Raw genomic sequence first — 72,089 nt, forward strand, 5'->3', positions numbered from 1 at the left:
CAAATCCTCATTCATCACTGCTGGAGGACTGCTTCTAGAGGTATGGACTCCAAGACAATTTCAGATTGCCTCTCTTGTGTTGAGGCTGCTCCTGACATCAAGAAAAAGCCTTGAAGCAGAGATTTGCAGGTGACTCCAGAGCATCCCTGTGAAGGTGAGTTTTGAAGACAGATCACAAAGAATCAAAGCTATATTTCCCTTTACACAGTAGAATAGTAATTTTGTTTGGCTTTTTTTACTTTATTTCATACTTCTGTAAATTTGCTTATGGCTTTACTCTTTTGCTAATTTGTGATTCTGTCAGTTTTTGAAAACTTCTCTATACCTCCTCACATCATTTAGAACTTCTGTGTTTTTTTTGTTTTTTGTTTGTTTGTTTGTTTGTTTACCTTTATCAGAAAATCTGTTGGGAGGAGCTGGTTATACAAACTTGAGGATTCCAACTAGAAAGAAAATACATTCAAAGTTACCCATATGGGTTTTATAGATTTGTCTTTTATCATTAAGTTACTACTGCCACCTCTCAGGTGATACCACACTCCATCTTGGAGCAGACTGACTACAAAGAACAACCAAGCATGCTACTCTATTCTCTAAGGAAACCATCTGTATAGGCTGTAATTCACTTGTGTAAGTATTGCCATATGTTCTCACATATTCTATTTTCTAGGCCCCTGCCGTTTATACTTTGGACCTCAATAAAATTGATAGTTGGTTCTGGAGTATTCAGCATGTGAAATGGTTTGTAAGAAAATGCTAATGATATTTCTTTTCACCCATGTTATGGGTTGATAGCTTAGATATGGATTGACAATTTAATAAAATTATTTTAGGTATGTAGATGGCTGGAAAATAGGGTATATAATGTTATTTCTGAATTTGAAAAAATGTGAAGAACTAAAAAACTCTCTCAATCAGATTTAAGAGAAAAAGGAAGAATTTATCAAGAAAAAAGTTTTAGTCCAACTATATTCTTCAAACAAAATTTTCATTGTATAAGTGAATATTAACATATGCATTATTTCTCAAAGATGAAAAAAATTAATTAAATTTAAAAAATGTAAAAGATTAAGAAGACTTATATGCTGGCATTTTAAATCAAATTTGTAGTGGTGAAATTTAAATTGTACCTAATTTGAGTGTATAATTCTATGAGTTTTGACAAATTTATTTAGCCATATCTCTACCGTCCAAACAAGATATAGAACATTACCACCCCAGAAAAATCTCCTGTGACCATTGGTAGTTAATTCAGCATTTCTCATCAGCCTCTTCCCCCAGGAAAACACAGGTCTAATTTTCATCACTAGAAAGTATTTTGCTGATTCTTGAAATTCATATAAGAGAACATAGTAATTCACCTCTGTGTCTTGTTTACTCAGCATAATGTTTTTGAGCTTTATTCCTACAGCTGAAACGGTAGTGTATCCACTCCCCCCCCCTTTTTTTCCCCACTGAGTTGTACTCCATTGCATGAAAAGAAATTGATTCCTTTATTTGGACCATTTCTGATTTTGACTTGTATAAATACAGCTGCTGTAAATATTCACCTACATAGTTATTTTGTGTTTTTTTTTTTAATATATATATATTTTTTTCAATTCCTTTAACTAATTACCACAGAGAATTGCTGGATCATATGGTGAAACTTATGAGAAATTGCTAAATTCTTTTCAACATGGTTTATTATTTTGCAGTCCTACAAGGCAAGGGTGAAAGTTTCATCTAATCCACTTCTTCACTACTATTTGTTATTATTAGTTATGTTGATTTTAGTCATTTTAGTGGATATAAAATGTGAACTCATTTTGGTTTTATTTGCTTTTCCATAGTTAATATGCTGAATATATTTTTTGTAAGTTCATTGACCACTTGAGTAAGAAAAAAATCCTTAAGTTAAAAAATTTTGCCTTTTATTTCTATTGACCTTCTATCCTGCAACATTGTAAAATTTGTTTATTCATTTTAGTTGTCTTTTATTTTTAGATTCAATACATTTTATATAAATATCATGTCATCTGTGGATAAGGACAGTATTACTTCTTACTTTCTAATCTTTAGGCCTTTTCTTCCTCCCCCTCTTACCCTGACCAATACATTCAGTAAAGTATGAAATAAATGTGATGAGAGCAAGCTTTTCTTGTTTCTAGACTTAGGATGAAAACATTAAGTCTTTCATTATTGTCTTGATACTAGCTTTACATTTGTCATAAATAGCTTTGCCAAGGTGAGGATGTTTTCTTCTATTGATAGTGTACTGAGAATATTTATCAGAATAAGTATTGAATTTTTCTAATTCTTTTTCTTCATCTATTAATAATTATAGCTTTTTTTTAGTATATTGACTCATTTTCTCCTGTACTTTAAAGATGGCACTCCATTGTCTCCTAGCTTGCATGTTTTCTGAAGAAACATCTGTTGTAATTCTTACCTTTTTTTTTTTTTTCTTTTGTACTATGTCCTTTTTCTCTGGCTGCCTACAAGATTGTCTATTTTTGGTATTCTAACAACTGATGAGGATATCTAAATGTATTTATTGATTTATCCTGTTAGGGGTGCTTTGACATTTTTGGATCTGTAATTTGATGTCTTTTATAAAATTTTGTCAGCCATTAGTACTTCAAATGTTTTTTGTCCCTTGTTATTTTTCACTTTCTCTTTTTTTCTTAACTTTCTCTAGGATTCCAATTATGTGCATTTTGAACTGTTTGATATTGCCAATATGACCTCACAACTTTTGGAATCTCAATTATTTTATTTGTATGTTTATTTTCTAATTTTAGTCTTATTACATTTTGTGTTTTAGTTTGAATAATATTTACTGAACCATGTTCAAGTTCATTAATTTTTCCTTCAACTGTGTAGAGTTGACTCATATGTATCAAATAAAGGTATCTTTGACATATTTTATATTTATAGTATTTCCACTTGGCTCTTGTTACTGAAATTCCCCATTTCCTTATGCATATTGTCCATCTTTTCCATTAAATCTTTATCATATTAATTAATATCATTATAAAATCCTTATCTGATCATTTACAAACCAGGGTCACCACTCAGCCCAAATCTGTTGAATGATTTTTTGTAATGGGTATTTTTTCTGGACACTCTTATTTTTGTTGTTATTTGGAGATGTGCGCCTTGAAATTTTTAATCAGATCCCAGACATTGTGTCCACAGTAGAGACTAAGGTAAACTGTATTACACCTGAAAATAAGGATCCTTCTATTTTTAGGATATTAGTATTGGGAGTTAAGTAAACCTAGTCTAGAGTTGAACTGACTTTAAATTTTGGTAATGCTATGGATACTATCAGCACACCACAAGAATATTTATTTAAAATTGTGCTCAATTAAAAAAATCCATGAAGAAAAATATTTTAAAGACAAATATCAATTTTTGTACTTTTTTAAATTTTTATTTTTTTTAGAAAAGAGGGGAAGGGTCAGAAGGAGAGGGAGAAAAAGAATCTTAAGCAGGCTCCACGCCTAGCACAGAGCCCAATGCAGGGCTCGATCTCATGACCCTGAGATCATGACCCAAGTCAAAATCAAGAGTCGGACACTTAACCGACTGAGCCACCCCGACTCCCCTCAATTTTTGTACTATATAAAAAATAAGTTCCTCCCTCTGATACTTCTAGTGTTAAATGGGTTAAAAATAAAAGCAATAGAAATAACTGGTGCTCAAAATAAGAAGCAATTACACTTAAAATAGAATAAGGAAAAGAAATATTGACTATATCAGAATATCAGAATAACCATATATTCTCTGAAATAATAGTAATATAAAATTAAGTATTATTAACAAATCTCTTTCATGATGCCAAAATTTCTAAGGCTTTCTGAGAAAAAGTGAGTAATTATACTAGGTAAAGGAGCAACATAAAAGATGATATTATAGAGAAAGAATATACTACTTCTTTTCATCTCTAATGCTCAAAAAATAGGTCTAAATATTGGGAATGGAGGAAAGAAATAGGGCAAATAATTATTCAAATGGAGTCACATTTTTGTTCATAAGAACAAAAGATAATTGAAAAATCTTGTTATTTAGGATTATTTTTTTAAATTTAAAAACAAAAAAATTCATAAAGTGCTTGAAGCCTATTATTTTTCTTTGTGACTGTACATCCTTGTTCTACAAATGGGCAGACTATGATTGTTATTAGTTTTATATTCAGCACTTTCCCAATTATAAAAGTAAAAATCATGCTCTCCAGTAAATAGCATAACATTACTTTATACTACGTACCCTTTAGACAGATCTTTAACTTCTTCCAGTTCTACCACATGTTATTGAGTGACTTTACAAGTCTCTTGGCTTGTTACTTTACAGGTAGTTGAAAAGATTGAATGAAATTTAAAAAATGGCTTTTAATTAAAACTCTATTATTTGATTAATAAATGTTAATTTAAAAAACTGATCAAATCTTGCTGTTAATTATGCATTAAGATTACATAATGCTTTTTCCTTGGCATGTTGATCAATACTATTCTTTATTTTCACCAATCCTTAAAATAACAACAGAGAAAATACCATTCCCTTGCATTGTATGACTTCTACTTTTTTTTCCTCTAGTAAATAATTTTACTTGATCCTTCTCTAAAGCCAAAAAAAATTTTAGAAGGGTTCTCCTGAATTTCCAATCCACTTCTTCCTTTCTTCTGTATCTCAGAATTACAAATCATATTTTGCTTGTATCAAATTAGAACAGTTTTCAAAAATTATTTTGTTCATAGAGTATTACTTTTTCTATCCTCCTAATAGAAAAATAAAATCAGCACAAAATCAAATTACAAAGTAATCTCTTCAGAACTTTCCTCTTCTTTACCACCAGAGGCTCCTTGGGTACAATGTAGAAATCTCATACTTCTGAGAGTTGGAGATGGAAGTAAGCCTTATACTTGCTTAATAGCTCCTAAAGGAAGAGGTGACTTAGAAACTTAATTAAGGTGATCTAATTTATCAATACCAAAGAGGAGGAAATTTTCAAATTTTCTGAATCCTATTGCATTAATTTTCCCCATTACATTTAACTTTATTTTAATTCATTCAGACTGGAGTGACGAAATGATTAGTATTTAATCAAACACTTCAGGATAGAATATACTAAAAGATATTATATATCACATTAATAATTAGAATTATCACTGTGAGAGGATTGTCTGGAAGAATCTTCCAGAAGAATATGGTCTTTTTGAAATGCTAGATAAATGACTTATTTGCTGAAATGGTATAATCAGATGTTTTCTTGTTTATCTAGTCATTGATGGTTAATCAGGCTGAAGTAAACTGAATTGATCTTTACTGAATACAGTTTGAAAAATTTGTGTTCACAAATTGCCAAAAATATATAAGGAAAAAAACTTCAGGAAATTCTTCTACACCTGCATTAGCTAAAAAGTAATGCAGAAAAGGCATATTTCCTTATGACTTTATAAAATTTTGAGTTACATCAAGAAAATTAAAATAACCAATATTTCATTATTTTCAGGAAAAGATCATCAGCATCACTATCAACAGGGAAATGCAAATAAAAGCCACAATGAAATATTACATCACACCTGTTAGAATGGCTAAAATTAAGAAGACAAGAAACAAGTGTTTGTGAGGATGTGGAGGAAAGGAACCCTCATGTACTGTTGCATGGGAATGTAAATTGATACAGCCATTGTGGAAAACAGCATGGACATTCTTCCAAAAATTAAAAATAGAAATACCATATGATCCAATAATTTCACGATTGGGTATTTGCCCAGAGAAAATAAAAACACTAATTCAAAAACACGTGTGCACCTGTATGTTTATTACAATATTATTTACAATAGCCAAGACATGGAAGCAGCCTAGGTGCCCATCAATAAATAAATGCATTAGAAAAATGTGAAACAATCCAATCTGAGAAGTCTACATACTCCATGATTCCAACTATATGGTATTTTTATTTTTTATTTATTTTTTATTTTTTTATTTTTTATATGGTATTTTAAAATGATAAAGTATAGAGGTAATGAAAAGATTAATAGCTTAGCAGGGGTTAGAGGGGTGGGAGGGATAAGAAGGCAAAGCACAGAGGATTTTTAGGGCAGTGAAACTACTCTCTATGATACTGTAATGATGGCTATATTTCATTATACATTTGTCCAAACCCATAAAATGTACAGCACCAAGAGTGAACCATAAGGTAAACTATGAACTTCAGTTGATTAAAATGTATCAATGTAGGTCCATCAGTTGTAACAAATGATATTAGTCTGGTAGGGGATGCTGATAATGGGAGTTGCTATGCATGTGTATGCACAAGGGGTATATGGGAATCTCTGTGCCTTCCTCCTAAATTTACTGTGAACCTAAAATTGCTTTAAAAATAGCAAGAGCTGAAGCAATCTACCTGGCATATAAACTTATGACTGGGAGGAAAACACAATTTTATTATTAGAAAATATTTTGCATTTCTTCTTGTTTTCTATCCATCAAGAATAAGGTATAATAAAAAGACAAACATATCAATAGTGATCTCTATATTTTCTTTGTGTGATGACCACCAGTTGGGTTAATTTCTTCATAATGAATGTGTAAACTTTGCCTGCCTGTAAGGTATGTCTAAAGTTCTCATTGTCACTTAATCTCTGTAATTGCGCAGCAGGGCAAAAATGGAACATCCAGAAAAACTAGGAACTAAAGCAGATTTTAATTTTACTTAAGAAGCCAAAATTGTCCTTTTGTGCAAAGAAATGGTTTAGCAGTGAATCCTCACATGTAGTCCCTATGACATTAGAGTGGGCTGGTTGTATCTCAAGTCCACATGTTTTACTTGTATACTGAGGCTATATATAACTGAAAGAATGTTAGCAGTAAAAACTCAACTTATTCTGAAATTTATGAGATGGTAATAAATTGCATTATACAGTGATCTCTTATAGCAGTAAATTGTAGTTTACTCTTTATCATGCTTTTCTTTGCACCAACATGGTAACATATTTCCTTATCAGTTTTTAGAAATAAATCTATGAAGTTTTACAACCAAATCTCATGAGCCATGATTAGTTTTCCATCATTCTTGATTTTCTTCTTCACTCAGTCCCTTATATCATGCCATATAGATAGATAAATTTCATAATAGCCTATTAGATATAATTCTTGATAGATAAATTTCATAATAGCCCATTAGATATAATTCTTCATATTTTTATTTTATGGATACATTTTCTCCTTTCTTTTTTCGCTTTAGTGCCACTACTTTAAGGTCAGACATATAAAAGCTATAAAAAAAAATCGATGTGGTATATATCCTTCAAAATCCTACAATGCTATGTAAATTTAACACTGCCTTGAAATGCTCTTAGTGACCTTGGATACAATCCCATTTGTGTCAAAAATAATGATAGACATTAATTTTCAACATGTAGCATGTTCCTATTTTTTCTCTTGAATCTTGAGGAATGTCTAATGAAACTGCAGCATAGAAAATCTTGAACCTAACTGAAAAAAAAATTTGACACACTCTTTTAGCCACTCTATTTTTGAGTGGCTTTATTTCATTTCCCTTTATATTAAGGTGAACACTTTGAATAACTTTTACCATTATGATGTATCCATATTTTTCCAAGTAGCCGTATTTATTAAGTCATCTTTCAGAAATGCGTTGAATGTGGTAGGCATAATTCTATTCCTCAGATTTCGCTTGCTGGTCCACAAAGATTATTCATCATCTATCTTTTACATAGACATGTTTTTATGCATTAAGTGATTCTGATATATGTATGAAGTTTGAGGTACTCTCAGTGGGAATAAAAATCAGCAAACATAGCTAAAATTGTTTAAGAAAGGAAGATAATAACTTAAAGATGAAAATATAACTTTGGAAAAGGTTTTAAAATCCACCAATTATATTTGTTATTTGAATGACATAATGGAGGAATTATGTTACTGTTACAGTTTTGAATAAGGTAGTCATTGCCTTAAAAGATCAAGTCACAATTGAAATCACAGGAAAATTTTAAATGTTAAGACTTTAATATTTTGATTTAGTGACTATGTCCTTGACTTAATAATGAAAGTTTTCTGGAAAGTAGTATGGTAAACTTTCATTTCTGAAAATTAGTTATCCTGAATTTGTTTAGTGTCAACTTAAGAAAAATGAAATATGGATTTCAATATTGTTATCCTTATATTGTCATCATTTTTCACATTTCATTTTTTGTTTCCTTATTTAACTTTTAATACATTTTGTAAAATAATGATTTTTCTTAGAGTATGTTGTTAGTTCATTATCTAGTTTAGGACTATAGCTGCTTATGAAAAATTATTTTTTCTGCCTATGAAATCTATATAAATTTAAAATTTTTGAATTGATTATTGGTAACATTTTCATATGTATTAACAATGAAGATGAATGAATTTAGAAGTGACCAAGGATTAAACAACATAATACTCTTTAGACTACAGGAATTGCAATTTGGGAATCCTGTGTAATACAAAAATATAAATAATTACCCAATGAAGTTTTTTATCTCTCTACATATTTATGAACAGATGGCTTGTGTGAATATATAAATAATTTAATAATTATTTCCCCAAACATGATATGTTCCTTCTTAAACTCTGCTACCATATTTTAAAAGTAGTTTTATTTCTATGGTTTATTTCATTGATTTTGGCTCTTAATTTTTTAAATGGCATTTATTTGCTAACCTTCTCACCTACAATTACTCTTCCAGGAATGAAACTTATGTCCATGTGCCAAGGTGCAGCCTCTATATTTATTATGGTCCTTTTGGATCATTATTTGAAAAGTAAGGAACAGTCCCTAGATACTGAAGAAGAATTAAGTGTATTCCCTTGTCTATTCTCTTTTAAGACACTTTTATCCAATTACACCCAGATGTCCTTAATACCTTGTAATTCCCACCAGTATGCAACCATGATGATTACATCTTTGGTTCCTGATTGAAACCCAGGTGCTGTGATGACATTATTCACACAGCTTATTCCAAAATATTGTTTAGCCTCCTCTGGATATTAATTTGTTCCATCCACTTATCCTATTGACCATAGTCAAATGCTATAGTCATAGTCAGATATTTGACTATGGGTTCTATTCAGGGGCATATTAATTATGTATTTCCTCTCCTCTTTACTGACATAGGCAAATGGCTGTTTTATAAGGTCATTAATGCATATTTAAAATTCTAACAGAGATTTGGCACAGTTTGGGGGACACCTGGATTAATTTTTTGTAGTTGTCAGCATATATGCTGATTTATACACTTCAAATATATTTAAACATATTCTCATCTTTAAAGTTCAAAGAGTTTAGAAATAAGATTGTCTCTGCCAATAAAGACTCTTGTTTGCTTCTTTATAAGATCACTACTACAGTAGAATGCTTTGTTTTGATCACTAATACTCCCACATGTACATTCAGACAAAAACAGATGATATAGAGACATGAGGAAAATTCAAGGGAGTTGGAGAAAAAGATTATAGATACAATGGAGGAATAATCATAAGCTGGAGAGTGATTAATTTGTCCAACGGAAAAAAGACAAAGATGAATGGAGAAAGGAAGACAGGCTTAGATGGGTCTGCCCACATTATACTGAAGATTGGATTAGGATATCATTAAGTCATTTATTGAAAGCAAGGGAAAGATTTTAATAAATGTGAAAAGTTACCAGTTACAGAAAGGCAAGTATAACAAGGACCAAGAAAACTTAAGAAAAACTTACAGATTTCGTATTAAGAAAAGGTATTGGAGATCATTTTCACCATTTTCAAGGGATTTGTTATAAGCATAAGAGAGAAAATGTAGATAATATAGACCATTTATTCATTTAAGAATCTTATAAGAAATAATTCAGGAAAGTAGAATTTTAATTAGATCAAGTTTAAGATTAAAGCAGTGTTTTTTTTTCTTAAAGAAAGTGAGCACTTTTGACAAAATAAGATAATCAATTTTACACTTAAGATGTAATAAGTATACAATAACAGAATAGGATATGCTAGAAAGAACAAAGGAATGTAATAAAAACAAATGCCAATAGAGTTGGCAAGATGAAATTGGTGTTCAGAAAAGAATAAATGAGATACTGTAATTTTTGCATTGCTGGAATGTCTAAATTTTGTCATTCGAAATTAATTTTGCTCCCCCAATTTTCAACACAGTAACCTGGCAAATAGTACATAAAATCAAATTTATAATTATCCAATGAAACCTTCATATTAGACATAAGAAAACTAACATTCTAATGTTTAATTTCTTCAAATCACCTGAAAAAGCAAATCTGGACTAGAAAAGCCAAGGAATATAAGAATTGGCTTTTTAACTTCATCTGTAACTTGCCAGTTACAGGGGCACCTGGGTGGCTCAGTCATCTGCCTTTGGCTCAGGTCATGATCCCAGGGTCCTGGGATCGAGCCCCGCATCAGGGACTCTGCTCCGCAGTAAGTCTTCTTCTCCCTCTCCCACTCCCCCTGCTTGTGTTCCCTCTCTCGCTGTGTCTCTCTCTGTCAAATAAATAATAAATAAATAAAATCTTTAAAAAAATAAATTTAAAAAAAACTTACCAGTTACAGTATGCTGAGAAACTTAAACTAATATACAGAAAACATATTTCATCTTCCCAAGGTCTTACATATAAGAGAATACTTCTATATTTATATACAATAGTTACATATACTTCCAAGAAATATAAAAATAAGATGAATGTGAATGAATTCACCAACAAAAATAAGTAATGGATAATTACCAATGCCATTGAAGACTTCTGAATCTCTCCCCTTGGTCACATATCTTCACTCTTCCTGAGATCTAATCACCATCTTGAACATGTGTTTATCATTCCCTTGCCTTTATATATTTTAACATATATGTATGAATTGCTAAATAGACAAAGGTGTGTATGTATTCCTAAAAAATGTGACCAGAAGTTCCCATTGTATTTAACAGTTATTCTGTTAAAAAGAAACTTGCAGAATACTTTAACATTCAATATTATGTTTTTAGTATACATTCATGTTAATGTATGTTGCTGTAGGTCATTCTATGATAATTCAATGTTATGTATATGTTAGTTATTATCCATTCTCCTTAAAGAGAACATTTGGGTATTTCTTATATTTGGTTCTATGAGCAATATTAGTATGCACATTTTAAAAACAAGTCTCCAAGTTCTCTAGTTTAAGTGTATTTAGTCTATATACCTTACAGAGGAATTGCTGGGACATGAAATTTTAACAGCTTTATGATTCTTTGATTTCTTCTTTTTAAGGTTTGTTTTTTTTTTTTTATTCAGAAGGGTATGTTTTTTTCCCTGTCCTTTGCTCTTCTGTGTACATTTTAGAATGACTTTGTAAGTTCCACAAAATTTCTACTGCATTTATAGTTAGAATTATAGAATTTTATCAAATGGGTATATCTATTTAGGAAAAAAACTAACATCCTCACTTTGATATTTCCTTTCCATGAAGGTAGCATATTTTTTCTATTTATGTACTTTCACAATATATATTCAAGGTCATGCTCCAAGTTATTTATTCCACTGATTCACTGAAGGCAGAATTCTCCCCTCAATCAACTTGGAAGCTGTAAGTTCAGTAATGTGTAAAGCAAGGACTGCGTCCTACCCTCTAAAAGACCATTTTTAAAAGAAAAGAATGGGCCTAATACTTAGATTCAGATTGTCTGGCTCTACCACTCACTTATGAGGCACCAAAAAGAATATCCATTTTGTCTTACTTGCCCATTTTATCTGCAATAAGCCCAAATGATGATCTAGGGAAATTCCAGCCCCACTGCCCATATTTCTGCGATTCCTTATAGGATGCTGTTTGCAATATCTTAGTTGAGCTCTGTGATGACTATGTGAATATGATGATGCTGAACTTTTGCAGTAAATTGAGAGCAACACAATGTCAAAGTCTTAGGGGATGGAGCAAGATGGTGGAGGTGTAGGAGACCTGGATTTCGGCTGGTCCCAGGAATTCAGCTAGATAGGGATCAAACCATTCTGAACACTTAGGAACTCAACAGGAGATCAAAGAGAAGAATAGCAACAACTCTGAACAGAAAAGTGACCACTTTCTGGAAGGTAGGACATGTGGAGAAATGAATCCGAGGCGATATTCGGGAGGATAGATGCCAGGGGAGGCAGCCTCCATAGGTCGCTTCTGGCAAGTGATAGAGCAGCAGAGCACAAAATCGGAACTTTTAGAAGTCTGCTCTGCTGAAGGACGTCGCTCCAGTGGCTAAGTGGGGGGTGGAACCCTCATTGGGACAGTGTGGTCTGAGGACCCTCGGGGTCACAGAAAGACCAGGGGTGCCTGAGTGCAGCAGAGCTCCCAGGTATCTGAGCGGGGAAGCCGGCTGCAGAGACGGAGCCGAGGAGAGGGCTCTCAGCTCGGGGTTGCCATAAACCGTGATCCACGTCACAGTCGGGCCACTGCTCCTCCAGCAGGGACCCAACAAGCGGCAGATCCGGGGAGACTTCCCTTCCTCCCCTGGGAGGAGGGGCATGGAAGTGCACCACAGGGATCTTCTGGGTTTGGAGACTCCGCATGGGGTTGTGAGCCAGAGATAGACACGCTTGGTCACAGGCTGGGTGAGCACGGGGTGCGGTTGGAGACCGGGGAGACGGGAGTGACTGACTGCTTTTCTCTGGGGGCTCACCGAGGAGCGGACCCGAGTTCTTGGCTCCTCCGACTAATCCGGGGTGGAGATTGGGAGATGGCCATTTTCACTCTCGTCCTCCAAAGCTGTACGGAAAGCTCGCAGGGAACAAAAGCTTCAGAGAGCAAACCTGAGCAGATTACTTAGCCTGGACCTGGCAAGGATGAGGCAGTTCTGCCTCTGGCAAAGACATTTGGGAACCACAGCAACAGTCCCTCCCCCAGAAGATCAGCAAGAACAGCCAGCCAAGACCAAGTTTACCAATGAGAACGGCAGAACTCCAGCGCTAGGGGAATACTGCACATAGAATCCATGGCTTTTTTCCCATGATTCTTTAGTCTTTCAAAGTTATTTTTTTTAACTGTCTTTTCTTTTTTTTTTTTTTTGAATTTTTCTTTTTCCCTTTTTCAACCAACATCTTATCAATCCCTTTTTTAAAAAAAAAAAAATTATTTTTCATTTTTAGAGCCATATTCTATACCTTCATAGTAGTTACCCTTATTTTTTGTATATATATATGTATATATATATATATATATATATATAAGTTGTTCTCTCTTTAAAATTTTGAGATACAGTTTCTTCTAACAGATCAAAATATACCCTAAATCTCTAGTGTATGGCTTTGTTCTAGTCTCCTGCCTGATCATTCTCTCCCTTTTTTTTTATCCTCTTCTTTCTTTTTTCAACCAACTTCTTATTTTACCAATTCCTTTTATAAAATGTTTCATAATTTTCATCTTTACAGTCATATTCCATCCCTTCATCGTATTAACCTTTATTTTTGTACATATATAAGTTCTTATTTCTTTAAAATTTTGGGAGACACTTTCTTCTAACAGACCAAAATACGCCCACAATCTAGTGTGTGGCACTGATCTATGCCCCAGCCTGATCATATTTGATCATATTCTGTTTTTTTGTTTTGTTTTGTTTTTGTTTGTTTTTATCTTTTTCTTTTTCTTTTTTCTTTCTTTCCTTTTCTTTTCCCCTGGTTTCAGATCTTTTCTGATTTGGTTAGTGTGTATTTTCTGGGGACATTGTTACCCTGTTAGCATTTTGTTCTCTCATTCATCTATTCTCCTCTGGACAAAATGACAGGATGGAAAAAATCACCTCAACAAAAAGAACAAGAGGCAATTCCATCTGTCAGGGACCTAATCAATACGGACATTAGTACGATGTTGGAACTAGAGTTCAGAATGATGATTTTAAAGATACTAGCTGGGCTTGAAAAAAACATGGAAGTTATTAGAGAAACCCTTTCTGGAGAAATAAAAGAACTAAAATCCAACCAAGTCAAAATCCAAAAGGCTATTAATGAGGTGCAATCAAAAATGGAGGCTCTAACTGCTAGGATAAATGAGGCAGACGAGAGAATTAGTGACATAGAAGACCAAATGATGGAAAATAAAGAAGCTGAGAAAAAGAGAGATAAACAACTACTGGGTCACAGGGCAGAATTTGAGAGATAAGCGATACCATAAGATGAAACGACATTAGAATAATTGGGATCCCAGAAGAAGAAGAGAGAGATGGGCAGAAGGTATATTGGAGCAAATTATAGCAGAGAACTTCCCTAATTTGGGGAAGGAAACAGGTATCAAAATCCAGGAGGCACAGAGAACCCCTCTCAAAATCAATAAAAATAGGTCAACACCCCGACATCTAATAGTAAAACTTACGAGTCTCAGAGACAAAGAGAAAATCCTGAAAGCAGCTCAGGAGAAGAGATCTGTAACCTACAATGGTAGAAACATTAGATTGGCAACAGACCTATCCACAGAGACCTGGCAGGCCAGAAAGGACTGGCATGATATATTCAGAGCACTAAATGAGAAAAATATGCAGCCAAGAATACTATATCCAGCTAGGCTGTCATTGAAAATAGGAGGAGAGATAAAAAGCTTCCAGGACAAACAAAAACTAAAGGAATTTGCAAACACGAAACCAGCCCTACAAGAAATCTTGAAAGGGGTCCTCTAAGCAAAGAGAGAGCCTAAAAGCAACATAGACCAGAAAGGAACACAGACAATATACAGTAACAGTCACCTTACAGGCAATACAATGGTACTAAATTCATATCTTTCAATAGTTACCCTGAATGTAAATGGGCTAAATGCCCCAATCAAAAGACACAGGCTATCAGATTGGATTAAAAAAATAAGACCCATTGATATGCTATCTGCAAGAGACTCATTTTAGACCCAAAGACACCCCCAGATTGAAAGTGAAGGGGTGGAAAACCATTTCCCATGTTAATGGACACCAAAAGAAAGCTGGGGTGGCAATCCTTATATCAGGCAATGTCAAAGTCTTGATTATTTTGTGATTCTAAGTGCCTGTATTCAGTAGTGGAGTGCTCTCTAGATTTTTAAGATACTGTCAATTCCGATTTTGCTAAAAATGAATTTCAACTGGAATCCTCCCAAAATTTGTAAATTGACTATACACTATAAGATGGCAAATTTCCTTTAATGTATTTCATACTTCCCCACTTATCTTTCAAGTAAGTTTGTTTCTTTTCCTAGTCTAGTATTTAGACTTTTGTATACTACTCTAAAAATTTTTAAATGATCTCCAGAATATCTGTGTCTGTTTTTATAAACTTGGGGAAATCTCATTATTGCAAAGAGCAAAAAAGAAATATTAAATGTTCTCCCTACTTTGAATCACTTTAGTGTTAAGGGTAGAGGAATTACTCATCAAGTAATGTTAAATTAAATTGGGAGAAATAATAATTTCTGTTTTCTCCTTGTGGTCAATATGTCCATGTTGTCCTCAAAAATTTTCTTGCATTTCCTCCTTATCTGGCCTCTTAATTATGATCAATGAAATTATATTTTTACTTTCATTGCCGATTCATCTCATTTATTTTAATATTATTATTTTATATGTATTATATATGTATTTTATCATTTACAATTAATTTTAGATTCTTTTCTGTGACACTTAAACAACTAAGTATGTTTAGTTTAGTTTTTTTTTTTAAAGATTTTTTTTTTTTTAAGATTTTTTTTTTTTTTTTAATCTCAGAGAGAATGGGAGACAGAGAGCATGAGAGGGGGAGGATCAGAGGGAGAAGCACACTCCCCGCTGAGCAGGGAGCCTGATGTGGGACTCGATCCCGGGACTCCAGGATCATGACCTGAGCCGAAGGCAGTTGCTTAACCAACTGAGCCACCCAGGCGCCCATGTTTAGTTTAGTTTTGTTTTTTTGTCTGTGTTTTAGATTTTATTTATTTATTTGAGAAAGAGAAAGCAAGTGGCATAAGCAGGGGGAGGAGCAAAGGAAGAGGGACAAGCAGACTCCGCGCTGAGCACTTACCTGGACACAGGGCTCCATCCCACATCTCCAAGACAACCTGAGCCGAAATCAAGAGTCAGACCCTCAAATGACTGAGCCACCCAGGTGCCCCTAAGTATGCTTTATAGGTAAATGATTTAATAATAGTAAAAACAAGAATTGTAATTTATCTCAAGACTTGTGTTATTATTCTGAAGAGCTTTTCCTCTGACTTATAATGTTACTTTTTAATACATAGTAAGTTTCAAGCATTCTTAATCTATTTTGAACATCCTATAAACACATCTTAATTCGAACTGATTATTGGGTTTTTTTGTCAAAATTCACTAAAAATGGAAATAAAGTAACAAGAGGTAGATTGTAAATTCGAGAATCATTTCAAACCTTCTATAGAGGCAGAATTCTGAAAGGCGAAACACTTTTTATAATGTACTGGTTAATGTTTTTTCAGTTGTTGGCATTCCTCTGTGCATATGGGGAGACACAGATCTCTTGTCTCTAGAGGCAGACAGAATAGCAGGAGGTCATTTTCCCTGCTACTTATAACTGTCAGTCCTTGGCTTTTGGGCTGTAAGGCTACTCCAAATGTTTGTGAAGGACTAGAAATACTGTTTTCAAGCTGTGATCAGGGTGATCTTGTTTTTTTCCAATGGCAACTACTGCTATGTGTATAGTAGATGGAAGAAATATGCTATTTCCATTGTCTTACAAATCATGAAATTTTTTATTTACTACAAAACTAGCACCCCTCTCTCATTGTTTCATCATTTCCTAACTTAAAACTCTACATTCACTTTATAATGAAAATTAAACAGAAAAATGTAATGTTTTGAGCAAAGTTCTTCAGGAAAACATTAATAACATGAAGCAAACATCTTACATAAAACAAAAATACATCTATTGCAGTCCAAATGAAATAAAGATATATGCATGATAGGGAGAGGTGATCTTCAAATTGAAAGCTGATAATAAAGAAAATTTAAGATCCTTAAACTAACTGCCTCTGCAACGTCAACACCACGGAGAATGAGAGAGAAGAATGAGGAATAAAGGAAAAATGAGAAAAAAGTATTTCCTTTATGGGGTTTGCAATGGATTTAATAAATAAGCTAAGTGATGATGGCAAATAGAAAATCAACAGCATGTACTGGGGCTACTAGTGACCACAAGTGAATTTTGGCTTCTTTAATTGAATAATGAAATATCAGAGGCTCTCTACAGAGAATTCACAGCAAAAATAGAAACAGCATATTTATTATGAATAATATATACTGCCTGAAATAAGAAGAAATCTTTCTGGAGAGACTAAAAATTCCCTGGGCCCTCATTACTGTAGTCAACAGGAAAAAGAGAGGAAAACTGGAGAAGCATTTCTTTCCATTTGAATAAAAAAGTTAAAAAAAAAAAAAAAAACCAACAAACATGGTTTGGCCTTTTCAAGATTCTCTGCTTTTTAAAGGATGCTTTCAATTCATCAAACCTAAGAGCATATTATGAAAAGCACTGCATTTTTATCTTCAATTTATGATCCTATGTTCACCTTCATTTATGAATGTCCCCACATATTATTGCAGATTTATAACAGCCATTTTAGACCTGGCAAGCTTTTGACAGAGGATTACAGGAGCAAAGAGCTGTTAAAGATCTCAGTTGTGTTATAATCTACTCCCTGTATTTAATAGATACATGGATAGAGACTCCAATAATAAGTAGTTTTCACAAATTCACTCTAATGGGTAAATGACTGAAAATTTATGTGGCCCCCAATTCCAGACCAATGTAACTCCCATTCCATGTTTCGTATTTAATTTTGAATTCTAAGGTTTGGGGGATACTATTTTCATATTAATGGCCTTCAATTTGGACTAACTTACATAAATTTTAAATGTGTTTTTATACCATTCTGTCAAGATTCTCAAGTGTAAGAGTTTACTGGACAGCTGAGCTGTAAGAACTAGCACACCATTGGGACACTCCACTCTCGAGTTTTGTTTTCAGCCTGAAAAACTAGTCTCCTCCTTTTACTATCTTAACTTTTCTATCTGTTCTTTAGAAGTCATTCACTCTTTGTGAACAAGAGACAAAGAAGTGAGTTATTTGAGTTAACAGGTTTGTGGCTGACAAAATAAACATAATATGGGTAGGATTGGTTTGAGTAGTTAAGTGTGTGTATTTCAAAACATGGAAAGCTGCTCACTTTCAATTGACTTACAAATTTTTCACACACACACACACACACACACCCTTCTATGCATATAGCATTTCTTCTATGCACAGCATTTCTATAAGCAGGGAGGGCTGTGGAGGAAGAAAGTATAAATGTTGACATTAATTATAGAAATAGATGTAGGGTAATTTATACTCTCCATCCTGATGACTTGAATTTCTTTGCTAAGTTTAGTGAGAAATATAGATTTACTTCATCAGACCTGTCCCAAGGAAGTACTTACACTTTTCCTAAAGTCTTCCATAGATCTTTAACTACTCACAGAATTTTAATAATAGAGCTAAAGTAACACTTCTATAATCAGAATTTCCAGTATTCCAATCTGTGTTTGTTTGTGAAACAAAGAAAAGCCCAAGTTCTTTTTGTTGTTGTTTAATATTCGTAAGTTATTTATGTTTATTCACTTAAAGTATATAGATATAATCATGGTTTCTATTCTGGACAAAAATAAAATGTGTTGCTTTACTTCTGTTATGTAACAATGAAATTAAGAATATAATACATTTGCAACTAGATCTGACATTAGGCAAAATGATGAGGTCTAAGAAGTAGTCATTGCTTTTCTACATTTCAATTTTATCCCAGGTATTTATTGCCATCATGGATCAGCATTTCAGCAACTAAATGTAACTTTTCCAATTGACCATACTCACCATACTACAGACCTTATCAAATTCTCATCCCTAATAAATTTTATCTTTCTTATGCCTTATTCTCTTTGATAGTCTTTCCAAATTTTACCTAGAGGATAATCTTATACTTTGCACATTTAAAAAGCTAAGACACAGAAAAGATAAGTGACTCACATAAGGCAACACTATAGATGATGGCAGAACTGGGACTAGAAACTTGGGTTGTATTGTTACTAGTCCATTCTAGGCATTCAGAAACCTTCTAAATAAAATACTCTTTACCAAAGCATCACTGATGATTCTGATGGTTCCAGACAGTACAAAATGTGGGGATAATCATCTGGGACAAGAAAACCTCAAGTTTCTACCATCAGACAGGTTAGCCTCATTTTTTTCCCCTTGTAAAACCAGTCATTTGCACTGACTTAAGGGAAGAATGTGGTATGCATATGGTATCACAGTTTTGTTTGGCACTTGTAAGAGTTGATACCATATTCCATCAAGTAAAAATAAGATGTTGAATTTGGAAACATTTACTAAAATTATCATGATAATCAGGTTCCAGGGTTTTTTTCCTTTAAATAATTTATATTGATTATGTTCTGATTCAATACATACAAAATTAATGGTGAATAGGAATTTTTTATATATATAAGGAATTTCTTTTTTTTTTTTAAGATTTTATTTATTTGAGAGAGAGAGCATGAGCAGGGGGGTGAGGAGGAGGGGCAGAGGGAGAGGGAGAAGCAGATTCCCTGCTGAGCAGGGAGCCCAATGCAGGACTTAATCCCAGGACCCTAGGATCATGACCTGAGTTGAAGGCAGATGCTTAACCGACTGAACCATCCAGGTGCCCATGAATAGGAATTTTTAATATTGAATTGATCAGCACCTAAACAATGCAGATACAGATATTATCTTACTTAAATCTTTCCAATTCTGATTGTCATTACTACTCTTCACACCAAATAATATATAATATATGTATATTTTGAAAGAAATTTTAAGCCTGGTGGCTGTTTCTCTCCTAATTTGTATAAGGATTTTTTCTTTTTTAATTCAAAAGGCATGCATTGTTATTTGCCAATTTTGAAAAACAGACTACTTCAAAAAACAGACTACTGATATGTTTCTAAAGTTCTAGTTTCCTTTTTTTTTTAGGACAAACTATCGATCTAGCAAAATTAAACACATATTAAGTATAATTCACACATTAAATTTTTAATGATCCTAGCAATAAATAAAATGTCTTTGGCATTCTTTGACTATTTAACCTAATTACTTTATTAATCATTCTCTTTTTAGTTACTTATATTGTTGGCATTCTATTTCATTACAAAATAATTTTAATTTGAGCAAAATGTTTTAAATCTCTCAGTGTTAACTGTCTATGTTCTTGATAAATATGAGGAATTTGTGAAGTATAGAGGAATGGGTAGCTGATAAAAGTTTTTGAATTGAATTTTAACTCTGCACTTGATAATAGAATAATCAGTTCTAATAGCAAAATTATCATCAAGATTATAACCCAAAAATTAAAAAAGGTAACTGAAGATATATTATAAAGTAGAAAAATAGGTATAAATCTGTGTTGAATATTAGGATATAGCTGGTAAACATTATAATCAAGAATAGGAGTGTAGAGATAAATAAGTGATGAAAATTTCAAGAAGTTACTATTAATACTGATTACATTTTCCTTTTACTGGCATATGTTTTCAGATACCAGTTGCAGAAATTTTCTCAGTAAAAAAACTTTCCTCAAAATAAGACTCTTCTTGAAGGGATAAAGGAAAGATGGTGGAGTAAAAGGATCCTGAGCTCACCTCTTCCCAAGACAAACACTAGAGGGCCCATACCAAGACACATAATAATTAAAATGGCAAGAGTTAAAGAAAAAACACTAAAAGAAGCCAGAGAAAAGCAAATAGTTACACACAAGAAAACCTCTTAAGTCTTTCAACTGATTTTTTTTTTTAGCAGAAATTTTGCAGTACAGAAGACAGTGGCATGATGATGCTGAAAGGAAAAAAACTACAACCAACAATATTCTACCTCCCAAGGTTATTCAGAATTGAAGGAGAGAGAAAGAGTTTCCCAGGAAAACAGAAGTTAAAGGAGTTCATTACCACTAAACTGACCTTACCAAAAATGTTAAAGGGACTTCTCCAAATGGAAAAGAAAAGACCATAACTAGAAGTAAGAAAATTATGAAAGGAAAAAGATTTATCAGTAAAATCAAATATATCAATCACTTACAAACTATGAGGATTAAAACACCAAAGAAGTAGAATCAATTACCTCTACAAAAATTAAGAAATATGCAAAAAAAAATAGGTAAAATATGACATTATATACAAAAAAAGGGAGAGGAGAGTTAAAATGTAATGCTTTAAGAATGTGTTTGAACTTAAATGATCATCAACTTAATATAGACTGCTATAAACATAGGAAGAATGTTATATACAAACTTCAAGGTAGTCATGACCAAAAACCTATAATAGATAAGCAAAAATGAAGAGAAAAGAATCCAAGTATAGCACAAAATGACAAGAAAGGAAGAAGGAAGGAACAGGGAATAACTACAAAAACAATCAGAAAACAATGAACAAAATGACAATAAGTAAATACCTATCAGTAATCATTATATATGTAAATGGATTAAATGCCCCAATCAAAAGACATAGGATGATTGAATGGATGAAAAATCCATTTATATGATGTCTACAAGACCTTGTAGACCAAAAGAAACATACAGACTGAAAGTGAAAGGATGGGAAAAGATAATACATACAAATGAAAGGGAAAAAAAAAGAGAGGTGAGCAGTACTTGTATCAGACAAAATAGACTTTAAAGACTCTAACAAGGGGTGCCTGGGTGGCTCAGTCATTAAGTGTTTGCCTTTGGCTCAGGTCACGATCCCAGGGTCCTGGGATCAAGCCCCGCATCAGGCTCCCTGCTCAGCGGGAGGCCTGCTTCTCCCTCTCCCACTCCCCCTGCTTGTGTTCCCTCTCTCGCTGTGTCTCTGTCTTCAAATAAATAAATAAAATCTTAAAAAAAAAAAAAGACTCTAACAAGAGAGAGAAAAGGGCATTCCATAATGATAAAGCTCACAATCCAACAAGAGGATATAACAATTATAAATACTTATTTTGTACCCATTATAGGAACACCTAAATATATAAAACAAATACTAACAGAGGAAAAAGGACCAATTAACAGTAACACAGTAATTCTAAGGGACTTTAACACACTACTTATCAAAGGATAGACTATCCAGACTGAAAAAATCAATAAGGAAACAGTGGTTTTTGAATAACACATTAAACCAGCTGGATCTAACAGATATAAACAGAACATTCCATCCCTAAACAGCCATAAACATTGTTTTTTTCAAGGGTACTTAAAACATTCTCCAACACATGATCTATCTATAAGTTTTAACAAATTTAAGAAGACTGAAATCATATCGAGCATCTTTTTCAATGACAACAGTATGAAACTAGAAATCAACTAAAAGAAAAAACCTTGAAAGAACACAAACATGAAAAGAAGAAAAAAAAAAGCATGTTATTAAACAACCATGGTCAACAAAAAATCAAAGAGGAAATACAAAAATATATGGGACATAGGAAAAACAGTTCTAAGAGGTGAGTTTGTAACTATACAGGCCTACCTAAAGAGAGAAGAATCTCAAACAATCTAACCTTATACCTAAAGGAACTAGGAAATGAATAAAGCCCAAAGTTTGTAGAAGGAAGGAAATACTAAGGATCAAAGCAAAAAATAAATAGAATAAACACTATAAAAGAAAAAGAGAAAGAAAACTAAAAGCTGGTTCTTTGAAAACAAAATTGGTTAACTTTTAGCCAGACTAATCAAGAAAGGACTCAAATAAAATCAGAAATGAAAGAAGTTATAACTGACACCACAGAAATATATAAAACATTTTAAAAATGAGACTACTACCAAAAATTATATGTCAGGGCACCTGGGTGGCTCAGTTGGTTAAGTGTCCAACTCTTGAAAAACCTACATATATGAAAAACCCACAGCTAACATTATGCTCAATGGTGAAACTGAGAACTACTCCTGTAAGATCAGAGACAAGAAAAGAATGTCCACTCTCTCCATTTGTATTCAACATAGTCCTGGAAGTTCTAGCTTCAGCAATCAGACAAGAAGAAATAAAAGCATCCAAATGGGTCAGAAAGAAGTAAAACTGTAACTATTTGGAAATAACATGATACTACATATAGAAAATCCTAAAGACTCCACCTAAAAACTGTAAGAATAAATGAACTCAGTAAAGTTGCAGGATAGAAAATCAATACACATAAAATCTGTTGCATTTTTATATACCAATAACAAAATTGCAGAAAGAAATATTAAGAAAACAATTCCATTTATAATTATATGAAAAAATAAAGTATGTAGAAATAAATTTAACTGACATAAAAGATTTATACTCTGAAAATGATGACATTCATAAATGAAGTTGAATATGACAAGTAAATCAAAAGATATACAATGGTTGTGGATTGGAAGAATTAGTATTTTTAAGATGTCTATGTCGCCCAAGATAATCTCTAAATTCAATGAAATCTCTACCAAAATGTCAATTATTTTTCACAAAACTAGAATAAATACTAAAATTTGTATGGAACCACAAAAAATCTTCAATAACCAAAGCAATCTTGAGAAAGAAGAACAAAGCTGGTGTTACCACAATTTCATATTTTAAACTATACTACAAAGCTATAGTATTCACTGGCACAAAAATAGACACATAGATCAATGGAACAGAACAATAAGCCCAGAAATAAAATCATAATTATATGGTCAATTAATCTATGACAAAGGAGGCAAAAACATATAACAGGGAAAAGATGATCTCTTCAATAAATGGTGCTGGAAAAACTAGACAAGTTACATGAAAAGACTGAAACTGGGCCACCTTCTCAAACCACACACAAAAATAAACTCAAAATTGATTAAAGACCTAAATAAGACCTGAAGCCATAAAACTCTTGGAAGAAAACATAGGTGTTAACTGACATCGGCCTTAGCAATATTTTTCTAGATATGTTCCCCCATGCAAGGGAACAAAAGTGAAAACAAACAATTGGGACTGCATCAAACTAAAAAGCTTTTGCACAGCAAAAGAAACCATCAACAAAATGAAAAGTCAACCTACTGAATGGAATATATCATTTATAAATGATATATCCAATAAGGGGTTAAACTTCCAATACATATATAAAGAACTCATACAACTCAACACCAAAAAAAAAAAAAAAATCCATTTAAAACAATGGATGGAGGACCTAAATAGATATTTTTTCAAGAAGGCAGATAGATGGCCAACAAACACATGAAAATAAGATTCACATCACAAATCACTAGAGAAGTACAAATCAAAACCACAATGAGATATCACCTCACAGCAGTCAGAATAATATCAAAAAAGAGAAGGAATTATGAGTGTTGGTGAGCATTTGGAGAAAAGGGAACTCTTGCGCACTGTTGGTGGGAATGTAAATTGGTGAAGCCACTCTGGAAAATAATATAGAGATTCTTCAAAAAACTAAACATGGAAATACCATATGATCCAGTTAATTCCACTGCTAGGTATTTACCTGAAGAAAATGATTACTTATAATAGCCACAATATGGAAGCAACCTTCATGTCGATCAATAAATGAATGAGTTAAGAGTATGTGATATATATATACATAATGGAATACTACTCAGCCATAAAAAGAAATCTTGCCATTTGGGACAACATGGATGAACCTAGAAGGCATTATGCTAAGTGAAATAAGTCAAAGAAGAAATACTATAATTCCACTTATATGTGGAATCAAAAAAACAAATGAATTAACAACAAGAAAAAATAGAAAAAGACTCAAAATACAGAGTGCAAATTGGTGGTTGCCAGAGGAGAGGATAGTGGGAGTTATGCAAAATAGATGAAGAGGATTAAGGGGTATAGACTTCCAGTTATAAAATAAATAAGTTTTCAATTAAAAAAAAAGAGTGTTACTGCCCTGTCAGGAAGATATTTTAATATATAAAGAAGTGTTTCTTAATGCTTTGTTACATCCATGCCTATTCTTCATATATTTACTTATTTCATGTTCTAATATTATTTAAAGTTTAAAAATAAATAAAACACAGCCAGAAAAGAATGCAATTAAAACAGTGAATATTCCAAGAGAAATAAAAATATATGTCCACATAAAAGTTTGCACCTGAATATTCATAGTTTCATTATTCATAATAGCCAAAACCCACATGTCCACCAGTGAATGAATAAATAGAATGTGGTGTATCTGTCTACAAAATGAAGCATTTGGCCACAAAAAGGAATTAAGTACTGATTCATGCTACCATATGTATGAACCTCCAAAATAGAATGCTAAGTGAAAAAATAATTCTTAAAGATCATGGATTTTCTGATTCCATTTACACAAAAGTCCAGGGAAATCTAAAAGAGACAGAGGCGCAGCAGGGGGGGGCTGGAAATTGGAGAATTAAAAAAATAATAAAAAGACTGTGCATTCCTTTGTGTATTGAATGGTATACACATATGTACATTTATATACATATAAAATCATAGGAGGGATTTATACATATATACATATACATAAAAACATTCAAATAACATTATGTATGATAAAGATAAAACATAACAGCATAACTCCTCAATAGGTTCCACCAACCCTCAGACTACTACTTACCCCCAAAATTATTTCTTAAGCATACTTCCAGAATGTATATATTTATATGTGAATACATGTGTGTCACCTTAGAAAATAAATTATAGGAAATTGACCTGGTCTGAAACCCCAAGCCAACAGCTGCCAACAACTCCTATACTCCCAACTGCAACCTCCCATGAAAATTTTAAAATTAATTAGTTTAAAACTATTTCTGTACTTTTCTCACTTCACTGAAGAAAACAAGAATAGTTGAAGTGAACTGGCCTGGACTTGCAAATTAAAATTTTAGGAAAGCTGACACCCTGCAACCTCCCTCCACCCCCCACTCCTGGGTGGGACATGTGTGACGTTCATCCAGGAAGCTCCCAACCATCCTAATGTTAATGCCTTGATAGAGGGAAAAACAAACTTAACTTGACAATGGCAAGGCCTCAGTATCTTGTAGGTCCTCCTTAGCATATGAAAGATCACTTGAAACCTCCCTTTTCCTTACCTCCCCCAACCCCACAGTATATAATCAGCCACCCCTCACAACCCCCATGCAGCAGCTCTTTCTGCCCGGGGGTCCTGTCCCTGTGCTTTAATAAACCACCATTTTGCACCAAAAAAAAAAAAAAAATAGATCACACACTCAGTGTCCTGAGAGACTCAATTCATACAATCCCACTCAGCTTCAGACCCAGGGAAAAGGGGTTGTAATGGGATCACCTGAAAAACTGATATAAGTCTCAAGGATCTTGGAGCATAGTCTGAACTAATATCTCACTTAAACTTAAGAAACTGACAGATTAGGAGACATGTTTGTGAGATTTTCTAAGCAAAAAGAGAAAGGTGCTACCCTGGTTGGACATGCATTCCTTGGGCAAAGGATATGAGAGTGGTTTTTTTTTCAGACCAGGTGTGAGCTACCCACAAAAGAATGCTTTTGCAGAACTGTCTTAGATCTTTTCCAAGTAAGCTGCCTGGAGAACAAGGGAACCTTAGCATAAAGAATCTGGAAGTATCTACACAATGCCTAAGGTATAAAAGGTAGAATCATAAACAACCCACTGGAAAGATATAATAAATTTGCACCAAGAAGTTGTAGTGAGAGAACCCCTGTGACCATGAGAGATGTATTCTTTAAGAATGCATTCAAAGAAACCAGAAGAGAAAAGGTCAGCTTTAAAATCTGCCAAACATAGCAAGTATTAACATTAGTCCACTAACACACCTACCAAAAAAAGACCTTTCCCAACCTTGCTTGCCACATAGTCAAGGATGTCAATAAATATTAACTGATGCTTAATTATCTTCTGGACAATTCTTCATGTCCTCCATGCTACAGACAATCAAATGCAATCCTTTCAGTGAAACATATCTTAGTTCTTTGGAAGGCCCAGAGAAACCATCACATTGTATGTTTTTCTGAGTTGCAATTGTCAACAGTTTTTTATCTTACACATTTTCAACTCCTCCTCTTTAGGTATATCCTACTGGTCTGGTGTCTCTGTGCCAAAATAAGTCAATCTCTTGTCCATATTATATTAAGTTATATTGAATCTAGACAATTTCTTAGGCATTTATTAATCTACAGAAAATTCATATATCCTTCTAATACCAAAGGCAGGAATCTAAACTATCTTATTGATGCTATTTCTCTTTATGTTCTGCCATCTTGAACTATTATAGACAGCTTCCTGCCTTTAGAATTCTCAAGGGGCACCTGGGTGGCTCAGTCGTTGAGCATCTGCCTTTGGCTCGGGTCATGATCCCAGGGTCCTGGGATCGAGCCCTGCTTCGGACTCCCTGCTCCACGGGAAGCCTGCTTCTCCCTCCCCCACTCCCCCTTCTTGTGTTCCCTCTCTCGCTGTCTCTCTCTCTCTGTCAAAAAAATAAAATCTTTAAGGAAAAAAAAAAAGAATTCTCAAATAATCGATACTCTTAATGCTGCTTTAAGTTCCCCAAACTCAAGGGGGCTATTCTCATGCTCTCACTACACTGCCTCTGTGGGACTGGAATATGCCTCAACTGGAGTTGCATTGTAATTCAAGTTGAGAAACAAAATACCAGTGTCCCCTAATTGTAGGTACTCTCATTTCTATAAATTCTTCTCTTAAAATCCTCCTACCTTGGCTTGAATGGATATCAGCATGATGATTTTTCTAAGAAATAAGATGGAAAAAAGCAAAATATTCAGACCAAGAACTTACAAATTCATTCTTTAAATTTCCAATATCCTTATAAAGCCTATAAATTAATTATTGATTGAAGATTCTGAATTTATCCCTCCTCCCCCATCTTTTGGAAGACATAACTGACAGACTTCTGGATTTTCTTTTTTTTTTTTAAAGATTTTATTTATTTATTTGAGAGAGAGAATGAGATAGAGAGAGAGCATGAGAGGGGGGAGGGTCAGAAGGAGAAGCAGACTCCCTGCTGAGCAGGGAGCCTGATGCGGGACTTGATCCCGGGACTCCAGGATCATGACCTGAGCTGAAGGCAGTCGCTTAACCAACTGAGCCACCCAGGCGCCCCTGGATTTTCTTTTTAAAATGTGTTTGTGGGGGGTTGCGGGAGGGGCATTGCTGAACCCATTGTATTTAGCTTTAGTCTTTGAATTACTGGATTATTAGAATACTATAGCTGGGGTTATTCCACATCTTTTTATAAATTTATATTCATTTATAGTTTAATATAGAATGAGGCATTTTAATCCTGCAGAAATAAAGCATTCATTGATAAATATTTAATAATCACTTAAATATGCCAGTCACTGATTCAGTCCCAAAAATATATAGCAGTGCACACAAAATTCTTTTTCCTGTGGCTTGCAGTCACCTATCCATTCACGTATTACATAGGCAATAAGTGAGGACTCAAAGGAGCTCAAAGGTTTTAGATATATAGTGAGGAAAATTAAACAAGGTGATAAGAGACAGACATTCCCTGGAGTGAGTAATCAGTAATTACATTACTGAAAATCAGTGGGGTGGTCTTGGAAGATGATATCTGAACAAGACCCAAATGATAAGAACAAGGGAAATTTGAGTATCTATAACAACTAGTAGAAAGGCCTTATAGCAAAATGAGTTTGGTGAGTTTGAGAACAGAAATAAGACAACATGGCTAGAGTAGTGGGAGTATCAGTTTGGACAGCAAAGTGGCAGGATAAGGTCAGGAGGTACATAGTCCCCTGAGGGAGTCCACAGGAGAGGTGGCCTAGTGCTCTAATTGAAGCACAAACCAGGATAGACCCTACATTCCAGCATGGCTACTAACATTTTGATTACTACCCATTAAATAAACCTAAATGAGTACAGAGAGTTTGCAAAGATTTCTAGTATATACCCAAGGATGTTTTATTTTGTTTTGTTGTTGTTGTTTTGGTCAATTCTTATGGATTTTCTAAATAGATGATCAAATCATCTGAGAAAAAAAAGACAATATTATTTCTTTCTTTCCAATCTATAAGCTTTTTCTTTTCTTTTGTCTTACCGTGTTAGCTAAGACTTCCGGTATGATGTTGAAAAGTGGTGGTGAGAAGTGACATCCTGCCTTGTTCTTTATCTTAATAGGAAAACTTCAAGGTTTTCACTGGTACATTCCCACCAACATTACACAATTTCCTTTTCTCCACATCCTTACTAACACTTATTTCTTATCTTTTTGATATTAGTAATGCTGACTGATGTGAGGTGATACTTCACTGTGTTTTGATTTGCATTTTCCTGATGATTAGTAATGCTGAGAATCTTTTCATGTGTCTGTTGACCATCTGCATGTTTTCTTTGGAAAAATTTCTACTCAGATTCTCTGCCACTTTTTAAACAGATTTTTTTTTCTTTTTTTTTTTGGTGCTGAGGTGTAGAAGTTACTTATATATTTTGGATGTTATCCCTTCATCAAATATATCATTTGCAAATACCTTCTCTCATTTAGTAGGTTGCCTTTTTGTTTTGTTGTTGGTTTCTTTTGCTGTGAAAAGGCTTTCTTTTTTTTCTTATTCTTATGTTAATCCCCATACATTACATCATTAATTTTAGATGAAGTGTTCCATGATTCATTGTTTGTGCATAACACCCAGTGCTCCATGCAGAATGTGCCCTCCTCAATACCCATCACCAGGCTAACCCATCCTCCCACCCCCCTCCCCTCTAGAACCCTCAGTTTGTTTTTCAGAGTCCATCGTCTCTCATGGTTTGTCTACCCCTCCGATTTCCCCCGCTTCATTCTTCCCCTCTCGCTACCTTCTTCTTCTTCTTTTTTTTTCTTAACATATATTGCATTATTTGTTTCAGAGGTACAGATCTGAGATTCAACAGTCTTGCACAATTCACAGCGCTTACCAGAGCACATACCCTCCCCAGTGTCTATCACCCAGTCACCCCATCCCTCCCACCCCACCCCCCACTCCGACAACCCTCAGTTTGTTTCCTGTGATTAAGAATTCCTCATATCAGTGAGATCATATGATACATGTTTTCTCTGTTTGACTTATTTCACTCAACATAATACCCTCCAGTTCCATCCACGTCGTTGCAAATGGCAAGATCTCATTCCTTTTGATGGCTGCATTTTGGTGTTGCCCCAGTAGTTTATTTTTGTCTGTGTTTCCTTTGTCTGTGAGACATATCTATAAGTATGTTGCTAAGGCTGATGTCCAAGAGAAAACATATGCAGTCCAAATATCCACTGATAGATGGTATGTATATATAAATAAAAACACACATACAATGTATTACTCAGCCATAAAAAAGAATGAAATTGTGCCATTTTGCAACAACATGGATGGATCTTGAGGGTATTATGCTACGAAATAAGTCAGACAGAAAAAGACAAGTACCATATGATTTCACTTATATGTGGAATCTTAAAGCCAAAACAAATGAACAGACTCAAATACGCAGAACAAACTGGTGGTTACGAGAGAAATGGAGGGGGTGGGTAAAATAGGTGAAAGGCGATTAAGAAGTACTAAATTCTGGTTGAAAAATAAATAAGTCACAGACATAAAAGTACCATATAGGAAATATAGTCAATAATATAGTAGTAATGTTGTATGGTGATAGATGGTGAATACACTTATCATGGTAAGCACTGAGTAATGTGCAGAACTGTTAAATCACTGTATTGTACACCTGAAACGAATGTGATATTGTATGTCAACTATACCTCAATTTTTCAAAGGCTTAAGATGTTAAAAAAATAAAACATTTTCTAGACAGAATATGTATGGGTCCTGCTTTTTTATCCAATCTGAAACCTTGTGTTTCTTGATGGCCTTTTGGGACTTCATCAAGATAAAAAGCTTTTGCACAGCAAAGGAAACAGTCAACAAAACTAAGAGGAAACCCATGGAATAAGAGAAGATATTTGCAAATGACATTATAGATAAAGGGCTGGTATCCAAGATCTATAAAGAATTTCTCAAACTCAACACCCAAAAAACAAATAATCTAATCAAGAAATGGGCAGAAGACATGAACAGACACTTCTCCAAAGAAGACATACAAATGGCTAACAGACACATGAAAAAATGTTCATCACTAGCCATCAGGGAAATTCAAATCCAAACCACAATGAGATACCACCTTACACCAGTTAGAATGGCAAAAATTAACAAGATAGGAAACAACAAGTGTTGGTGAGGATGAGGAGACAGTGGAATCCTCTTACACTGTTGGTGGGAATGCAAGCTGGTACAGCCACTCTGGAAAACAGTATGGAGGTTCCTCAAGATGTTAAAAATAGAGCTACCCTATGACCCAGCTATTCCACTACTAGGTATTTACCCCAAAGATACAGATGTAGTGAAAAGAAGAGAGCACATACACCCCAATGTTCATAGCAGCAATGTCCACGTTAGCCAAACTGTGGAAGGAGCTGAGATGCCCTTCAACAGATGAATGGTAAAGAAGATATGGTTCATATATACAGTGGAACATTACTCAGCCATCAGAAAGGATGAATACCTATCATTTACATCTACATGGATGGAACTGGAGGGTATTATGCTAAGTGAAATAAGTCAAGCAGAGAAAGACAATTATCATATAATTTCACTCATATGTGGAACATAAGGAATAGCACAGAGGACCACAGGGGAAGGGAGGGAAAACTAAATGGGAAGAAATCAGAGAGGGAGACAAACCGTGAGAGACTCTGGGCTCCAGGAACCAAACTGAGGGTTTCAGAAGAGAAGGGGATGGGGGGAATGGGGTAACCGGGTGATGGATGGGTATTAAGGAGGGCACATGTGGTGATGAGCACTGGGTGTTATATGCAACTAATGAATTGAACACTACATCAAAAACTAATGATATACTATATGCTGGCTAACTGAACATGATAAAAAAATAATAATATAAAAAAATAAATAAACATATTTTCTAAAATCTGCAATTAAAAAAATCTTACATCTCAAAGAAATGTAACTTTAGAGTATAATTTATTTTTAATAAAAAATTCCCTGTTTATAGGACTCATTTTTTCTGGATTGTAGTATAGGCTAATACACATATAAATGTGTTCATAAATTTTAAAATGGGAGTTATGGTTAAAGATGGAGACATAGGAGGATCCTGAATTCTTCTCCCTTCTTGGAAATGCTGAATCTACAGCTACATACAAAAAATTTCCTCTGAAAGAAACCCAAAACTAGCTGGGCAACTACTACACAACAACTCAATGAGAATAAAACTCACACTGAAATCGGTAGAAGAGGCTGAAATGCCATCTTATCATAAACCCCACCCTTGGCACAACATCCACAATCAGGATGGGACCCACAACTTCCAGCTTCTCCCTGAGGAGTAAAGGGTTTGAAAACTACATCTGCACATTCCCATTTTTAAGACCTGCCTCTAAGAGGCAAATCCCCAAATCATCTAGTAGACTCATTGTAGCTACATACCAGGGCCCAGTGCAGAGGCAGCCATATGAAATGTGCCACATCTGTTGGTGAAAAAGGCCTATTTACTCAACTTAAAGCTTAAGCTGGGGAGGGGGAGTGGACATTAATTTAACACATATCTAGGGGTTTACTGAAAAAATTGAACAAAGAGGTCAATAGGCACCATCTTCACACTCTCTAACTCACTCCAGGTTGGCGGTCTCCCAGAAAAGAGCTGATACACACATCTGGAGCCCCATTTTTTTCGGCTACTACTGAGGGGACACCCTTTGCTCACTTGGATCTGGTGGCCAGTGGGGCTTATGTTCACAGGTCCCATAGGACTATAACAAATGAAGCATTCTTAAGTCTACCCTCCAGGCATAGTTAAGAGGCAGCAGACTAAAACATCTAGTCTTTCTGTGAATGAGGCTTACACACTTATCTTCATAGCTGTGGCCTGACAGATAGGCTAATTAAACACACATCTAGGGACTGTTTGCAATTCTTTTCAGGGACTAGGGTCTGAGGACTAGTGGGAACCATTTTTGTGTTCTCCCTCTGCTCCACACTAGGTCACCAGCATCACTGAGAAGAGCTTATAGACACATCTGGCTCCCTGGCTTCCATAGCTGTCCCCCAGAGGACACAGTCTTTGATAGTCTGGTCCTGGTGGCCAATGAGGCTCATGTTCATGGGTTTAACAGGACAGTAGCAAATAAATAGCTCTTAATTGGCTATCACACCAGAGGTCAGTGCAGAAACACATAGAAACACCTATCTCCCATATTTCCCTGCTTACATACTTTAAAAGCTACTGCCTGAGGGTCTAGCTTCAGTCAGCCTGAATCTAGGTAGTGACTGATATCTTCTCTTTTGGAATATTGACAGGTCTTGGCACACCCTCAACTACTGAGAGTCACTAAGAATAAAGTGGGCCTCTTGGACAATCATAAAATGTTTGAGAGAAAGAATTAGAGTACCGTTGAACAATAAGATTTGTCTACTACATGAGGTCGTCCTTCAAGACTGGGAGAGATAGCTATTTTATCAAATGCATACAAACAAATGCATAAAGTCAAGGAAAATGAAAATACAGAAGAATATGTTCCAAATAAAAGAACAAGGTAGAACCTATGAAAAAGACCTTAATGAAATAGATAAGTAAATTACCTGATAAAAAGTACAAAATAACAGCCATAAAGATGTTCACTGAGCTCAGGAGAACAATGCATGAATGAAGTGAGAATTTCAACAAAAATATAGAAAATATAAGAAGATACCAAATAGAAGTCATAGAGCTGGAGAATACAATAAAATCAAATTAAAAAATACAGTAGAGGGTTCAATAGCAGACTAGATGAGAAGAATCAGTGAATTTGAAGATAGGGTAGTGAAACTCATCCAATGACCTAAGAAAAAAGAAAAAGAATGAAAAAGAGTGAAAATAGTTTAAGGGACATATGGTACAACATCAAGCAGACTGACATTTACACTATATAGTTCCCAGAAAGAGAGAGACACAGAGAAAATAAAGGAAGAAATAATGGCTCTGAAATCCCCTAACCTGAGAGGGAAATATTCATCTTGATCTAGAAAGCCCAGATATTTCCTTTAAGATGAATACAAAGACACCCACACCAAAACACATTGTGATTAAATTATTGAAAGTTAAAAAATATATAATCTTAAAAGCAGCAAGAGAAAACAACTTGTTACATACAAGGGAGATTGCACAAGACTATTACATTTTTCAGCAGAAAGGCCAGAAGAAAGTGGCATGATCTATTTACATGCTGATTTTTTCAAAAAAGAAGAAAAAAGAAACTATCAACCAAGAATACTCTCTCCACAAAGTTGTCCTTCAGAAGATTAATTAGGCAAGCAAAACCTAAGGAGTTTACCACTAGACCAGCCTTAAATAAATGTTAAAGGGAACCTTTTTAGCTGAAATAAAATTTTTCTAACTAGTAAGAGAAATACATATGAGAATATAAAAGTCACTGCTAAAGGTAAATCTACACTAAGGTTTAGAATAATCTAAAGTTGTAAAGATGATGAGTTAATCACTTGCAAAACTAGTATGATGGTTAAAAGACAAAATTAGTAAAAATGTAACTACAATAATCTGTTAAAAGACAAAGTTAGTAAAATCATAACTACAATAATTTCTTAATGGGTATATAAGATAAAAAATGAATATTGTGACATCAAAAATAAAGATTGAAGGGAATAATAAAAAGTAGAAGTCTAGAATGCATTTGAAATTAAGTTGTTATCAACTTAAAATTGACTGTTATGACTATGTTTTAGGTAAGCCTCATGGTAACCACAAATCAAAAACTTATACTATATTCACAAAAGATAAAGACTGAGGAATCTACAGACCACAGAAGATCATCATTTACATCCATTTACAAAGGAAGAAAGGAAGAAAAGGAACAAAGAAATTGTAGAAATAATTAACAAACAACAATTAAGCTAAAAATAAGTCCATAACTACCAATATTACTCAAATCAATATTACTCTAAATTCTATAATCAAGAGACAGAGTGGCTGAATGTATAAAAAATAAAATACATATATACATTGCCTACAAAAGACTCACCTCAGGTGTAAGAACACCCACAGAGTAAAACTGAAGGGATGAAGAAAAGATATTCCATGCAAATGGAAACCAAAAGAAAGCTGGAGTTGTCATACTTCTATCAGACAAAATAAACTTTTAGACAAAGACATTAATAAAAGAGAAAGTTTTTATATTAAAAGTCTCAATCCAAGAGGTTATAACATTTGTAAATATTTACACAACCAACATGGAAACACATAAATATATAAAGCAAATATTAACTGACCTAAAGGGAGAAATAGACAGCAAATAGTAATAGTAGGAAAATTTAACACTTCACTTTATCAACGGATAGATTACTCAGACAGAAAATCAATAAGGAAACATCAACCTCCAACAACATGTTAAATCAGACGAATTTAACAGATACATGAAAAACATTCCATCAAAAAACATCTAAATACATATTCTTCTCAAGTGCACATAAAACATTGTCTAGGACAGATCATGTTAGGCCACAAAACAAGTCTTAATTTAAGAAGACTGAATCATATCAAGCACCTCTTTCAACCACAATGGTGTGAAACTAGAAATCAATTACAAAACACTGGAAAATATATGAATATGAGATTAAACAGCATGTTACTGAACAACCAATGAGTCAAAGAACAAAGGATAAATCAAATAATACTGTGCAACAAATTAAAATGGAAATACAACATATCAAAATTTACAGGAAGCAACAAAAGTTGTTCGAAGAGAGAATTTCATAGCCATAAATGACTACATTAAGAAACAGGAAAGATATCAAATAATTTAACTTCACACCTCAAGGAACTAGAAAAAATAGATCAAAACTAAGGAAGTAAAGATCAGAATGGAAATAAAGAGAAACTAAAAAGACAATAGAATAATAACATTAAGGGTTGGTTTTATGGAAAGATAAACAAAATAGACAAACCTTTAGCTAGACTTCCCAAGGGAAAAAAAAGAGAGGAATCAAAATCAAAAATAGAAGAAGAAACCTTACAACCGACACTAAAGAAATAAAAAGAATCATAAGAGAATACAATAAAAATACATACCCTCAAATTGGACGACCTAAAAGAAATGGATAAATTTCTAGAAACATACAACCTATCAGTACTGAACCATGAAAAACAGAAAATCTGAACAGAATAATTAGTAGTAAGAAAATAAAATCAGTAATCAAAAATTTTCCAACAAACAAAAGTCCAGGTCCGGATGGTTTCACTGGTGAAGTCCACCAAATATTTAAAGAATATCAAACTTTCTAAAACTTTTCCAAAAAATAGAATAGAAAGAAATACTTCCAAACTAATTTTATGAGGCCAGCATTACCCTGATAGCAAAACCAAATCAAGATACTACAAGGAAATTAAAGGCTGATATCTTTGATGAACACAGATACAAAGATCTTCAACCACATATTAATCTAAATTCAATGATATATTGAATGGATCAGACACCATGATCAAGTGAGATTTATTCCAGAGATGCAAGAATGGATCAATATCCACAAAATCAATATAATATACCACATTAACAAAATGAAAGATAAAAATTATATAATCATCTCAATAAATACAGAAAAAGCATTTGACAAAATTCAACATCTGAATAAAACACTCATAATAATAAAAACACTCATAATAAAAACACTCAACAAAATGGGTATAAAGGGAACATATCTCAATATAATAAAGACCACAATAAAGCTGAGGGCTGGCACCTGGGTGGCTCAGTTGCTTAAGCATCTGCCTTCTGCTCAGGTCATGATCCCAGAGTCCTGGGATGAGGCCTGCATTGGGCTCCTTGCCCAGCAGGACGTTTGCTTCTCCCTCTCCTTCTGTCCCTCCCCCATGCTCATACTCTCCCTCTCTCAAATAGATAAATAAAATCTTAAAAGAAAAAAGGCTGAGGGCTAACCTCATATTCAGCGAGGAAAATCTGAAAGCTATTTCTGTAAGATCAGGAAAAAGACAAGGATGTCCTCTCTTACCACTTTTATTCAACATAGTATTGGAATTTTTAGCCAGAGCATATTAGGTAAGGGAAAAGAAAAGTAAAAGGCATCCAAATAAGAAAGAAGTACAATATCTCTATTTGCAGAGGACATGATATTAAATAGAAAAAACCCTAAACACCCACCAAAAAGCTATTAGAACTATTCAACAAATTCAGTAAAGTAGTAGGATACAAAATCAACATGCAAAAATTTGTTGTGTTTCTATATATTAAAGATAAACTATCAGGAAGAGAATTTAATAACTCCATTTATAATTGCATCAGAAAAGGGTATCTGGGAATATATTTAACCAAGGAGGTGAAAAAAACTCCTACAGTAAATATTATAAGAAATTGTTGAAAGTAGTTGAAGACACAAATTTCTAAAAAGATACTCTTTGATCAGGGATCAGAATAATTAATTTTGTTAAAGTGTCCAAAGCACCTAAGACAATCAAAAATTAAATACAATCCCTATCAGATTTTAATGACACTTAACACAGAAATAGAAGAAACATCCTAACATGTGTATGGAACCACAAAAGGACCCTGAATAGCCAAAGCAACCTTGAGAAAGAAGAACAAAGCGGGCGGTATCACAATCCTAGATTTCAAACTGTACTACAAAGTTATAATAATCAAAGCAGTATGATACTGGCATAAATATAAACCCGTAGATCAATGGAACAAAATAGAGAACACAGAAATAAAGCCACACATATGATCACTTAATTTACAATAAAAGAGCCAAGAATATACAATGGAAAAAGAACAGTCTTTTTAAAAAATAGCATTGGGGAAACTGGACCACTATCTTACACCATATACAAAAATCAACTCAGAATGGATTAAAGACTTGAATGGAAGACCTGAAAGAGTAAGACTACTAAAAGAAAACACAAGCAATAAGCTCCTCAACACACATCTTGGGGATGAATTTTTGGATTTAACACCAAAAATAAAGGCAAGAAAAGCAAAGATTAACGTGTGTAACTACATTAAAAATAAAAATCTTCTGCATAGCAAAGGAAACTGTCAATAAAATGAAAAGATAACCAATGGAATGGTAGAAAATATTTGTAAATCATATATCTAATATGGGGTTAATACCCGAAATATATAAAGAATCTGTATAACTCAACAACAAAAAAAACAAAAAATATAATTTAAAACATGAACAGAGAATCTAAATAGACATTTTACCAAAGAAAATATATAGATGGTCAATAAGTACATGAAGTGGTGCTCAACATCACTAGTCATCAGGCAAATACAAATCAAAATCACAATGAGATATGACTTAACCCCTGTTAGAATGGCTATTATCAAAAAGAAATAGTAAGTGTTGGACAGCATGTGGAGAACAGGGAAACTTTGTGTTCTGTTGGTGGGAATATAAATTGGGGCAGTCACTATGGATAATAGCATGGGGGTTCTAAAAAAAAAAAAAAGTAGAAATACCATATAATCCAGGAAGTCCACGTCTAGGTGTTTATCCAAAGAAAATGAAACACTAATTCAAAAAGATATCTGCTATCTGCATCCCTAGGTTCATTGCGGCATTATTTACAGTAGCCAAGATATGGAAACAACCTAAGTGTCTGTTGATGGATGAATGGATAAGGAAAATGTGATATACACACAGAGTAATGTTATTCAGCCATTAAAAACAGGAATCCTGACATTTAGCAACAAATGGATGGTCCTTGAGGGCATTATACTAAGTGAAATCAGACAAAGAGAAACACCACATCTCACTTTTATGTGGAATCTAAAAACAAAAGAAAACAAAACAACAAAACAACAAACTCATGGATACAAGGGACAGATTGATGGTTGCCAGAGGTGGGAATGGAAGTTTGGTGAAATGGGTTAAGGCAGCCAAAAGGTACAAAATTCCAGTTATAAATAAGCTCTGGTGACCTACAGTGTAGGATGTTGCCTATAGTTAATAATACTATATTGTATAGTTGAAAGTCACTAAGAAAATTGATCTTAAATGCTCTCGTCACAAATAAATAAATAAATAAAATTGTAACTGTGGGGTGATAGAGGTTAACTGGACTTTTTTTAGTAATCATTTCCCAATAGATACATATATGGAATCATTATGCTGCATACCTGAAACTAACATGTTATATGTCAATTGCATCTAAATAAAAAAATAAAAATACTAAAAAAATATTAAAAGTTGTTATTAGGGCTTCAGCTCTTACTTTTCAAAGAAATTACATCATGAAGAACTATTGCTCATGAAATGTGCCTTGATGTTCTTGTGCGCAAAAGAAAACTTTCCCTGCATCAAAAACTAATGATGTACTATATGTTGGCTAACTGAACATAATAAAAAAAATTTTTTTTAAAGAAAACTTTCCTAAAAAGCCTTTTCTAACACTGTCTAATGTTTATTGCATCAAGTAGTTTCAAAATATGTAAGAATGAGGTTAGTACTTCCATTTTACCTAGAGTGAGGAGAGAATTAAGTATGGAAGTGCAAAAATAGAACTTTTTTTCTCTTGTTCTGAAATTTAAACAAGCAATCTTGTTTGGGTTGATTAACTATTCCATCATTTTTTCCTGGAAAGTTTTGTGCTAACCTGCATTCAAAAATAGAGAAACTAGAATTCTCCACTGATTTGATATTGCTGTAAATAATTACTCTACACTATCTAAATAATATTTTTGTTTTACCTGTGCCAATTTGATCTGTCCTGATTCTGAACTTAAGATTTATTGTTACGATTGTTTCTAGAATGCCAATGACTTATATTCTTATGTTCTGTGACTTTATTTTATAAAGTATATAAAGAGGGTAAGTTAAGTTTTTTTTTCTCATTCCATGGAGTTATGCAGTTATAAAATCACCAGTTTACATTAGGCAGAGTATTTCTTATTTTGTTAGAAAAACAAATAGAGTATACTGAAAGCTGAACTGGGAAACAAAACACCTTTATAGAGAGTGAAAGAAGAAAATTTAGCTAGTTACAGATGCCTACAATTAGAAAATTACTGTTTGAAAATTTATCTTAAGGATAATATAACTGTTCTCAGGAATACCTGGTTAGATGATTTATAGTTCATTATTTTCTTTTGATCTTCAAATTATATTTCAATTTAGTGGTAATATACTTAAGCCTACATGATTTTATTAGAAATATACAATCGCATTGTTAAAATAGAAATTTAAACTCCCTGTTTAAATGTATAGCATTGATGACTGTAAAAGATTCTCTTCATAATTATTGTACAAATAATTCATACAATCTAAAAGTATAGTATAATGCATTTATGGAAATCATAGTACCTAATTAATAACTTTCCTGCAGCATCACCATATTAAATCTCCTATAGGTCATATTAATATATGACCAGAAACTATTTGGAAATAATAAATTTGACAACATTATACAACTTGCTTAGTTGAGAACACTTCAAACACCAGCAATTTTGCACACATGCTTAATTCTCTGATTCGAGCAATACTTGTTAAAGATCAACTATCCTCATCCTAATAAGTAGTCATAGAACTATATAAGTAACTATTATCAAACAATTTCTAATAATTAAATTTCTTTGCATTGACACTAACCGCTGGAGAGAAAGACACATTCACCTTACCATCTTGTAAGAAACTTCCATGTCACTAAAGTCTCCAGTGTTGGAATTTTGGAGCTGAAACATGCTACGTTGCAGGAACATTCTGAGGAATACTGTGAGAAAGCTCAACTCTATCACAACAGGGGAAACCTACGCTGCTGCCCCCAAAGTAATATTTGTGTTTATGTCTACTTTCCTAGGATTCCTCCCTCTGGGAGCAAAGAAGCAGATGTGAAGTGTTGTGAGAAATTTATGCTGTTGTATGACTTGTCACAGCTACTACAGAATCTGCCTTTTCCCAGGAACCCCCACACAGAACACCCTTGGTCTGGGCTCTGCAGCAGAGGCCAGTGGACTCCTCAGAAGCATGGAAAGCTGTTGGAATGTACACATTTCTCCCTCACAAGAGTTCAGTCTCCATCGAGGGATAATGCCGAACTGATCCTGCAGTTGTCCTTCATCCTCATAGTTGTTTTGTGGGAAGGGGACAATGGTCCACTAAAGGAAACATGGGGAAGAGAAAATTAGGACACAGCTGCACCAGTCCCTCCAATTTACAACCATTCCCTGACAAATCAAACCCAATTTTGATGTTGTGGTAATCAGGAAGAGAACTTCTTTAAAATTCACCTAGAAATTCATAGAAATGAAGAAAGTGAGTATAAAAATAAATCCATTTGAAAACAGGAAGTCAAATAATTTAAGAAATTTAAAGGAGCGTGAGAGACCAAATGGGCTAGAATGATCTTTGATGTGCAAAACATACTAAAGTTCTGTGACTTATAAAGCTCCAAACTAGGCCTTCTCATACTAAAAATAGACGAGACTGGTGTCTTCCTCTCTGAGTCAGTCAAGATCCTGGCTGAAAAGAGAATCCAACAAAAGTTGTTCACGAGAATTAATAAAGACACTTTGTACAGAGGTTACTGATACACTATCAACATTGAGAAGCCTTTAGCATCTTTAGGCTTTAAGGGCCAGGGAAAGAATTTAGAGCCCCTGAAAAGGATAGCTTCTGTGTAATTCATACGTGTGTCAGAAACGATAATGAATTCCTAGAACTTTTCTCGGAGTTTAAAGCAAAAGAGACTGCTAAGAAAATGTGGCAGTATTGGCAGATGGCTTCTGTCTAATTTAAATCTTGCTTCTATTATGATAGGAAGGCTGCATTGTGTGTTCTATAAAATCATGTTCAAAGTTTTTTTGGCATGAAAACAAAAACTTAAAAAACAGTATGTGGTTAGAGAAATAAAAGAACACAGTGCTCTCAGAACCCAGAAAATAAGTAAACAGAATGAGTAGAGAGGCAGGGAGGAGGGTCATCTGCTCTGTACCATAAAACAAGAACAGGAATTTAACTTACAGAAATAAATATAAATGCAGAGGACTCTAAAGTGCCAAATACACTTGGGAACGGTTAGCAGTTAGAGTGTTCAGTGTGCTTACTAAGAACTGCTGATCCAGAGGACAATTGTCTAATTTATTAAATTAATTTTAGCTTAAACTATTTCTGGTATATCTTGATTATCAAGTGAAGAACAGGAAAACTCTAAATGCAGTAAAAATAATTTGTATGTGTGTATTAACTCTCATAGAGACCACAAAGTATTTCTTGGCAAATGTTTAGGCAACTGCAAGTGAGAAAAATGAACCATGAACCTCAATACTGTCTGACATTAAATGTGAAAAGTGTTAAGTATCAAAAATTCCTGTTTTTCTTTTTAATTTCTAAAGGAGAGTTTGGTAAAGCTCTCAGTAAATTAGCTAATCTCTAAATGATTATAGCAGAACTTTAGCTGCATGAATACATATTTTCCTAACTCTGGTGTTACATTATGAACAAATATTTCCCATTGCTACATTCTAATTACATCCTCCCCTCCCCCCCTTAATTAGATAATTAAGATTTAACTATAGAACTGAAGATTTTCTTCCTGTTTGCCAATTAACCTACTAAATACTCTACATTCAGAAGATAACTTGGCTCAACTGGCCATCACAAAGGACATATAAAAGTCAAATGTATTAACAGTTCACCTGGTACAGCTTTGCATGTTCTTCCCTCTTTGAGACCAGGGAGTTCTAAACTTCTCTAACAACCATGGTGTCTCTGAGCTACCAGAAAACAAATTCTGGAAAGCTGAGCATATGGCCTAGCTTAGGAAATTCATTTTCACTTTCTATGCTCTCTTACATCACTTTTAGGGCCAAATTTTGCTCTGGGATACTCAGCTCTTATGGAATTTAAAGGCTGTTGCCTGCTGTGAGGTAAATGTGACTGTAATTTTTAGAAAGTTTTATTTCTTAATCATCAAATAGCTTGAAGAACTCAAGAATGATCTGTTATATAGACTAAAATGGTGATATAAATTCCAGGGACACGTTTTCTATTTTTCAGGCTTTGATTCATTTTGACTTATATTTGCAAGATGGGAAGCAAGTGATTATCTGGACAAGTTCAAGTTTTCAAATCTTGTTTGAAATTTCCAGAACAGGGAAGTCAATTGTTTTATTTTTTCAAGAAATAGAACTACCTAATTATGTACCTGTCGTGTGTAGAAATAACCCAATACTTAACTGATACTTCATTGATAAACTTCAATAGAATTTCTTAAACTCACAGATGCTACAGGTTCTGTGCTTGGAGAGGGGTGAGCAAATAGGCAAGATGGGGGACTGTATGGTCTATCAGGCTTTAGAATGTGGTGATAAATGAATCTATTAACATGTAATGTTCCTATTTACTTTGGAATTATCTTGAGACTGAATTTTAGGTCAAAACTATCCTCATTAACCCTCCAAAGAGCAGCTTGTAAAGTAATGCTGCTCACCATAAATTACTATAAATATTAAAAAGATGAGCAACTATTCAGGGTTTTGTTTTGTTTGGTTTTGGTTTTGGTTTTGGGTTTTTGTTGTTTTTCTTTGTTTGTTTTTGCAAATTTTCCAGAGATGCACTCAGTTATGAATGCTCAACATGCAAGTGCTATCCTTCAAATCTAAGAAATCTGCATCTTACTTTTTTTTTGGTCCAGAGATTGATACAAGTAAAACTTTAATTTCCTGAAGATTTCCTACTGGATGGACCAATTGTTGATATAGCAAGTTGATTGAGACTCTAATTGCATTAGGCTTTTTGGTTACCTATCAACAATAATTTAATGAAGTCAAGCCACCAGGATCCAAAATTTCAATTTTCCAGTATTAAATTTGGGCCCTCAGCCACTCTTTTCTTCAGTTACCTCAATGTGCAAAGTCAAGGTAATAATGGCATCAACTTCAAAGTGTTGTTACAAGTTTTAAATGAAGGAATTATATAAAGAGCTTAGAACAAAGCCTGATAAAACTTAAGTTTTATTTCATCAATCATACAAGTTTTAATAAACATATATTAGCCTTTTTACACGCTTCCATTGATCGATGTTGACTTGTGTGTAAATACAAGTAAAGTCCTACACGAGTACTGTTTTGTCTATGACTCTATTAAAGGAACTTGTGAAATGTTTTTGCAAATAACTGGTGGAAACATGGAGACTGAGGCAGGGTAGGCCCCATGAGACCATAGCAAATCTCCATTGAAGCTGTAAATAGAAACTGGAGTTCTATCTTCCAGTCCAGTGCTCAGACTAATAGGATAGACTTGCTTCCTCTTATATAGGAGCATTCCAGTTTCCCTTAAAGCAAATATATTCTTCACAAGGTTTAGAATTGCCTAGAATTATTCACATGGGGACTCTTAGAAAAGATGTGATAAAGTTTCCATCTACATGGCCTCATTTTAAGGGCCTGAAGCTTTGTACCTCTTCAGAAATAGACTGCCAAAGACAATTTTTTTTCCAGTATCATTCACAAAAAAAAAAAAAAAATGCATCCTGCCTTCTTTTTTTTGTTACTCTCAAAAAAACAAAATCAGTTCTCTCTTGGAGGATGCAACTGGAGAAGTTGTGCTAAGGTTGCTTTGTTAATAGAAAAAAGTTGGTCAGAATATGTAAAAGGTGTTAAGTGATAATGTCAAACTATTCCTGAGCCATGTGTCATGTAGGAAATAGTGATAGTGAAGAAATCTCCTCACCCTTTTGTGTTCCCCAGACAGCTTAACTACTAAGAATGACCCTTTCCCATTCAAACTATGTAAGATTCATGGATACCCCTTTTGTTTACCTATGACAGGGCCAGATACAGACCCTTCAGATTCCCCTTCTCTGTAACCATTGACCAATCTGGACAAAATACTTACACATATGACTTGCTAAACTTAAGTTAATCTCTCTCTTTCCCACAGGCCCCTGAACTTTGGCTCACTCTCAGCCAAAGCCAGCATCAACATCTGATATGGAGTTACCTTTCCTTAACAGGCCCTCCCCACCAGAGAACATTTCCTGCTTAAATGTCAAATCACTCTACCCAGTTGGCACACACACCTACTTGTTTCTTTCTAGTCTTATTTACTCCTGCCAGTAAAAGAAAATTTCTTTCTGCCTGACCTTTGTGAAGTTTGTAGATCTTACTGTCAGAACATTCTCCCTATTGCAAAAGCCCCCTCCACTTATTGCAGTAATCCTTTTGAATGAAGTCTCTCCTAAGTACAGATGTCTGTTATTTGCTCATAGGGCACATATGAAAATATGGAGATTAAAGTTATATTACATTTTCCCCATAACTAAGATGTGAAAGTTGAACTCTTCCATTCTCAGTTTCCATAATGCATTAAAACCATAGAATATGTGTTTATGTCACATTCATATGCAGAGAGAAGACCAGATTTCTATCCCTAAGCCACCCATCTGCAGCTAATAAAGATTGTAAATGCCAAGGAAGGGGAAAGTGAAGAATGAGACTTTTGGGGGGGGGGACTGTTGGTTTTCTGAGTTTCCCTGCCTCCGATTCCACCTAATACATCTCCCAAACACACCACAGAACAGCTTTTCTAGAAGTAGGACTTAAACAGGAATATTAGCTCATATCAGCTTATGACTCCTACAGTATGAACATATATATGTCTGAACCCCATCTGAGTAACATAAAGGGTGAGAAATAGATTGCAAGCTACTTTTACAAACACTTAAATTAAGGCAGTGTCACAGGGAGGGCTACATCCCCAAAGTTTATTAAAGCAAAAGACTGAGTTGTGTTTCCCAGGAATCAGATGTGGGCCCTATGAAAGAGATGGCAGGAGTTGCCTTAGAACCTGTTCAAGAGACATGGTGGTAAAATCTCAACAAAAAGAAGTTGGGGTTATTTCTTGGTATCTGGAGATAGACCAAAGAGAAAGTTATGATCCAGAGAATAATATATCACCCCATTAAAGAAATTGCTCTGACAGGTCTCAGAAATTAGAAACTCCAGAGAATTCACAAAGGTGCTCTCAAGAGAGTTTTTTTTTTTCTTTTTTTAAGATTTGATTTATTTATTTGACACAGAAAGTGGGGGGTAGAGAGAGCAAACACAAGCAGGGGAGTGGCAGGCAGAGGGAGAAACAGACTCCCCACTGAACAAGGAGTCCTATGTGGGCTCAATCCCAGGCCCCTGGGATCATGACCAGAGCCAAAGGCAGCCACTTAGCCAACTGAGCCACCCAGGTGCCTTCAAGAGAGTATTTAAATGTCTTTCTGGGTTAGAGAATGTGCCATTAACTGAAAATAGTATCATTCAAGTAAAAACTCCACAGTTCCTTCTACATCTTTATCCTTTCTATGTAATGTATCTGAAGAGTGAGCCAGATGGGTAAAGAAAGTAAAGAAAAATTGTCAGATACTGCAGTTTTGTGGATGTCCTGGTAGCTCATCCATCTAGGTTATTCCCACTTTTTGTTCATCTTTGATTAGGCTACTTTGCAACTCCATTGAGGTAAAAGTTAACATATAGAAAAATAAGAGCAATGCAAATCATTTTTGTCCAAAGAAATGCACATCATGTCTGGTAGGATGTTATTGACATTGGCATCAATCATTTTTGCCAGTTTTTCACTGTATTGTAAAATTCAACATTTCTACAAGAAATTATGTCTGTGATTACAGACATTTAAATATAGAAATCTGAATTTGCAGTCCTCTTGGGTCATCCTTCCTAATTTTAAATGTTGACATTTGAATCCAACATCACAGATAAATAAAAACTCAAAGATAACTTATATTGCAGATCATATGGATAGATGGAAAATAACCTTACTCCATATACTCTTTGTTCTTTAAACAAAATAGAGATTAGTTAACTTTATGCACATTACCATCTACTAAAAAAAAAATATGACAATCATTATTACTTTTGCTAAGTGAATCTACTCTGTATATATGTGAAAGATGAAAACAAGAGTTCCAAAGGGAAACTTAAAATGGGTATTATTCTCTGGGGCGCCTGGGTGGCTCAGTCAATTAAGCAGCAGCTCTCGGTTTCAGCTCAGGTCCTGCTCTCAGGGGCCTGGGATCAAGCCCCACATTCAGCTCCAAGCTCAACACTGAATCTGCTTCAGGATTCTCTCTCTCCCTCTGCCCCTCCCCCAGCTCACTTGTGCTCTCTTTCTAAAGTAAATAAATAAGTCTTTTAAGAAAATGCTTATTATTCTGCAACAAGTACTGCCTTGAATGAAACTTCAGCATATACATTCATTAATAACCAATAGCTAAGAAATCAAACCCCACTCTCTTGTAAAAATTGACTCAAGCCATATCGAACAGGTACCATTTGAGAGAAAATAATAAAATAGCAGACGTGACCAAGGCAATTGGGAACTCAATTTCTACACTGAACTGCTTTCCAAAGAGACTTGTACTTTCTAACATGTATTAAGGCTTTATTCCTTACATTCCCAGATAATCTTTGTCTGCTCCTTAAAGTTTCAGTGCCCCGAACTTAATTTGTGCAATATCCTACATATAGAGAAAGAGCATATTATAGAGAGGGACTTCCCATAAGAGAATTTGTCTTACTCCATATTCAGGTAGGATTACATTTAGTATAAGAACTCACATATTTTTGTTCACAAATACAAAAAAATAGAGTCCAAATGTAAAGTAATAACCATAGAAAAATATAATTTTTAACATATAAAAATTGATATCCTATATACACTGATATCCTATAAAACTTTAAATGAAAAGAGCAAAAAATAAAATATTTTTGACAATATTTTAGAACGGTAGACAAAAGATTTTAAAAAAGAATATAGCAAAAAAAGTAAATACACAAATTTACAAGAAAGTAAATATACAGGTACACAAACTTGGTGTTTAGTGACTACTTGATTAATTTATTCCCTCAACAAGTATTTGTTGAAGTACTTAAAGGCACCAGGGAGCCAGCAATGAATAAAATAGAATAAAAATACCATTGAGTTTACATTATGTCAGGGGAAGATAGTCAATAAATACAACTACATATGTATATAAAAATATATTGTACCTAAAATTGTATACATTAATATATATAACAGTGTTACATAAAATGGAAAAAACTTAGGATGAGAGATGAAGGTCAGCGATATGTTAGAAGAATTGCTGTTTGAAATAGAGTACATAGGGGGCGCCTGGGTGGCTCAGTTGGTTAAGCGACTGCTTTCGGCTCAGGTCATGATCCTGGAGTCCCGGGATCGAGTCCCGCATCAGGCTCCCTGCTTGGCGGGGGGTCTGCTTCTCCCTCTGACCCTCTTCCCTCTCGTGCTCTCTCTCATTCTCTCTCTCAAATAAATAAATAAAATCTTAAAAAAAAAAAAAAAGAAATAGAGTACATAGGGACACTTCATGTAAAAAAGATTTGTTTAGCTCTTTAAGAGTCGTAAGCCATGTCGATGTCTAAAGAAACACAATGCTGATACGAGTGCTGTTTGGTGCAAGTGTTTGAATGCAGGAGTCTGCTGGAAGACCTTGAGATTGAATATGGTGGAATGGAAGGATTAAGAAAGTTAAGAAGTGTTAGACTAGAGAAGTAGTGAAGAACTTGATTATTTAAGTCCCTATCTGTTATTTAAATCCATTTTATTTGTATAAGATGAGGACATCGCGCAGTTCTGTTGTTTTTTAATACACTACTGGTCATATTTGTGCATACATTTTTTAAAACTCTTGTCATGGAAAGTTTCAAGTATATAAAAAGAGACTATTCTAATTAATTCTCATGTACTCATCATGTGGCTACAACAATCAACTCAAGACTATTCTTGTGTCATTTATAGCCTTAATTTCTAAATTGATTATTTTGAAATAAATCTCAGACATAATATAATTATATTTATGAATATTTCAATTTGCATCTCTAAAATACAAGGACTTATTTTAACATAACCACAATATTATTTTAACTTTAAAAATCTTTAAAAATAGGGGTGCTTGTGTGGCTCAGTCGTTAAGCGTCTGCCTTCAGCTCAGGTCATGATCCCAAGGTCCTGGGATCAAGCCCCACATCAGGCTCCCTGCTCAGCAGGGGGCCTGCTTCTCCCTCTCCCACTCACCCTGCTTGTATTCCCTCTCTCTCTGTGTCTCTCTCTGTCAAATAAATAAATTAAATCTTAAAAAAAAGAAGCTTTTAAAAAATCTTTAAAAATAATGGCTTAACATCAAATATCTAGTTGGTATTTCTGTAGTTCTGATGTGGAAAGAAACACTAAAAAATTACAGAATTTTAAGAGACAAAGACATCCTCAATCTTTTTGAAATCCTCCCTTACTATTTGTTCCACTCCCAGGTAAAGTGTATTTGGATAATTTGACCAGCATATAAAACACTGTTCTCTTTTGTTTATGGATGCTTTCTTGTACTCATAATGAACTCGAGAAGCAATACAACAAAATTATTGTTCACATATTTTCAGAAAAGGCAGCTCAATATCAGTATTCCGCAATATCCTGTCATTTTTATCATAATTTTCAGATGACCCTCCTCAACTACTCTACATGATGGGCTGACCTATGTATGTCCATTGAACTATTATCAATACAATGCTCTCAAAACCTTTTTAAAAAATAACTGAGGTCAGGGCGCTTGGGTGGCTCAGTTGGTTAAGCGACTGCCTTCGGCTCAGGTCATGATCCTGGAGTCCTGGGATCGAGTCCCGCATCGGGCTCTCTGCTCGGCAGGGAGTCTGCTTCTCCCTCTGACCCTCCTCCCTCTCATGCTCTCTGTCTCTCATTCTCTCTGTCTCAAATAAATAAATAAAATCTTTTAAAAAAAAAAAATAACTGAGGTCAGATAACTGGTAACTCTTATCTTTATTACAGCTAAACCGAGGTATGTACCAGTCTTTCATTGTGATGGAAGAGAAATCTGTTCCTTCAATCAATGCTTTCTCTAAGCTTTTTATCAAGTCCAAATTTTCTTCCTACAAAATATTTTTAACTTGCCTATTACAGTAGCGATTCTCTATGAATAGATCCTTTACAAAAATAAAGTTACAATCCAGATTATTTAATTTTTACATTTATGTCAAGTGTATCTCCAGCCAGCTGGTATCCGTAGATACTCTTTCAATACTCTTTCAATTAATTCTAAAATAGCTAGAATTCAGGCCCCAAAGAAGTAACTATAGATTCAAATTATCCAGTTCCTGCAAAACTCACTTAAGGCAATGGTTTCTGGAGGAATTTGTCTGGAGAATAGGCTAATAAGTCTCCTTCTACCCTCCTCCCCTTATGTAAATTCTATACAACATAGATCAAGTTACCAGAAAGACCAAAGGCATTCTGAATTTAGTTCCCTAGAAAAATGCATTCAGAGTTTCTGGTTCTTCCTAGAGGGAGCTTGGAAGTCACCACTCCATCCTAACAGCAGACTGAAAAATCAACAAGTCTTGGATCCATAAGGGAAGAGAACACATAGAGCAGAATGCTGCTGCCCCTGAGACTGGGGAAACCAACACAAGGAGCTGGATCTTACCAGAACAGTATCAGGAAGCTGCCAAGGGAACCAGTTCTGGAGTAAGAAAATCTGGACTGTAATTGATAAATTGCTGGAAACAACTCAGAGTTAAAGACTCCAGGAGGATCCAGTTATGGGTGGGAGGGTGGCACAATATTGTAGGATTTACCTCCAGGAGTTCAACAACATTTCCACAAAAAATATTGCAGAAAAATCATCTCCTGCTTACAGCAGTAGCAGGGAAAAAGGAACCATTTGAAAATACTTCCCAGCACTCCCTGAGCGATAAGATATATGAATAGAATCCTCAAAGGCTGAAAAGCAAATAGAACAAAGAGTGGAGAAAACTCAGCAGAATATCCAAGGTCTGTGCGACAACTACAAAAGGTGTAACATATATAAAATGGGAATACCAGAAGGACAAGAAAGAGAGAAATAGAAGAAATATTTGAAGCAAAAATGACTGGGAGTTTTCCTAAATCAATGTCAGATATCAAACTGAGTCCAGGAAGTTCAGAAAACACCAAACAAGATAAATGCCAAAGAAAACTACACACAAGCATATCATTTTTAAACTACAGAAAATCAAAGATAAAATAAAAGATCCTAAGAGAAGCCAGAGGGAAAAAAACTCCTTACCTATAAAGGAACAAAGATAGGAATTACAATTGACAAGCTGGATTTCATCAATATTAAAAACCTCTGCTTTCCAAAAGACACTATCAAGAGAATGAGAAGAGAAGCAACACACTGGGAAGAAATATTTGCAAAAGGCACATCTGATAAAGGACTGTAATTCCAAAATATACAAAGAACTCTTAAAATTTATCAATAAGAAAAACAACTGGATTAGCAGATGGACCAAATAACTTCACAGACACCTCACCAAAGAAGATATACAGATGGCAAATAAACACATGAAAAGACACTCCACATCATATGTCGTCAGGGAAATGCAAGTTGCAAAAACAAGAAGATGCCAGCAGATGCTTATTAGGATGGCCGAAATCCAGAACACCAAAAATACTAAATGCTACTGAGGTTGGGGAGCAATAGGAACTTCCATACATTTCTGGTAGGAATGCAAGATTATATAGCCACTTCGGAAGACAGTTTGGTGGTTTCTTTAAAAATTAAACATACTTTTACCATATGATACAACCTCCACACTCCTTGGTTTTTCCCCCAAAGAACTGAAAACATATACACACAAAAACCTGGACATTAATGTCTATAGGAGCTTTATGCATAATTGCCAACATTTGAAACAACCAAGATGTCCTTCAGTAGGTAAATGGATAACTGTGGTACATCCAGACGATGAAATATTTATTCAGCACTAAAAAGAATTGAACTATCATACTATGAAAAGATGTGGAGAAACTTTAAATGCATATTACTAAGTGAACAAAGCCAGTCTAAAAATGCTACATATTGTTTAATTCCAACTACATGATGTTCTAGGAAAGGCAAAACTATGGAAACAGTAAAAAGACCAATGGTTGTCTGGGAATGGGAGTAGTGAATAGGCAGAGCACAGATTTTTAAGGCAGTGAAATTACTCTCTATAATATTATAATAATGGATTATGTCATTATACATTTGTCCAAACTCATACCAGGTACAGCACCAAGACCTAACCCTGAGTGAACTATAGACTTTGGGTGATTATAATGTGTTAACCTAGGTTCAGTCTTGGTTAAAAAACAAAGCACTCTACCATTCTGGTGAGTGATATGGATGACAGAGGAGGCTATCCATGTGTGGGGGCAGAAAGTATACGGGAAATCTCTGAGCTTTTCTCCCAATTTTGTTTTAAACTTAAAATTCTCTTAAAAATAAAGTCCTTTAGGGGTGCTTGGGTGGCTCAGTCGTTAAGCGTCTGCCTTCAGCTCAGGTCGTGGTCCCAGGGTCCTGGGATCAAGCCCCTCATCGGGTTCCCTGCTCTGCGGGAAGCCTGCTTCTCCCTCTCCCACTCCCCCTGCTTGTGTTCCCTCTCTCGCTGTCAAATAAATAAATAAAATCTTTAAAAATAAATAAATTCCTTAAAAAAAAGAAAAACATATTCATAAAACTACAGTCCTCTTCTTATTATTTGAATTAAGGATTAACTGCTCTAAGAAAATCTTTTCCCATCTTTGGTGACACTGCTTTTTAACATTGTATTTTTCAGGCTATCTACATACTATTCTATAAAAAGGACACAAGCTAAGTTTATTTTAGCAATGAGATATATATATATTTATGCATCTAAACATAGATGTATTATTATTTTTATCATGTAAAAGTATGTTTTAGATGATAAAAATAATCTTTCTTTAATTAGATTAAAAACTATGTCCTCTTTATTACCATGACTAACAGATATCTAGATTTTTCAACACTTCTTCCCCACTAATTCCTATTATTGCCTCCCTTCTGTTCTTTTGCTCTTGCTTTAGAAATAGGTTGTAAGAAGCAAATTTCATCTCATAGAAGAAAGTGCTTGCTAACATTTATATATGCTCAAATTTGGAAACAGGCTGCCATACACACACACAAAAAGAATGAATATTTAGACTCTGAAAGTATAGAAGAAAAGGGTAGATACAATTTATCATGATTTTGTAGAAGAAATTTGTACAGTTGGGTAAAGGAAAAAGAGAAGCCTAATGTTAAAATATCTGCCATGCAGACGGTACTTAGCTAGATGTCTGACTTGAATTATCCCATCATATTTTCATGTATGAGAGGCATCATTTTTTTCATTTATACATAAAATAATGAGGATCAAATATCTCAAATGATTTTCTCAAGGTCATATAGAAAGTAAGTTGCAGAGTTGGGACCCCAAAGATTATGCTTATTTAACTCTTTTTAATTGGAAGATTTCTGTGAAAAAAATATTAAAATGTATATGAATTCATACATAATTCTTAGCACCTAATGCAATACATTATCATCCCAAAGTATTTCTCTTTCAAATTCCACTTTTTATTCAATAGAAGATCCAGATTCTGATGATTACTAAAACCTCTACAACTTCAGTCTATAATGCTAGAGTCTTTTTGGATACATTCTTGACCTTTGGCAGTAGTTTATACAAGGAATCTATGCCTTCATTTCTGCATTCAACAGATGGAAAATATTGACCTTGATGAATTACTAAGCAGTTTTACAGTCTGTATGTCCTTTTTATGGCTACATTCTACTTTGTATTAATTTCTTTTTAAAAGACATTGAGTTTTTGGTGGTAACTTTTAACATAATTTTATAACAATTTTGGCAACACTTCATTTTTCCTTTTAAAATTTCAGAGCATATTTATTTCCACACAGAGTTGTTTTAGTTTAAGATATTTCTGGAAAGCATATATGTTTCTGATTCAAAATAAATAGTATTGCTGATAGAGAAGCTGATGTGTTAAAGTAGAATAAATGACAAACTGAAGGAAAATTGTTGTTTTTATATATTTGGGGGATATGTAGCATAATATTAATTTATATATATTATACTTTTAAAAGACTTTTAATTTAATATAGAATATGGTGGCCTTGTCATTAAATGAAATAACTTCAAAACTTTTATTTTTTATTTTTATTTTTTTTAAGATTTTATTTATTTGACAGAGAGAGACACAGCGAGAGAGGGAACACAAGCAGGAGGTAGTGGGAGAGGGAGAAGCAGGCTCCCCTTGGAGCAGGAAGCCTGATGCGGGGCTCGATCCCAGGACCCTGGGATCATGACCTGAGCCAAAGGCAGATGCTTAACGACCGAGCCACCCAGGTGCCCCAACTTCAAAACTTTTAATTAGGAATGTTTGTACTAAATTATTTTAAAATGCTTGCTTTTTTTTTTTTTTTTTTGCTCAGCTTACAGTTATGTGTAGCCTAGCTTTATTTTTTGGCTATGGTGAGATGTTTTTTTTTAAAGATTATTTATTTATTTATTTATTTATTTATTTATTTATTTATTTATTTATTTATTGAGAGAGAGAGAGAGTGAGTACAAGCAAGGGGAGGGGCAGAGGGAAAGGGGGACAAGCACAAGCAGACTCCCCACTGAGCCGGGAGCCTGATGCAGGGCTTGATACCAGGACCCTGAGATCATGACCTGAGCCGAAATCAAGAGTCAGACACTTAACAGACTGAGCCCCCCAGGAGTCCCATGGTAAGACTTTTAAACAACACTAATCAACCAGGAGAATGATAACAATTCACCGGCCAGGGGCATATTTCTAACATCACATTACCTCATCCACTGGAAGAAGCTTTGAGTGTTTATTGTGTATCCAGACATGTACTAGACTGATGTAATCCTGCCTTTTTTAGAATATTTATCCTAGTGTGAGTGACAAATACATGATTAAAAATTGAGATCTGGATTGTCAAGGAAATAGAAGATCCTAGAAAGACACATTAAGAAAGTTATCATTTCCTTTTGGGCGTCAGAGAGGCCACACAAAGAAAGTGATGTATACTGAATCACACCCAAACAGGTGAGGCTGATCTAGGTGGCTGACTGACTTGGAACCTCTATCCTCCCCAAGGATGAGTTATGCATACCTGTGTTATGAGAACCCTTGGTAAACTGTGTCTTTCTTCATGGAGCTGGAGGGAAGCATTTCTTTTAATACCACTATTTTTAAACTTATGTTTTCTTGTAACTATTTAGAAATTTCAATACTTTAGCTCTTCTCTCCAAAACCAAGACTACTATTCTCTCTCTTCCTACAATCAGTTTTAAGGTTGGGTTTTGAGTCACTGTAAAAGAAAAAAAAATACTGCTTTTAAAATTTCTCCTAAGATAATAAATATGTGAACATTTTCTTATCATCAGGAAGTAGATGAGAAATTAGTTGTATGTAACTCTTTAGGCCAGGTCTCCATGTCAAGGCCTGTTCTTAAGATGATTTAAAGGTGACTTAAAATAGTTAAATTTCTGTTTTATTTCTTCAGCTGTTTCTCTCATCTCCTGAACAAAGGTAGATTATAAATTTCTACCTGGTGACTGGATGAATTAGCCTTTTTATATGAAATTCAGAAGCTTCTCAATAATTTCCCTACATTTTTGACTTCAAGGTTCTATTAGAGGCCCTGTTTGCTTGCTTGAATCTAGCTCTAGATAAATCACTGTCTACCTGTCAATGACTCTTCAGATCTCCCTACAAGCTCCAGACTAGTAAAGGCAAGAACTTATTTCATAACTACATGTTGCATCCAAATGCACCCTGAACTTGACTTGCTGGTCTTTTGTTGCCTATCTCTGAATGCAGGCCTCATTAACTAACGATGGTATCTCTTCACCACATAAACTCTATCACCAAGTTCTGTTAATGTATTATCTCTTATCCCCTTGCATCTTTCTGTGAGTCATCATTTTTACTGCCACCCTCATAGTCCAAGCTACCATCATTTCTTATCAATGCTAATGAACTGTTTTCCCTAAATCCTCTCTGGCCCCTCTCCAATACACTCTTCATATCGTAACCAAAGTGATCATTTCTTAACTTAAATTTGATTCTTTTAATTATTACCCAGGTTTAACACCATTGAATGCCACCCTGTTGCTCTTTTTTTTTTTTTTTTTTAAAGATTTTATTTATTTATTTGACACAGAGAGAGACACAGCGAGAAAGGGAACACAAGCAGGGGAAGTGGGAGAGGGAGAAGCAGGCTTCTCACGGAGCAGGGAGTCCGATCCGGGGCTCGAACCCAGGACCTGGAATCATGACCTGAGCTGAAGGCAGACGCTTAACGACTGAGCCACCCAGGCGCCCCGCCACCCTGTTGCTCTTAATATGAAAACCCAAATCCTAGCTGTGGTTTACATGCCTGAAGGTGAGCATTTCTTTTGCCCTTTCACTGCACTCTGGTCACATGGACTCTCTTCCAGTTCCCGCCCTCTTTCATTTATGTGGGCTGTTCCCACGGCTCGGAATCCTACTCCCTCTCCATTCCCCTGGTTCAGCCTTGATCATCCTTTGGTTTTCACCTCCAGACTTATGTCCATAGAGAAAACTGTGCTTGAGCTCAACTCCGGACAAGTATCTTTTGATAAGCTCCACACAGCATCGTATTTATTTTCTTTAAAGGGCTTATTTGTTTTAGTTTGTTTCCCCTTACATCGATGAAAACTCCATGAATTAGGGTCTGTTGTTAACCACAAGTATCTCCCTAATGCCTCACACCATATTTGGTCCATAGTATGAGCTCAATAAATATTAGTTAAATAAATTAATGTTTTTCTCTCAAGATTTCTCCATTACCAATGGTTGCTCATATCTGCCCTGTATTTAAACTCCCATTACTCCTATTGCCCCCAACTAGTCCCAATATTAGCAGAGTAATTCCAGAAGCCCTGGATACTGAGAAAACAATTAAAAGTTCCTCTCACTTCTACTGAGAACCTGTGCTGCTGTGGGCTTCACAACTGAGGGATAAGGTCAGTGCTATTAAGATGGGTAGAAGGTGGGCGCCTGGGTGGCTCAGTCGGTTAAGCGACTGCCTTCGGCTCAGGTCATGATCCTGGAGTCCCGGAATCGAGTCCCGCATCAGGCTCCCTGCTCGGTGGGGGGTCTGCTTCTCCCTCTGACCCTCCTCCCTCTCATGCTCTCTCTATCTCATTCTCTCTCTCAAATAAATAAATAAAATTTAAAAAAAAAAAAGGTGGGTAGAAGGCAAACTGAGACCTCTTCCTCTTTATTGTCATTTATGAATCTAGACAAAATACTAGTGCCAATATTAATAATAATGTCATTCTATAATCTTCACTTCATTTTGCCAAGAGAGAGAAAAATAATTGAGCATCAGCTTTACAATGTACCAGTAAGGATTTTGCAATGTAAATCAAATAAGTTTAGGAAAAATAAATTTCTAAAACTGCAGATAGTATTTAAAATAGAAAAGAGATAATAAAGCTTCTCAGACAAAGAAACATAAGTAGAAATCACTGATGTCTCTCTAGAATTACTGAAAGGTCGCTGACCTAAACTATATAAGTGTCAGGTTTACCAAAGTCTAAATTTTACAGAATATAGAAAGATAAATAGAAATTCAGCATAAAAAAAAATCCAGTAAAAAGGAGTATTAAAAGAACCATATAATTAAATGGAGATAAACTCAGAAAAGATAAACTATAAAATGACTTGCAACTGGTAGGATATATTTAAGATAAACAAAAGAAACAATTTTAATTATGTGATACAGAAATGATAAACAGTACTGTCTTTTCTAAAGAGTATGGAATTGGGGCGCCTGGGTGGCTCAGATGGTTAAGCATCTGCCTTCGGCTCAGATCATGATCTCAGTGTCCTGGGATTGAGCCCTGCATCAGGCTCCCTGCTTGGCAGGGAGCCTGCTTTTCCCTCTCCTTCTACTGATCCCCCTGCTTGTGCTCTCTCGCTCTCTCTGTCAAATAAATAAATAAAATCTTTAAAAAAAAAATAAATAATGAGTATGGAATTGATTGAATAGGTAACGGTTAAAGGCAGAAGTTTTTATCCTTTTTTGGCTTCATCTTCAATTCACAAATAATTAGTTAACCAAAACAAGTGTCTCCTCGAATAAGAAGAAAAAAGGAAACTCACTATGAAAGAGGCACAAAGGAAGACAAAAAGCTTTAATGACATGGTAAATTATTTCATGGAGCTCTTTTCCACAAAGAAAGATTTTTAGTAACATATAGAATATGGAAATAACAATTACTGGCTTTAAGGAAAATATAGTATAATTATTCGTTAAGAAACAGCAACAACAGAGCCTCAAGGAAATAAAACAAAATCATTTTATAGTTCAGAAGACTGCTGTTCAAGGAAAATATATAGCTTTCCCAAGGTCATATTATATTCCTGTCAGTTTAACTTTGATAAGTAAAGATCCCTGTTTTCTGATCCATCAGAGAAGTCAGATTTAATTTTACTTGTGATAAATATAGATCTGGAATGTCTGTGCATGTAAGCAATTAAATACTTGGACAAATATAGAATTAGGATATTGGAAGGGTTTGGCTCATTACAGAGAGTTTCACAATAAGCATATCCATATGACAAAAGTCATGAATTCTGTAATTGCAATTTGAATTATTCCCTTGCTTTAATTTTTAAATCAGTTACTTAACACTTTCCTAATAATTTAGTTAAGTATGATTTCATTTGTTTAACATATTTTAATAAATTCCAACTATGTGCTGAGAATCATGCTAGATTCTTGTCCAAATAGGTTCCAGTAAAGACAAGTCAGTACTTTAAGCAGTCCATTTGGGATTTAGTAATTATATAAAATTATTTGCTCTAAGAATGACAAAAATTGAATGAATTAAGGTTTACAAATATACATATTTGTAATACATATTATTGGTCAACATGTATAATTGTCCTCTTCAGCAATATTGAAGAATTTGAAAATCACTAGGATCTCTATATGATTACATTTCTTGATTTTAAAAAAATTATTAAAAATATCCTGCATTTCTAGACACCTTAAGGTGAAGATCTATTCATCAATACTTCAATTCTTGAGGACTGAATTCAAATCCACATCATTTGGGGAATCTTCTCTAACTAGGCTCTCTCTTCCAGGTTGAAACATCACTTATACTTTAAGTTCTGCTTTTCTTATTGCATAATTATTTATTTTTTTAATTTTTTTATTGTTATGCTGATCACCATACATTACATCATTAGTTTTAGATGTAGTGTTCCATGATTCATTGTTTGTGCATAACACCCAGTGCTCCATGCAGAACGTGCCTTCTTTAATACCCATCACCAGGCTAACCCATCCTCCCACCCCCCTCCCTTCTAGAACCCTCAGTTTGTTTTTCAGAGTCCATCATCTCTCATGGTTCGTCTCCCCCTCCGATTTCCCCCCTTTCATTCTTCCCCTCCTGCTATCTTCTTTTTTTTTTTTTCCTTAACATATATTGCATTATTTGTTTCAGAGCTACAGATCTGAGATTCAACAGTCTTGCACAATTCACAGTGCTTACCAGAGCACATACCCTCCCCAGTGTCTATCACCCAGTCACCCCATCCCTCCCACCCCACCCCCCACTCCAGCAACCCTCAGTTTGTTTCCTGAGATTAAGAATTCCTCATATCAGTGAGGACATATGATACATGTTTTCTCTGTTTGACTTATTTCGCTCAGCCTAACACCCTCCAGTTCCATCTACGTCATTGCAAATGGCAAGATCTCATTCCTTTTGATGGCTGCATAATATTCCATTGTGTATATATACCACTTCTTCTTTATCCATTCATCTGTTGATGGACATCTTGGCTCTTTCCACAGTTCGGCTATTGTGGACATTGCTGCTATAAACTTCGGGGTGCACATACCCCTTCGGATCCCTACATTTGTATCTTTGGGGTAAATACCCAGTAGTGCAATTGCTGGATCGTAGGGTAGCTCTATTTTCAACTTTTTGAGGAACCTCCATACTGTTTTCCAGAGTGGCTGCACCAGCTTGCATTCCCACCTACAATGTAGGAGTGTTCCCCTTTCTTCACATCCCCGCCAACATCTGTCTTTTCCTGACTTGTTAATTTTAGCCATTCTGACTGGTGTGAGGTGGTATCTCATGGAGGTTTTGATTTGGATTTCCCTGATGCCGAGCAATGTTGAGCCCTTTTTCACGTGTCTGTTGGCCATTTGGATGTCTTCTTTGGAAAAATGTCTGTTCATGTCTTCTGCCCATTTCTTGATTGGATTCTTTGTTCTTTGGGTGTTGAGTTTGGTGAGTTCTTTATAGATTTTGGATACTAGCCCTTTATCTGAGATGTCATTTGCAAATATCTTCTCCCATTCTGTCGGTTGTCTTTTGGTTTTGTTGACTGTTTCTTTTGCCGTGCAAACGCTTTTTATCTTGATGAAGTCCCAATAGTTCATTTTTGCCCTTGCTTCCCTTGCCTTTGGCGATGTTTCTAGGAAGAAGTTGCTGTGGCTGAGGTCAAAGAGGTTGCTGCCTGTGTTCTCCTTTAGGATTTTGATGGACTCCTGTCTCACATTTAGGTCTTTCAACCATTTTGAGTCTATTTTTGTGGGTGGTGTAAGGAAATGGTCCAGTTTCATTCTTCTGTGTATATTTTGTTCTTTTAAGTGCATGACCAGACTATTTTCTTCTTGAGACCAACACTTCTGCATTAGATATAAGTGCATGAAATGACTTGTGATTCTTACCAAATTCACAAATTTTCAAAATAATTTACATATTTATTTTATATTTTGCCTCAGACTTTTACTTCAACTGTAGTCTAACTTCTAAATTTATTTTTGGATTGTAAATGTAATATAGTTTCTTTTTGGTTACATCCATTCTCATCCATAACTTATTTTATGGAATCAATATTCAGGCATTATCATAAATCAAAATTCTGTCAAATATTAACTTATTTATAATTTTTTGTTCTTTTAGTTTTATTGAAATATTTTCTGACTCCTTCTGAAAATATAAACTAACCAACGAACTTCATTTACCTGCCTAAATAATTTATCTTATACAGGTGTACCTCAGAGATATTGCAGGCTTTGTTCCAGGACATCTTAATAAAGTGAATATCAACAATAAAGCAAATCAAAAAAGTTTTTGGTTTCCCAGTGCATATAAAAATTATGTTTACACTATACTGTAGTCAAATAAGTGTGCAATAACATTATGTCTAAAAAGGCAATGTGCATACTTTAACCAAAAAACACCTTATTGCTAAAAAATGCTAACCATCATCTGAGGTTTCAGCAAGTTATAATCAGTGAGCACAGATCACCATAATATAAAAAAAAATTGAAATATTGTGAGAATTACCAAATGTGTCACAGAGACAGGAAGTGAGCACATGCTGTTAGGAAAATGGCACTAGTAGACTATTTCAACACAGGGTTGCCACAAACCTTTAATTTGTGAAAAAACCCACAATATCTGGAGTGCAATAGAACAAAATGCAATAAAACGAGGTATGCTTGTATATATCTAAAAAGAGTCAAAATTTCCTGCTCTTTGAACAAACTCTACTGTGTGTGAACCCAGTGGTAGACCTAAATCTTCAGATCAAGAACAGTGACTCTTATCCCCCAATGTTGGTAATGACTTCAGAAAGAAACCATGTTTTTTCTTCCTTCCTGACTTATGAAGTTTCCTTGTTCTGTCATTTTCTTTCTGTTTAGAGAACTTCCTTGAGTCATTATCTTAGGCTAGTTTTGCTGGTGAAAAATTCTCTTAATTTTCCTTTATCTGACAAAGTCTTCATTTTCCCTTTATTATTGAAAAATATTTTGGGTGGCTATAGATTTCTGGCTTGACAATTTATCTCTTTTAGTACTCAAAAATTGTTGTACTACTTCTGTCTAGCTTCTATCATTTCTGTTGAGGGATCCAAAGTCATTGTGATTGATTTTCCCCTCCAGGTAAATTGTCTTTTCTCTCATTGTTTCTCTTCTTTAATTCTCAAAGTTTGATGATGATGCATCTTGATGTGGATTTCTTTGACTTTATACTCTTTGGCTTTTAGCTAGCTTCCTAAATCTGTAAGTTTATATCTTTTGCCAAATTTGGATATTTTGAGCCATTACTTCTCCAAGTCACTGAGGCCTTGATCTTGTTTTCTCTTTCTTAGTCTATTTTCTCCGTGTTGATCATATTAGGTAATTTCTACTGTACTATCTTCCAGTTCACTGATTTGTTCTGCTGTCTCCTCTCTTATGCTGTTGAGCCCATTCACTGAGTTTTTGATTTAGGTTATATTATTTTTTAAGTCAAAAATTTTCATTTGGTTCATTTTTATAACTTTCATGTCTTGATTGAGACTTTCTATTTTTTCAAGTATATTTATAATTACTAGTTGAAGCATTTTTATGATGGCTGCTTAAAAAACAATCACTGTAAGATTATTTTAATATTTATTTCATCTGAGTGTTGGCTTCTATTGATTATCCCTTTTTCTTGAACTTGAGGTCTTCTCTTTTTTGATATCACAAGTGACTTTCAATTGTAACTTGGACACTTTGGATATTATGTTTTGAGACTCCAGATCATATTTAAGTGCACTTAGCTGGCTTCCTCTGACACCATTCTAGCAAGAGAGTGGTGGCGGGGGGGGTGCCACTTTATTATCGCTAGTTGGAAATAGACATCCAGGTTCCTCATTTTCCTCGCTCAGACGCTGGTGACATCTGAGGATGAGGGGAGGGGAGGGGGTTACTCAGTGTTGGTGGGAGTTTTGGCTCTCCATTGGTAGCTACCTTACTGGGAGAAGCAGCATTGCTTCATTATACCTTCCCATGTGGCCTCCACTGACACCTCAGAGGGGATATCCTTGTCACTGCTTGGAAATAGTAAAAGCACTGACTTTCCACTAGGTCTTTTCTTTTTTCCTAAGTTTTATAGTTGATTTTAATAGCATAATTGACCTATAAAACCTGTACATATTTAATATATACAATTTGATGAGTTTGTACATATAGAAACACTCACGATACCATCACCACAATTAAGATAATAGACATATCCAACACCTCCCAGGGTTTTCTGTGTCCCTTTTTTCTGTTTGTTTGCTTTTTTTGTGGTAAGAACACTTAATATGAGATCTAATTTCTTAATGAATTTCAAAGTTCACAATATGTATGGTTAATTATAGACATGAGATATGAAAACCTCTATTATTATGATTATTATTGTTACCTCTCACATTATAAAAATACAACAAGTATCTATGAGGATGTAGGGAAACGGGAACCCTTACACACTGTGAGAATGTAGAATGGTGCAGCCACTATGGAAAACAGTATGGAGATTCCTCAAAAAATTAAAAATAGAACTACCAAATGACCTAGATTCCTACTTTGGGGTATACATCTAAAGAAAATGAAATCAAGACCTCAAAGAGATATTTTCATCCCCATGGTTCATTATGGCACTATTCATAATAGCCAAAATATGGAAACAACCCAGTGTCCATCAATAGATGAATAGATAAAATATGGTATATCCATATACAGAATATTATTCAGCATTTAAAAAAGAAAGAAAATCCTGCCATTTGCAAAACATGGATAAACTTGGAAAACATTATGCTAAGTGAAATAAACCAGTTACAGAAGGGCAAATACTGCAGGATTCCACATATATGAGATATCTAAAATGGTAGATTCATAGAAGCAGATAATGCAATAGTGGTTTTCAGGGGTCGGGAAGTAGAGGAAATGAAGAGTTGTTATTCTACGGTTATAAAGTTTTAGTTATGCTAGATGGATAAATCCTACAGATCTGCTCCACTAGGTTTCCCCTGACACCAGGGGGAGGGACAAAGTTATCTCATTACCTCCAGGTGGGGGTAGAAATCCAGGCTTCAGTGTGGTCTCCTCTGATACTATGCTATTGGTAATGAGGGTGTCATTTTCACCTGGTGGTAATAAAACCTCAGCTTTCTACTTGGCTTTCTCTGATACCATCCTGGCAGAGGGGTTTCAGTAGCTCACCATAGCTTGAAGAGGGTGTCTTTACTGGAATGGATTGAAGTGAGACCATAGTTTTTCTGTGCTGTTTGGCTGGAGTAAGGTGATAATTGTGCAAAAGATTTCTGTCTTGCTAGGTTAGCCTTCTACTGAACTTTTGGCTATAGAATACAGGCTTTTTGGAGATGTATGTGTGTGTGTATGTGTGTAAACCCATTGGCGTTTCTAGATTGCCAGCTTCTTTAACATCAAGTCTAGTATATATGAAGCAAAATGAAAACACAAGGAACCCACTGCCATGTCATTCCTTGAATTCCAAGGACCCTAGCCAGCCTGTCATCTTTTTCTTTTCTTTTCAGTCTTCTCCAAGACTTTTAGTTGTACTTAATGTGAAAAATAGGGGAAAGTACATGTACTCCATCTTCCGAGAAAAACTCCTTTTACTCACTTCAAAAAAAAAAAAAAATCTATTATGAAAAATGTTGTCACAATGACACAGAATCTTATTGGCAGTAATTCTTTTGGAAATTCATTCCAATTCCACATAATTCAAATTAATGTTAAATGAAGCAAAAATTAAAACTCCGCTGGCATCTCATCTCAGAAACAACCTATTTGATAAAGAGGGGGCTTTTTTGGCTGGGGAAGGGGTATGAAGGCATTTCACTCTTACTGTCTATAGTTTTATTTATTTTTATTTTTTTTACTAAAGGAAAGATATACAAAACAAAAACTGAGGCCCTGTCTCACTTTTTGCATCATTTGGGCATCCTCCCAGGTCACCAAGACTTCTCAAAGATTACTCAGAGCAATTAAGTAATTTCATCCACAACTTCCCTTGATTCCTGTGATGTACTTCATCTGTCTCATGAGACCTGAATTCACTTAGAGCATTTTGGTGCTAGCTTTTAATGCATTTACTTCTTTTGAACTACAATGCCCTCTAGCCTGTATCTAAGCTATTCTTTCCATTATACACTGGGCAAAACTGTCAAAGTAATGTCACTGATGTTCTGCTTTCATTGTGACTTTTCTGTCCATAAAAATTTGATGACTTGTTATTACTTACAGAATGAAGTTCAAGTCCTTTAGCCCAGTTTGAAAAGGTCATATTCTGATTCTAATTCTACTTCCTGCATGTTCAATTCTCTATACAAAATTTTTCTTCTGACAAAAAATGTCTAGTTCATTGCCTCAATATTTTGTTTTACATCTTTGATTGTCAGATTCTTTTCCATTAAAGTATCTTCATTAATCCCTTTTAACTATGTTAATTTATGTTAAATAATTTCATTAGTTCAAACTCCACAGAAGATAGCATAGTGATAATTGCTATATTCACAACCCAGTTATCCTTCTAAATGTCAATTACATTTCGTCTTCTTATGTATTCTTCAATAGACATTCTATAAACAAAAAAGCTTATATGATTTATATTCTTTCTTGTTACAGAAATGATGGCTTATAATACGCATAGTTTTTCACTTTATTCAAAACATGTAATTTAGAAATCCACCATCTATCAATACTTGAAAAGGTAGTTTCATTTATTTTTGTCACTGTATAGAATTTAATTGTATGGATTTACCAAATTTTATGTAATAGTTTTTTTCTTATTATAAAAAAAATGATGATATATTTCTTCTATCATTGCAGAATGCCCCTCTAATTATGATTTTGCCACCTCCCATCAGGAGGTGGACACTATTCCAACACCATAATTTCAGCTGTCCTTGTGAATTTCTTTGAGCTGCAGTCTTGAGAAGCATTGCAGTTTCTGCTCCCAAATTTGTGGAACTCTGAGACTGTCAGTATAAAAGCCCAGGCTAGTCTGTCTCTCTGTCTCTCTCTCTCTCTCTATTTAAATGGTTCTTTAGATCTGTCTTCTGGTTTCCTAATTCTCTCTTCTCTAGCTTATCAGCTATTAATCCATCCATTATGCTGTCAATTTTAATTCTGTGCCATTCAGTTTTTATAATTTTCCTTTGATTCTTTTTTAAGTGCCAGTTTTATGACAAAATTCTCAATATTCTTTGTATATTTCTAAAATATATTAGGCATAATTATATTTTGGCATGCATGTCATAACTTATCTGTATCCTTTATGAATCTGTTTCTATAATCTGTTTATTCTCTTGTTGGTTTTTTGTTTGTTTTTTTTTTTTGACCATGCTTTTTCTTTCTTATCTCCATGTGTGCTTGGATATTTTATTATTAAAAGTCAAAAATTGGGCACCTGGGTGGCTCAGTTGGTTAAGCAACTGCCTTCGGCTCAGGTCATGATCCTGGAGTCCTGGGATTGAGTCCCACATCAGGCTCCCTGCTCAGCAGGGAGTCTGCTTCTCCCTCTGACCCTCCTCCCTCTCATGCTCTCTGTCTCTCATTCTCTCTCTCGCAAATAAATAAAATCTTAAAAAAAAATTTAAAAGTCAAAAATTGTGTAGAAACAATTTAAAATAATACAAAGAGGCATTGATTTCTTTTTTCCATCAGAGGTAATTTACTTTGCCTCTAATAGCCATCTAGGAGCATCAGCATTTCAGATTCTCCCCAATATAAATGAATTAAAGTTAGAAATTTGGAATTGAAATTAGAAATTTGGCTTTGGTCTCTGCAAGAATATATTATAGATATACCTTTAATAATATGGTAAAATCTCAGGCTCAAGGTCCTAGAATAAATCTACTTTTTTAACCCCACTCCAACTCTATCACACATACACTGCCAAGTGAACTCATTCCATTTTTTGTCTTTCTCACTTCATGAGTCTATCTAAAGGTTATCTAAATCTCTTGTCAGTTTCTCATCCTCTTAATCTTCTCAACCAATTTTTATAGCATTAGTACATGGGAACCCTACAAATCCTTCAAACAAATTCTTTAAATTTTATTTTTATTTTCATATTCTTAATAAGGAGATTGATCCAAATTATCTAGTTAGCTATTAACCAAAACCCAAATTCTTCATATCATTTTTTTTTCTGTTTTTTGTAACCTTCACAAATACATCTCTAGAATCTTATATATGTGTGTGTATTTGGGAATGTGTACGTATGTGTATGTGTGTGTGTATGAGTGGATTTTTTCAGTTTTATTTTAGGAATGACATTTGAGTTTATAACTTTATATAATAGATTAATCCACTATTTCTTTAGACTCTATTGATTTCCTATTTTACAATATGTTAAGTAGAATCTATTTACTTTCTTCCATCTCCTGTCATTAATTTTCAATATTTGACTTCTTTAAATTATATATTTTCAGTATTCCCTATTTATCCTTTCAATATATGTATATTGGTATACTTGATTGAGCTCAAATGATAAATTAGCTCAAGTAGTAGATTTTTACTCATGGCTTTTAAGGATTTTTTTTAAAAGTTGTGCTTATATGTCTATGATGTTTTTCAATCTTCCCTCACAACTATTCTTAGTTAAAATTTCTGTATTATCAGGGTCTATAATATCCAAGGTACAAACTGCCTTCAATTCTGACAACAATTCTCAGTTCAGGGGTTCCTACAACCACACTTACTTTCAATAATTCACTACAAGGATTTATTTTTTTTAATTTTTTATATATTTTTAAAAGATTGTTTTATTTATTTATTTGAGAGACAAAGAGAGAGCACAAGAAGGGGGAGTGGCAGAGGCAGAGGGAGAAGAAGCAGGCTCCCTGTTGAGCAGGGAACCCGAAGCAGGGCTCAATCCCAGAACCCCAGGATCATCACCTGAGCCCAAGGCAAATACTTAACCACTGAGCCACCCAGGTGCACCCACTACAAAGATTTATTGAACTCACTGAAAGCTACATTGTTATAATTTATTACAGGTAAAGGACACAGAGTAAAATTAGAGAGCAGCCAGAGTCCAGGAAATTTCCAAACATGGAGCTTCCAGTTGTCCTCTCCTCATAGTCATAAAAGGAATTACTTTTCTTATATTTTTGTGGCAATACCCATGACAATACTGCCAAACAGGGAAGGCTACCCAGGCCTTTGTGTCAAAAGTCTCATTGGAGCTCAATCCCATATGCCCAATTGGCCATCCAGGCAGCTGATCTCAGTTTCCAGTCTCTCTGAGGTAAAGTGCTACCGCATGACTCAAAACCCCTACCCTAAACCACATTGTTGGTATCTCCCAAAGCCCCAGGTAAATAAAGAAACTTTTATTATGCATGAAATTCCAGAAGTTGAGAAATAATCTCCCAAATGTGGAGGTCAAAGGGCAGATTTCTTTTTGGGCAGTGTTAAATTCTTTACTACACAGATCTTCTCAAAACATAATCTCAAAATTTATTTTTGTTTTGTACCAAAGTCCATGAATTTTTCTCAGCAGTCATTTTACTATAGATGTTCCACTTGCAGTTTTTTTGGCTTCATATCATCACCTTAGCATCTCTTTAAGAAAATATAATTTAAGGTTGGGGTCAGGGCTAGGGTTCCATTCCAGCTAGGTCACTTCCACTCTGGGCTACTGCCCTGGCTGGTAAACACATACTTATCAGAAGAGCTCCCACACATCCACACTTTTGAGGAGAAATCCCTGACCCTAGAGCAGTGGGCCATGAACAGCGGAAATAAGGGACTGAGACCTGAACAGCCATTACATTATGAATCAGGGCCAAAATATATACATATATATTTTATACTTATACTTAAATGATACTCTTAAATTATATACTTTTATAATTATTGTGTCAGTTTCTTATGAATGTTATAGAAAATACTCATTAGCATCTAGTGTTAAATATTGCTGTAGCAAAAGTCTGTTTCTCCTTTATAGATTATTTGATCTCTTTGCCTAATTTATAAAGATTTCATCTTTAAATTTTAAATCTAGTAAAATTATTAACACATATATAAGAATTAATGGTACTTTGCCAATGCTTTCCTTAGATGGAATTTAATTTTTTAACTTGTAGATTTAAATCTTTTATTATTGGACATTTTTCTTTATTGAGAGAGAGTGTGTGCATTCACACAAGCGAGGGAGAGGGGCAGAGAGAAGTAGAGAGAAAATCTGAAGCAGGCTCCACACCCAGCACAGAGACCAATGTTGAGCTCAATCTCACCACCCTGAGATCATGACCTGAGCCAAAATCAAAAGTTGGGCACTTAACCAACTGAGCCACCCCGGCACCCAGACCATTTTTCTTAATGATAACCAGTATATGAATTTCTTAGTTGGGGATACCAGCTATGTGTATATTAACTATATTTTGATAATCTTTGTCAATTATAATCCCCAAATCCCTTTTCACTTTTTGTTCATTTCTACTATATTCTGTTCGATTGTCTCATTCCTATTTTCACTATATCTTCGTGAGTTCATAAATTCGATATTCATTATTCTCATGTTTATTTTAGCACTTCTTATTTTATAAGATCTTCAAACTTCATTTCTTTCTAATTTTCTGATAAATCACTTCTGAGCTTCTTTGTATTCTTTGATGAAGAAAATTCTTGTATTACATTTTTTTAAGAATAAATTTAAATAGGGGTACCTGGGTAGCTCAGTCAGTTAAGTGTCTGCCTTCGGCTCAGGTCATGATCCCAGAGTCCTGGGATCAAGCCCCACATTGGGCTCTATGCTCAGTGGGGAGCCTCCTTTCCCTCTCCCTCTTCCTGCCTCTTTCTCTCTGTCAAATAAATAAATATTTTTTTAAAAGAAATTCTTTATAAAAAAGAATAAATTTAAATAAATACATTTGTTCACACTTTTCATCTGTTCCATAGCAAATTTTGCTGCCAATTTTTCTTCTACTATGATTTGTTTTTCATATGCAGTTATACATTTGTCTGTATTTTGAGGGAAATATTTGAATATTGTTTATGATTTAATAATGTATATTCTTGCTTGACCAGCTATCTTCAGAAGGTTCTTGTCAGTTAAGAATGAGGACCCTAAGGGCAGCTGGGTGGATCAGTCATTAAGCATCTGCCTTCGGCCCAGGTCATGATCCCAGGGTCCTGGGTTTGAGCCCCGCATCAGGCTCCCTGCTCCACGGGGAGTCTGCTTCTCCCTCTCCCACTCCCCCTGCTTGTGTTCCCTCTCTGAATGTGTCTCTCTCTGTCAAATAAATAAATAAAATCTTAAAAAAAAAAAAAAAAAGAATGAGGACCCTAGTCCAGATTAATTAGAATTCCCTTCATGCCACCATGTATATGTATGCACAATAAATATTTTTGTCTTTTCTTTCTTCATAGCCATCCAAGACCAGTCCTGTAAGTATGCTGTTCACATGAGACTTCCCTCTATCCTCTTGCACTAACTCTCTTCATTTGGAATTATGGATTTTTTAATTTCATGTTAAATCCTGCCTTCTAGTTTCTTTTTGACTTTATGTTACCCGGGTCCACAAAAGTTCCTCATATAGTCCCTTTCCTTCTTGATGTTATGAAAACAAGCAAACAAACAAACAAACAAAATCTTGGTTTTACCTATAAGAAGTTCTATTCTGGCACTCTTCTACCATGTCTTCTGTTCAGTATTATCTGTGCAATCTTCCCACTACCTTTTTATGCATGTCCATGACCCCAATAGTAAGTGGTTTTCATTTTAATTTTGCAGTTTGATGAATTTTGAGAAATGTATACAACTATTTAACTATCAAAATATATAACATGCCCATAACTCCAGCTACTTTCCCCATGCTTATTTGTAGCCAGCCCAGCCACCTTTCCCCAAATCTTAATCCAGGGCAGCTACTAATTCCCTTTCTACTACTATAGAAACATTTTGACCATTCTAGAATTTCACATAAATGGAATCATGAAATGACCACTTGTCTCTGGCTTCTTTCAGGATAGTTTTTAAGTACTTCCATGTTATTATGTTTATTATTGGTTGATTTTTTTTATTGCTGAGTAGCACTTCATCGTATGAATACATTATAATTTGTTTGTTCAGCTTCTGATAGACATTTGCATTGCTTACCACTTTTTGGGTATTATAAATAAAGTTATTGTATAAATCTTTTATGGATATATATACTTGGTTTTTTCTTGGATAAATATCTAGGAGTGCAGTTGCTTGGTTGTATTGTAAGTGTATGCTTGCCTTTAAAATAAACCTCCAAATATCCAAAAACATTGTACTATTTTCCCTACTGTCAGTTGCTCTGCATCTTTGCAAATATTTAATATATCAGTCTTTTTAATTAGTCTTTCTGGTAGCATACAGTGGTATCTCATTTTGTTTTGTTTTATAGTTATTTGAAGAATGAAGATGTCTATAACCTTTTTTTGTGCTCATTAAACTGTCATATATTTTCTATCACATATAAACAAAAAGTTGTAAATTTTCCTCTCCAGACTGTAGCCCTTTTATTTCTCATCCTTCCTTGTTATTTAACCAGGGCATCCATGAAAAGGCAATAAAAGATTTCCAGATAAGATGGCAGAGTAGGAGGACCCTAAGCTCACCTTGTCCTATGGATACAACTAGGTAACACCCATATCAATGTCAATAACCCAGAAAGTCACCCAAAGACTGGCAGAACAAACTCTCCACAGATAAATGTAGAGAGGAGGCCACATCGAAGATGGTAGAAAGGGCAGAGACTCAGTCAGGAATTTAACAGACCGTGGAACTGTCCATGGGAGAGAGGGACATCCCAGGCATGGAGAAGGGAGAGAAACACATTTTCACACCAGGAGGCCCACAAAGGGGAAGATGAATTCCATAATATTTGGCTTGGAAAGCTGGAGGGGCCGAATTTCAAGAGTTTTTACAATCAGCAGGGCTTAACACCTGGAACTTTAAAAATCTGCTGGGAGAGCTGGGGGGCAATAGGAAACTGAGTCCTCACTCTTAAAGAGACAGCACAATAAACAGCCCCACAGAGATATAGCATAGAAACAGCAGTTTGAAAAATGCCTGAGGTATACGGGAGAGAGATTTGATACCTAATCTCAGAGCATGTGCTGGAGGGGCAGGGACCTTTGGAAGACTTCTTCAGGAATAAAGATGCTGGCCGGCACCATTTCTCCCCTGCCCTACAGCCTAGACACATGAACACCTACAGGAACAACTGCAGTGCCAGCACTTGATACCTAACTTGCTACCACCACCCACCCTGCCCACAAGTTCTACTGTGGACATGCCCCCTCCAGGCTGGCCTCTGCTCCAGGTCCCTTCCCTCAGTGGACCTGTGCAAACCCTGCTAACACCATGAGCCCCA

Source organism: Mirounga angustirostris, unplaced genomic scaffold (assembly GCF_029215605.1).
Source record: "Mirounga angustirostris isolate CCGP_5_RB_7025 unplaced genomic scaffold, mMirAng1.0.hap1 SCAF_2, whole genome shotgun sequence".
Lineage (NCBI taxonomy): Eukaryota > Metazoa > Chordata > Mammalia > Carnivora > Phocidae > Mirounga > Mirounga angustirostris.